The 72,089-nt window shown below is 31.9% G+C and overlaps 4 protein-coding genes across 5 annotated transcripts; 2 read left to right on the top strand and 2 right to left on the bottom strand.

Moving 5' to 3' along the window:
• Positions 1-10,929: 10,929 nt before the first annotated feature.
• Positions 10,930-11,796, bottom strand: LOC143909144 (uncharacterized). The gene has a single exon (XM_077427044.1). It carries the CDS (start codon positions 11,794-11,796, stop codon positions 10,930-10,932), a length of 867 nt encoding a protein of 288 aa, XP_077283170.1.
• A 21,888-nt stretch (positions 11,797-33,684) lies between these two features.
• Positions 33,685-52,110, top strand: LOC143909143 (putative sodium/potassium/calcium exchanger CG1090). The gene is made up of 15 exons (XM_077427043.1): positions 33,685-33,692; positions 48,010-48,231; positions 48,521-48,634; positions 48,775-48,916; positions 49,000-49,110; positions 49,187-49,364; positions 49,454-49,600; positions 49,708-49,820; positions 49,900-50,006; positions 50,275-50,412; positions 50,489-50,576; positions 50,672-50,881; positions 51,358-51,460; positions 51,544-51,674; positions 51,797-52,110. Exons 2-15 carry the CDS (start codon positions 48,013-48,015, stop codon positions 51,994-51,996), a joined length of 2,001 nt encoding a protein of 666 aa, XP_077283169.1. The 5' UTR covers positions 33,685-33,692; positions 48,010-48,012; the 3' UTR covers positions 51,997-52,110.
• Positions 52,111-59,645: 7,535 nt separating this feature from the next.
• Positions 59,646-64,232, top strand: Pp2A-29B (Protein phosphatase PP2A regulatory subunit A). Its single transcript, XM_077428087.1, has 3 exons — positions 59,646-59,747; positions 59,793-60,721; positions 62,571-64,232. Exons 1-3 carry the CDS (start codon positions 59,732-59,734, stop codon positions 63,420-63,422), a joined length of 1,797 nt encoding a protein of 598 aa, XP_077284213.1. The 5' UTR covers positions 59,646-59,731; the 3' UTR covers positions 63,423-64,232.
• Positions 64,233-67,998: 3,766 nt separating this feature from the next.
• On the bottom strand, positions 67,999-71,818 carry Vha55 (V-type proton ATPase subunit Vha55). 2 transcript variants are annotated; one of them, XM_077428089.1, is made up of 12 exons: positions 71,549-71,818; positions 70,857-70,975; positions 70,652-70,781; positions 70,453-70,584; positions 70,253-70,377; positions 69,947-70,177; positions 69,772-69,874; positions 69,532-69,686; positions 69,315-69,452; positions 69,102-69,230; positions 68,879-69,019; positions 67,999-68,116 (listed from the first exon to the last, which is right to left on the bottom strand). In XM_077428089.1, exons 1-11 carry the CDS (start codon positions 71,637-71,639, stop codon positions 68,882-68,884), a joined length of 1,491 nt encoding a protein of 496 aa, XP_077284215.1. In that variant the 5' UTR covers positions 71,640-71,818; the 3' UTR covers positions 67,999-68,116; positions 68,879-68,881. The 2 variants fall into 2 exon arrangements, with proteins under 2 accessions (XP_077284215.1, XP_077284214.1); XM_077428088.1 differs by lacking the exon at positions 67,999-68,116 and having other exon boundaries at positions 68,759-69,019.
• Between the last annotated feature and the right edge of the window lie 271 nt (positions 71,819-72,089).

Below are 72,089 nucleotides of genomic sequence, written 5' to 3'. Positions count from 1 at the left end.
TCTTTGCCTTCCGATATTTGTGTTTTCGGGCGTTTCACTTTCGGTCCCGTGAGGGAGACCGGTAGATACATATATGATACACAAATACTTACTTACAATTTTTTTAATGATTTTTTTTATCCGTACATATGTATGTATGTACTAAGGTTTCTGATTTCCCGGACTTTTTCGATTTCCGGGACACGGGACGGAGCCTGCGATCGTTCCCGGGATTCCCGGGATCCCGGGACACATGTAAAAAAAACTTTTTTTTACAATTTAATATATTTTTTATTAAAAATATATTTACTTATTTACAAAAAAATACATAATATACATATGTATTAACTCGAAAAAATGTAATTATGAAAGTAAACTTATTTAAAGTTGCTTCTTAAGAATACTAAAATATTTAAATGAGAATCTGAAATTAATTCTAAATTCGGTACAAAAATTTCCAGCAATGGAAAAAACTCTTTCAGTTTCGGTCGAAGTTAGTTTTATTGTTAAAAGGGACGAAAACAATTTTTTTAAATTATCGGGTTTTTCTCTTGTCAGCATGTATATTTTAATAGTTTATTTTTTTAAGTCGATGTTATTTTTATTTACGTTGTTTTGTATATTCGTCTTTGATAACTCTTTGTTTAATTCTTCATTCATCGTCAAACACAAAATTGTTTCGTCTTCATCCGAATCTACAAAAATAGTTTCTTCCATTGTGGAATCGTCAATAAAATAAGGATATACTCGCTTCATAATAGTTTCACCGTAGGATATACATTCGCTTTTATTACAACATTTAAAGACTGTTTTGTTCGGTATAAAATCAGAATTATTTAAAATTTGTGAAAAAAAATCAGTTTTAGGCTTCTTCTTTCTTCGATTTTATTTTTTGTTAATATTTTACGATTCTTTGATTTATTATTTCCCTTCGTTCAGTCGTGAAAATGTATGTTTTCAAGTTTTTTTTTTAATCCAATTCCCGGGATTCGAGATAAAAATTCCCGGGACACGGGACAAAAAAAATCCGTGAATTCCCGGGAATGTTTGTCCCGGGACGACCCGGGTCAGAAACCCTAGACTATGTACATACATTAGACTCTAATGATTAGAGATATGTTTTAACACAATGCTCATTATGATTGTGTGAGTAATGATTTTAGCGATAATTTTGGATAAAGATGTATGTAAAAACCATGTGAACTGTATAAGAGGTATGTAAAAATATCAAGCTCGCATTAGATACGTAATAAATATTCTAACGAAATTGAACAAACAACGAACAAAATTGAAATCATGTTATAGTGACATCTATATTTTATTATAATATTAATTTTTATATATAATATTATTTATTTTAAATCGGTTTGAATCTCAGCTACTAGATATGTGTAAAGTAATATTTGTATTCAAAAGATGTCTATAGCAAGTTCGCCTATGTATTTCGGAAAATTAGTAACATTTTTACGCACGTAAATAAATCTAATCAATACTCACTTTTGTCCCATTGATACTGAATACTGAAAGCTAAATACACTTTATTTTTATTCCACTATTATGAAAACAACATCTATGAATATATCAGCATTGTTTTTTTTGAAACATTCAATAAGAAAACCTACATATGTATATCAAACATTGAATATGCTAATAAAACTCAGCTTATATTTATATTTTTTTCCTCAAACGTTATAGAATCACAGACTAGTAAGGAATAATTCGGGAAAGGGATTCGAGAAAAAATATTAAAGAATAAAACAAACAGGAAAAAGTGTCACTATAAAATAAAACAATTAATAAATAAATTCTTAAGGCACCATCCAAAATTTTAATTGGTTTATTTTTAACTTATACAATATTTAGGTAATTTTTATGACTATATACGCAAATATCTGGGTTTTACCATATGTATTTCGTTTATATGTATGTATGTACATATATTATTACGTCTATAGTAAAATTTATTAAATGACGAACTTCGTCATTGTAAGTTCACAAATCGTCCCCGGTGGTCCTGAATCGTTTTTATTGTTGCGGTTGAGTTTCATTCAGGAATCGCCATCATTGTCAGAGCAATGTATGAGATTCGCCAACAGGGACATTGATGGCAGAATTTATTGCCACGAATTGACACCTTGGCTCTTTCTTTTGCATCACAGCAATTCACCAACAAAGAATATCCACAAATTAATTCAAAGATATTAATTTATTTATTTCAATCTGAATACATCATAGGAATGTGAATATTTTCTCTTGTATACCATGCTATTCAACTCATCTTTGAAACGAATTCGAGAACTATTGCATTGCATAATATGTAAATATAAAGTGACGATATTAGAATCGTTATTGTCAATATACATACTCGTATATGAATGTACATATTTAGTAGAGAAGCTGAAATGGCAGTTGATACCTTTGGTGAAATACATATGCATAATTTTGTATTAAAAATTTGAAAAAATGATTTCAAATTTTGTATTAGAAATTGTGCAAATTAAAATTATTGAAAAAAAACTAGAAATTGTAAACGTAATACGTGATCTAATAGGAATATAATCAATTTAAAACTGAAATAGTAAAATATATTGGAATATTATTCTAATCGTGTATGGTTACATGTTACTATCTAGGACATTTTCCCCATATGCATAGGGGAACAGTCAACAGAAAACGTCTAAATCGTTTATGCTTTCATTGTTGCTGATGCTTTAGGTAATTCTTCTTGTAATCCCAAGCCCAACAGCGTTATGTCTACATTGAATTGCGCAAATGGCCCACCTGTTAAAAAGGTCCAAATCTTTTGTTGCACAGTGCGTGGGAAACCCAACAGGTTATTATTTGGAACTAATCGCATCAATGCAATATGCCTGCATTGTATTGCACTGACTTTTAGAGTTTGGAAATGTTCGATTTATTTAATAATTTGATTGCGAGTTTTATATGGGAATTTAAGTTTTATTGTTTTTTGTAATAAACTCTTATATTATTAAATATTTATAAAATCCACTTTTTAATTATTGTTAAAGAAGTAATCTGAAGTTGAAACCTTTCTGATTGATTCAGTAGCGTAGCGTGAATTCCAGGCGCCCCCCTCCCCGCAAAATATTCCATATATTCATATTATTTCCATACAACAAAATAACTTTCCAAATTAACAGTTCATACCTTTTTTACGTAGAAATTTTTTTTCTGGACTTCTCATTGGCAAACACGACTATTATGTTAAAATTTAATACTAATCATTTCTAATCCTTTTAGTCGATGTTGTTAAATAGTTGATCTTAAGTCATTTTTACCAAGTTTCAACTTGAGAACAGCGCTCCGTAGTGGCTACAGTTTCCGGAAGAGTGAGGAACAAGATGACTGAAATGACGAACTTGAAGTATAAAAAAATTACAAATAAAGAGCTTTGCCAAATTATAAACACTGCCGATCATCAATTGCACTAAGGATACGTTAAGTGCCGCATTAAAAATTATTTTAATGGATCCTGGAATCGTATATCATGACTAGAGGTAGGACCGGAAGCGTGCTGTTCTTTGTTTATTGTTCGTCGTGTATTGTTAATTTTTATGATGAACTTTTTTTTTGCACTCTAGCTTTGTAGTTTTCTCTATTTCCTGGAAAATAGACCCAAAATGCCCTGTTTCCTGGAAAAAGCACGCTTCCGGTCCTACTTCTAATCATGACTAAGTTCATCGAAATGCTTTTAGATAAGAGATTGACGATTAAATTTCAACTTTGGCTTTAACCCTAATTTTTTTGAAATTGTTACGAATTCTTCAAATTTATTCCTAAAATTACTGATCTCGTAATATGCATTTATAATCATAGACTGAGCACTGATAACATCAGCGTTTTTGATAAAAGGAGTTTTGAAACAAAGTTGGGAGGCCGAAGAATTTTTCAAGAAGCACGAGTAGGAGAATAAATTCGAAACTTTCCATTTTCTTTTTTAGTCACTTTGCTTCTGATTGTTCATCATTTCTTTTACTTTTTCAAATTATAAGTAAGAAATTTTAAAATTTCTTTACTTATATGTTATATACTTTATATCTATACTTATATTTATACTTTACCTACATACATATATATGTAATTGCATTAATACAGTCTAATCTGAACGACCAACAAGCAGTGCACAATCTATGTATTTAAAGTGAAAGGTGGTGAATTTTCTTTAAAAACTTCCCACCTGTTAATGTAGACAGCGAAAAATTTATAAATTTGTAAATCTTATTGGTTTTCACGCCTCATATAATATGGTTTTATTGTTTAGACACTTAAAAAATATATACAAGAATTAGGGAGAATTCTCAGCTATATGTACATTCAATAAAACGAGATGCAAATACATAGGTTGAAAAATAAGAGGTTATAACTTATTTTATATTTAATCACTCATAAGATGAAGAGTGATAGAGACTGACACAACTCTTCAATTTTTACTTTATCTATGTACGTATTATGTAATAATAACAATAAATGAAGTCACAAATCATACGAAAATTCGGCTTCGAGATTTTGACTGATTTTTTTTTCAACCTCAATATTCGCTTATCAATACTGTAACATTTCAATGAATCTGTTCATTGTAAACATTTACTAATTACCATTGTGACTTCAATCGCCGTACATACAATTCGACGGTTAAATTTCACAGCCTTTGTGAGTCGGCGATCAATCAATCACATACGGTAAGGACTTCAAAGGTCCTCATTGTCGAAGAAAGCTCCCGATGGAGCTTTTGTTGTGTTAGATGCGTTGGGCGTGAGAGTCGACATGAACAAAAACCACCAGATAACTCGTTCAAAGCTACCTACCGATGACACAAACTGGAGAAGCATCAAAGAGGATACGAGAAAAACACGTTGAAAAAAAAATATTCAGTACTCGTTTATCACATCGTCGGTAATACTCAGAATTCGCATTTTATCCGGATACGCAAATAGAAGATCCACCTAAATTGACCGTGTAATGCGAACAAAAGTTGTGTTAGTGACAAGCGAAACTAATCTGTACAGAATGGTCGATTGTATTGATCCAGCTTTGGAGCTATCTCCGAACTGAATAAATTGCAACAATTGTACCTGACCGGCTACCTGTCACTTCAAATAGTTACCGGCACCTCTACAACTAATTTGTTACAGTAAATTATACTTTAAAATATTATATTTAATATTCAAATCTTATTTTTTTCAAAGCCTCGTGTGATGGCTACGCCTATTTTTTAGATAAGAAACTTGAAAACCTTCGCATATTAATCATGTCTTCTAAATCGACAATAAAACTTATCGTACGAGCGATTTCGATTCGACAAAGGGAACACCGGTGGCTTGAATAGCACACATATATCACAGAATTAGACAAATCAAAATTTTGACCCAAGAAAAGGGTCCGCTGGAGTATTCATTGATATATGCGCCCTTTTTCGTTCCTCCACCTGACCGAATCTTTACAACGGACGCGACGGATTAAAAGGGCGAAATTTGTTAAAAAAGTAGGCGTAAAAACGATATATAAAATATGACGAGAACACTGCGAATTCTAAAGATTTTCTATAAAATATTTTGCGATGTGTAAACAGAGACTAAATAATAATAAAGGTAGAGATCCGTGGGTACGTTTTTAGTGGATGTTGATTTATGGATTTTATCGTCCGCTCGAACCAACGAGGCTGAATTTAATGTAGTATCTAACATCTAATCACTTTGGAAGGCCCATTTTGAAAATTTAACTTTAAGAATTTAAGAGAATTTTCTCCGTTTTATATATAATATTTCAACCGCCCACGAAAAGTATAGAAATTTTATTTTAAATCCTAAAAATAAATAATTGGAGAATATACGGAATATTATATTATATAATATTTATTGTTGTCAAATATATCTCAATCACAATATACATACATATGTATGTAAATAAAGAGTAAGTATTTCAAATTAAATACATACCTAGATTCCATTTCCACATACATATACAAATGTATATGTCTGTAGGTATGCCAATATTCCAGTATTTCTCGTCGTAGAATGGCGTTTCTAAATTCGCCTTATTCTTCGGGACATTAGGTTTAAGTCCAGCTGTGAGTGACGATGGCAGGACAGAAGAATGACCATCGTTAAATTTATGGCTTAGAATATTGAATAAATGTATGCTTGGGTCTCCCCATTATCACATTTGTGTAATAAAAGGCCAAACTCGCGGAATAAAACGAACATTTCGCCTATGCTTGATAAATATAAATAGCTGAACCATATAAATATACATTGAATATCACTTATATCAATTTCAGGATGTCGGCTACATGTACCTACTTAGAAATAAATTGATCTCAAAAACACTTATATTTTGGTCGCGATTCTTATATATGTACGTATCTATATCGCGATTCGCGATATAGATACGTATGTATATGTATATGTATATATATGTATATTGAAGTTTTATTATTTATTTTTTTAATTCACTAATTTATATAAACATGCGTTCACGTCAGTACGTATTCTTATTATTATTCGTTGAATAAGCGCCTTTAAAATTCACTAAATAGCCTTTACCCCCCACTGAGTAGATAACATCTATTGAAATATCATACTAGGTATTTACAAAAGTATGTATAAACTGTTAGAAAATAAGAAAGATGATTTTTTACATGAAAAATAAGAAAGATGAAAGAAGATACAGCTACACTAGAGCAACAATTTTTATTTAATGACATTATTGAAAATAGCTCAATTCTGGGCCTTGAAAATTTTTAATTATATTTATTTGAAGTATCACAGAAAATATATAATTCATAATAAGTGCTATTACATTATTAATTTCCATGCAATATATACTTATTTATTTATACCTATATTTACTTTTTTAATCACGTTAGCTACTTATTAATTTAATACACTTAGGAAATATATTTTGTATGTTGAGCGATAAAATTCGAATCGTGGGGAGTGCTATTGAATTCTGAGAAAATTCAGCCAAGTACCTAACAACAGATTCTAAAACGTATAATACATACATATATATTTCACTGCAAACACCCTATATATGTATGTAGGTATTTGAATTTTGTATATACGTAAATATAATGTGTATTATATTCCATGGTATTGAATTGATTGTTACCTGGGCGAAATTCAAAGATACGAGGTATCATCCGTTTCTTATTATGCTTGGTGTATGGAAGTATCATTTCCGGTAAATTCTTCTTATAACAAACGTCACTTTGGCACTTACGTAAGTATCAAATATTTTGACATGCAGCCATTCATGTGAATAGCCATCTCCATCAACAATACGCAACACTTAGAAATCAATTTGTACGTTAAGATATCGATACATTTGTACGAATGGGAATATTTCCGGCGTTGAAAAAATATATAAATATACATATGTACATATGTATGAAATATAATCAAATATATACCTACTTATATTTATATATGTATATTACACATTATATGAGCCTTTATATTTGAAAGTGGCGGAAGTTTCATTTTCAGTTCCAAAAACACTATTTCTGTTTGACATATCACTTATCACTTTTTTTTAATTCGAAATCATATATGATATAAATTATAATATATTCAAAATCTCGGAAAAGTAAAACAAACGTATAAAGGCCTGCAGTATGTATATTTAAATATTGTAAAACGCAAAACATTACATTTAATGTTTTGCGAGATACATACATATCTCTGTAAATGAAGAAAAGCGGACTTACGCCAATTTAAAATATAACGGCATATGTATGTATAAAGATATATGTTACATACATATATGTAACTTTATTTTTAATGGTATTCTAAATTTATACGGTTCGATTAGGATACAGGAAGAGATAAATCCTCTTTCGAACAATGGGGAATTGTTCGCAAAATTGGTACGTGGATTCTCCTTCATTTATTGAAAATTTTCGTATTATAATATTTAGTATTTGCATGCGAAAATGAATTTTGCAATTTTATGTTTTAGTTTATTGAAATTTTAAATTTTTAAACGACTTTATTTATCTTTATCTTATTTAAATATATTTTTGTAAATTATAGATACATGTAAAGGTATTCCTTGACTTACGACAGAGTTACGTTCTTGCACCTCGGTCGTAAGTCGAATCCGTCGTAAGATGAATTTCATACAAAACCTCAAAATATTAAGAAAATTTATCAATTTTATTCACTTCGAAATGTACATATTTACTATTTACCCGAACATATACACCATTTAACTTCTTCCAAAGGACAATGTGCATATTTACTAATTACCCGAAAATATGCATCATTTAACTTATTTCAAACAGCAGCTCATAATTTAATGTTTAAAAAATTTAATAGTAATGTTTAAAAAATAATTTTCTGAAAATCGTTGATTTTTTACGGACGTACATATGTGTGTAAGTGCGAATCGTCGCAAGTCGAGGACTACCTGTATCAAAAATGTCTGCAATTGAGATTCAAATAATATTTAATTTTTCTATTATACATACATATATATATACCTACGTATTATGTAGATCATTTCGAGTTTTTTTTTGTCAAATACAACAATTTTTAAAATTTTTGTGTATACTTAATACAAACTTTATAGTACACCTAGCAAAAATCATCTTCAATTATATTGAAAAACAGGAATTTACCAATATCCTTTTTTTGCCTAAATTTCCAATTACTTTCTTTTTTCATCATTATGGAACTTTTTTATTATTTTATATTATAAGTACTTGATGTTGATATTTTATATTATATATACTGATTAACTGATTACGCTGTTCGACAAATGACGACTTTTTTTTTGGTCTAGAGACGAGATATGACTTTTCTTATAGATCTATGCCCAGTAAACACGAATCTGGTAATAAAAAATGTTGATTGGCTTGAGATTCAGAGATATACATGTGTTTTTTAAATCGCGCGATTTTTCTATATCTTGGTGTTGTTCGGTCGATGTCTCAAAATCTGTCAATTTCCTGTTCAAAATGAATATTGGAATCTATAGTCGGGTATTTTATCTATCATTTGTAGTACTTTTTAGCTTTCGAATCTCTCCAAGTAGTCGTCCAATTCAAATCAAAAGTCAAAAGTACGTATTTTCACTTGGGCTTTTTTCCCACTGTTAATACTATTTTATATTGAGTATTTTCTATTGAAACATATTTATTTGGGATAGTGTTAGGTTGGGATTTTTTATTACCAGATTCGTATTTACTGGGCATAGAGCTATAAGAAAAGTCATATCTCGTCTTTGAACCATTTTTCGTGGACAACAGTGTTATTATTATATATTATCTTAACATTATTCCCTTCTCATATTGATCCATTTTTTTTCCTTTTCATGCTTTAAATTTCTATTATTCGGTCATTATTCTTATTATCCCATATCTTCCACCATTCTAAGCTTTTCTTCTTTATTTTTATTTTATTTTGTTGTTATAATCTTTTTTTAAATGTTATGTACGCTGTGATGCTGTTTCTTTCTGTTTTAAGAAAACATATATGAATAACTTTTATGTGTTAAAGCTTTCAAAAGTAACAAAATATATACATAGATAAATTGAAATACATTTCTTTATAAATAATAATATTTAAAAAAAATCTGTGGTTATATAATGGCGCCGACGATCCCCTAAATATTTATCTTATACCGCAGGATGATTTGCTGTGGAAATGTAATCATTATTTATTCACGCATGTATAAGCAATATATCAAGTCGCCGAGCAAAAGCAACCCCCGCGAAAAAGTCCCCCTAAAAAATTGAAATTGCCGTTTCATCCCCACTTGGTGTATTCATCAGTTTCGGGGCAGATCTGTTGCGATATTGCACGACACTGTAATGCAATCAGTGCGTGGCTTACACCAATGCCATAATAACTCACATTTATAAATCGGGGATTCTTGTGTATATTACATATATTAAATTCCATATGATTCATTTATTTTTCTTTTTCATATCTACACACTTTTCTTAAAATTTATATATATATATATATATATATATATATATATATATATATATATATATATATATATATATATATTACACGCGTTCAATTTTTTAAGTGGATGTTTATAAATATATATTTGTCTGTATATGTATATGTATACATTAATTAATTTGTATGAATGTATAATATAACAAGGTAAGGTTACGTTATGTTTGTCAGTAAATTATTAGGTTACGAGTATGGAGGTTAATGAATCTTAAGAATTAAATACTTATACAATAAACACAGCCTGTTTTAATATTATATTACTCATTTAGTGAAAATTAAAAATTAAATTTCGCTAATATTTTTTTAAGTTTTTTATATAACTATTTTGCCTCTATGCCGTATAAAATTATGATATGCAGTATGTGAGCTTGTATAGGAAGGAAGAAATTAATGAAATTTGATATAATATATTCCCCCTGCGAATAATACACCCTTTGCTGTTTTGTTACATAAAATATGTATATATGTATGTACATATGTACATACATAAATATGAAATGGACTTAGTCTGAAAATGTATGTAAACAAGTAAAAACAAAACACATCATATGAATAAAAATTAATCAACGTTTTATGAGGTTTTTAATTAAATGACGAAAAACTTTTTCTTGCTAATTTGGCCTTATGTAATACATTCACATATGTAATGTATGTTTGAGTATTTGAATTAATGTTTTTATTTGCAATTTAATTATTTTCCACTTCCTTAAAGGTAAAATTGTATAAAGAAATTTTTCGTCGGAAAATTTACAAAGGAAATTGAACTAAGGAAAACTTAAGGTTTCAAATAAATTAAAAATAGAAATATAATTTCACATCATTGCTTTATTGAAATACACATATTTTTAGAATTTACAAAAATATATTTTTGAATATATAAACAAATTTCGTATATATGTACAATATCTCTATAAGTATTAAGATTCTATTAAAATATATTATAATATATCGTTCTTTAATAACCGTACAAATAAGGATATCCCGGCATTGGCGGCATGGCACTAAGAGGCACAAACATGGGCATCATTCTTTCAGCTTGCACGACGTGGGTTCTCGTATGCTTCTTCAGATGGTCTCTCCTGCCGAATTTTTTCCCGCAAGTGGGACACGGGTAAGGCCTGAGTCCTGAATGTATCCTCCTGTGTCTGGTCAACTCCTCGTTCCTCGTAAAAGTCTTTCCGCAAGTTTTATCGTCGCACTTGAAAGGCCTCTCTCCCGTATGTATCCTGATGTGTCCTTTCAGCTGACCGTTGTTCGAAAAGCCAACGTTGCAATGGGGACAGCGATATTTCTTCGGTCTTTGTTTCCTGGCATTCAACAGTTTATTTTGGTTCTCTTGGTGGATGATCCTGGCGTATTCTAACTCCATGGCGTATCCTTGGGCGAACGATTCCAGCAGCAGCGGATCCGTCGGCGGTATACCCAAAGATTGAGCGAATTCAGTTTGCGTCATAAAATCAGGATATCGCGCATATTGTAAAGGATCACACATTTCTGGATAGCATTGGATTTGATTCGTCTGCGAGCAAAAACTTGAATCAGCACTCAATCTGTTCAACAAGTCTTCTTTCTCTGGTTTTTCTTGATTTGAGGATACGTCGGAGGTAGTAGTTGAAATCGTCGAGTCTTGCTGTACCGTTTCTAATTTTTTTTGTTGATTCCGAACTTTTCTTAATTTAGTCTTTGTTTTTATCGTGTCGTCTGTAGTATTATTAATTGCACTCGTATCACTGTGAGAGTTCGTACACTTGGTATGGTCTTGACTTTCGATGGCGTCCCAAGGTCTGAACAATCTCGAATATGCAGAAGTTGATAGCAACATTTTGTCGAATAGAAAAAAGTGGTGTCGGGGGACGCGCGTCGCTCAACGGAAATTCTTGCACTAACTTCTGAATCAATATGCCCCTTTTCTATATATATGACAATCTTCACGAGTGCCATTCAAACAGGGGTTACAAGCCGAAAAAGGAGGCAGGCAAACCGATGTGCATTCATCCCGAAAAGCATGAATAGGCTAGCGAGATGCAACATGCAGCTTTTCCGATTCAACTGTTGGACGACTTTCGCATCCATCACTGTTGTTAGGAATGGTCTTTTCAGATGGATCGAGTGCGTGTCGCTTGTTACCTTCTGTTTAGGGGACTGTTTGCTATAGTGACAGTGCATTTAGGGGTGGTGTTACGATTTTTTCGAGTTGGGGTCTGTCCAGCCCCCGGCCTTCGGTTGACATCGAGGGGCTGGCCCTCTTACAATTACAATGGCCCACAGGGTAGGGGCAGGACTTGCCCCCCTTTTTCTGATACTGCTGCTGCACCCCTTTTTCGTTGCACGCACAATGCACTCACACATGCATGTGTCGTAAATTGTAACTATATATACATATAGTATATGTATCAAATCAATTGATTTTATTTAGATTTTTTTGCTTAATTACCTGATAAACTTTGTTCATAATGTACAGTATACATTTATTTTTAACAGTAGAAATTCAATTTCTAGTTTGCTTTTGATCTACATACATATGTATGTATATCAGTCTTGACTGTTTTGTAATAAAGTTCGTATATCCGTATATGAAAGTTCTATGTACATACGTCCTATGTACATAAGTAACTATGTACATACGTCGGAAAACTTTTGAGCCAACTGAACCAAAATTTCCGATTCATAAGCATTAAGCTTATTTCCGCAATTGCTAAGGTTTTTATTAAATTTTCGTCAAACTGAAAGGATTTTACACAGATTTTTTTTCTCGCAAATAATTATTCGAATCCAAGATAATAAATATCAGTAAAAGAAAAAAAAGTAAATCAGGCTGTTCAGTATGGCTTTTGAATGTACATATGTATGTTAACCAATATAGGAAATAATAAAGAGAGTATGAAAAAATATTTATTCACAGATTTACTTTATGATAAAAAGTTGTTACCATAATATAATATTAAATGATACTTATTTAATTCTTTAAAATCACTCAATATATAAACTTAATTTTTTTTTTTTCAATTTTGCTTAATTTGTTATCAATTCCACATAAGCAATATTCACAAAAGCATATTTATATCAGACTAGTGTTTTTACCCGGCTTCGCTCGGTATTTTTAATGGCCAATCTAATAGTGAACATTTTATTACATTTATTTGAATAGTTTTATTTCATTTAAATTTATTTGAATATTCATTTGTTCGATAACGTGCCGGATTTATGAACCAACATTACATATTTTCTTACATACTTACAAAGTCTCTTTCGAAATTATATATTAGATGTATCTGTATTACAAATTGATTTTCAACGAAACTTTAAAATAAAAATACTTTTGTATGGATATTCAAATACCTCCGAGTGCTAAGCATTTTGTTACGAAGTAATACAGGTCGTAGTAAAACATTTCGTATACAAATAACGGATATTGTAATTACTTAGTGAATTGAGCATTCATTTAAATTCTAACTATAGATAGCTACATTTGAAGGTAAATTAAAATTCAACGTAATGAAAAGTCGCGAAAAGCCCAAACTTAATTAGAAACTACTTGCGAACTCAGGCTTAACCGTTTCCCGTCAAACAAACTTTAAGTCAAGATTAGTTTTCAACCCAACATACTTGAAAGTTCTGTCATGTCTAGTCCTGAAAGTATTTTATTTGAACATATAATATATTATATTGAACAACATAATATCACAATATTAATATGAAAATTCCACTGCGAAATACGTTACCATGAGTATGATTTACATGAAAATTTCAAAACTTTAAGTTTATCAATTTTTTTATATGAAATGGTTTTTTCTCGACTTTTGTAATCTTTTCACACGAAAGTTACGCAAAATGTCAAGCGTATAGAGTGTGCGACTTGATCGATCGGCCCTGCGTCAAAGGAAAACCCACGGTTCGGCTCGAAGTTTGACCCACATAGATTTGAAGGATACACAAAAGAGGATATCTTTGATATTATCCATTTTTAATGTTTACAAGGACGATTTATATTTGGAGTAGTGATATATAGTGCCACTCGCTATTTTAATTATTTAAAAGGTAGAAGAATCCTAGAGCAACTGAAAATAATACATACATACGTATTGTAGACCTCCCAAGCATTTATATGAAAATTTACTATTATAAATATATAAGGTCAATAATACTGATCAACTTTTTATTAATAAAAAAAATCTGTTCAAAAATTCAAGAAAAATATTGACCCTATAATAATCATAATCAACCTGTATCGATAGTTAGCATTCAAAAATTGATCCGAAAACATCTTATAAACTAAAAAATATAATGTTTAATTCTTATTTCTTCAAAATAATAAAAACGTTAGAAATATCGAATCTTGTGCCATTTAAATGTCACTACAATACGTTAGCTGTCTCTAACTATTTTCTTCAAATACCAATTGTTGTGTTCATTTTTACATTTTCATTGATATTTAGAATGCAAACGTGTTTATAATATGATTTATTTATTCAATCAGAATATATTTATAAAAATACATATAATATATACATATATAAAGTTATAAAATGGTTGTAGAATAAATCCGTATATTGGGTGTGCCTGGAAAACGATCGTAAACATACAGGAAGAGAATTCACGGAATAAGGACACACGTCTAAAATCCACAACTGACAATGGCACATACGTCACAGAATGATGTATCCTCGTTTTGGGTCAATCCAGCGGTAGAACAGGTGGATGTCAGGGTTGAGAATAGATCTGAGAGTTTCTCTCCTTTGTATCCCCGTGGGGTGAATTAAAACTGTCCTAAATAAAATCGTCTCAGGCCCCGGGGCCAACTTCTTTGATTGCGCAATTGTCCACTTATAATTGTGCATAGATTGAGTGTTTATTAAAAAAAATAAGATTGATTATATATAGGCGTGTTTTTTTTACTTTATAAACAGCATAGTTAATCGATCAAATTCTCGCAAAGCTTGCGCCCCAACAATCGCATTGATTCAATCAAGTTTTTATTGTTGATACTAGAATTGCCCAATTTTCCCGCAAAATCAAAATTTATGTATGTATTTCTTTCACTCATGTTATTTTTTGTTGAATTCATTACATAGATTAATTTATTCGTCATACATATGTACATTTAAAGATAACTAATCACAGTCCAAAATCAGTATTATTTTAGAAAACTTAGGTCCTATAATTAAGTTTCATGGTCTTAAGAATGACAGTGTTAACCATTCACTCGCATACACACAATTAAGCTATACAGCTTGCATTCTGCTCACAAATTACATATGTTCGGGATGCATTTTACCGTCAAGTGATATCGAAATATCACCGGTTTCAAAAGTAAGTAAGTCCTGAAATGAGTTTTTTCAAGATCAAAATTCATCAAATTGTGATTTATTGGCCACAATTATGTAGATGTGAGATGAGGATTTGAAAAAATTACAACTATATAAACATACAAAACATTCAATTATACAATATTAGACACAAAAATCAGGTTTCTGATTACGATGACCCGAATAACACTTTTACTTTTGCCCCAAACTATGTATGTATGTACCTACATATCACCCGAATTGAACAATATAAACAATCAAACTATTATTTATTTTGTTATAGACACCAAATTGTTTGATAGCTGTCAACTTTAAATTATTTTATACTAGCTGAACCCGGCATGCATTGCAATGCCAGAATAAGACATGCAATTCCCGTTCCCGTTCCCGTTTCAAGTGATGGTTGGAGCACCACTAACGTCTCTTCAACGCCGTGTTGTCATAAACCAACTGGTAACGTGGTTACCAACGAACATATTTCCTTGACTACACAACGGCGCTTCAAACTTTCGCATCGGTAAAATCGTAATTACGAATATTATTAATAAAGAGGTTTTTTCCCGTTTTTTTTCACAGTAACCTTCCCGGACATGCATACAACATATCCTGAAAGTTCCATCGTAATCGGTTGAGTGGTCTAGGAGCCTATACGACACAGACCGACCGACAGACAAACAGACAAAAAGACATTCAATGTTATATACCTATAAATTGTGTATTATAATATCACAAAAATACTTCATTTTCAAATAATTCGCTCATCTTTCATTGAGAAATGAATTTGTAATTCTATTGCTAGATCCATTCACACTACCTAGTAACTTCAGTTCCACTGACAATAAAAATTTCAATGCAACATATGTACATATTACATGCTAGTGGTTTTACCCGGCTTCGCTCGGTATTTGAAATATAAACCGCATAAACATGGCTAATCTTATAGTAAAAATGTTTTGCTAATGTTTTGTTATAAAATTTATTTGAATCGAAAAAAAATAATATTTAACGATCAGAAATGAATTACACACACGGAACCGGAACTGAAAAAATAATCCTGATCCGGAACTGAAACAGGAATACGGAACCAGAACTGAATCAAAAGGAATCGGAATCAAAATCTGAACAGAAATATGAATTTAAAACGGAATCGTCACGGATTCTACGAACCAAACATACAATTTACATATGTAAATACAAAGTCTCTTTCGAAATTATATGTAAGATTATCTCGTTCAATAATATAGAACATCTATCTAAATATGTACACATATATTATGGAATAAATCCATATCACATAAATTATCGATTTTTTGTAAAAAACCTGTATCTGTTGGTCTTCATTTCAGGTTGGTAGCTTTAAATGTGTGACTGTTATATTAGAATTCATTGTACGGGATCACTTATTTAAAAGTATGTAGGTATGTTCATTATATGAATCAAGATTTTCATTCTTACGGTGAATTGAATCAAAATTTACGAGTCAGTTTTCATTGTGTCGTCAGACACAGAATCTGTGACCACACACGTTACCTACTTTTAATAGAACGACTTAATAAAGACCCACCCCCATTGTTGGGCGCGTCGACAATGACGCTCATGAACCCGCAATGCGTTTTTGCAAAAATTATTAAAATATTTAACATCGTACAAAACCGAAGTGTCGTGATAAATCAATGGATCAAAGCGTGAAGCAATATGAAAGGGATCTCGAGCGCTGAATTTGCTCATTCATATACGAGCACGCTATGCCGAGATCGTTATTGTGTCCGACGGGGGTGAAATCGAAATTTAAAGAAGATAAAATCTTAAGTCTTCATAAAGAGGATTTCCAAAAAATTCACTAAGTTATTGTGAAAAAATATTTTCATTTTTGGTATACACCATTTGTGCTGTCATATTATGATTTTCTTCGGTGTATAATTTTCTATGCCTGTAATATGTATTGTACATTTCAAATATAACTTTATTACAACGTTTAAATTTTTATCAAAAACATATGAATAATAAAACCTAATTTTTAAATATTATATTTGGATACATTTAAATTTTTTTCATATTATCAAACAAAAGAAAATTTACAGAGAACAAATTCTTTATAATGCATGTGAAAATGTCCAAAAAACTTTTAGAAAATTCTACTGAAGATTTTTTTCTAGTGAAATGTATATATGTACGTATATATGTGCACATGTAAATTATGTAAGTATTAAATCGACCTTACTATTAGCAAGCAAATGGTTTTATTATTTTTCAGAGTTGTCCACATTTCTGTATACACATAACGCAATCTACCAATTTACATATAATAGCGTGTTTTCGGTAAATGCGTAGTTTTCCTTTGATCACGTAATCTTACAATTATATCATTTAATTGATTCTTACCAGACACATTGCAAAAGCTGTCCCCATTTTTGTTGACATGATAATAATCTGAATTAATTATTAGCATTTACATAGCTCTGAAAAGATTTTACTGTTGATAGTTCGGGTAAATAATGAATATTGCACAAATTAATACATATTAATGTCAGAATATTTTTATATTATATTAGATCAGATTTCTGTTTGTACTTAAGAAGATTATAAAATTTCACTACTCAAATAAAAATAAAAAATAGTGTATTTATAAGAATAATGGTATAACTGAGTAAAAAGGCTATTACGTAACTCATTATGGACCGCCCGAATTTTCTGAAAACTCTCAATGAAAGTCCGCGTATTTTTCACAAAGAAACTGTAAAAATAATAGATTTTGTAAATTAAACATAACTCCCAAGTCTTTCTATCAATTAAATTAAATATTAGAATACAACTTATTTACAGTTGTCTTCGATTGTATGAATTATCAAATAAGTATTACTAAGCTGTGGTGATTGCTGTACATATTCAATTTTATATAAAATGTATATACATACGTTTTGTTATATTTTCACATAATAAAAGATAGATCATTGTGTTACTCATTTGAATGAAAAATTCAATTTGAGAAATATCTATGAATGTTTCGCGAGAAAAAAATCAGACAATTTCAATATCTGGGGATTTGAAATCTTTTCTGAATATATATGTAATTACTTTGGGATATTGTCGATTGATTCTTTCGATATTCGATCATATATAATATATATTTTTAATTTATTTCTCGTTATTTAAAAAAAAAAATTGTATGAAGTTCGGAGGATTTAAAAACACACATGCTGACGGCTTTTGAATTAAATTTTATTAAAAACACAGCGTGTATTTACGGCCCATAGCAAGTTAATGAAATTAAAAGGTGTTTCCATGTTACCCAGATTGCAATATATTATATTACATCTCATTTTAAACGCAACATGTTATTTATTAGATCAAAGATTAGTGGAAACTTTTAGGCATATATCTATGAAAGAACATAATATACCCATTGTCAAAAAAAATGCGAATAGAAAATATATAATACAATTTAACGACAAATTTTAAACGTATGATCAATCAAAATTTGTCAAATTACTATAACCCTTTCGAATAGAGAAATTTAAAGGGCTGGATAATTGAAGTAAAATAAACAAATTTTTCACTACAGCTTTCTCCCATTTTTCGGTAGTAAGATTTTTGTCACGTCAAACTTGCTTTACTTTCAAATTGATTTTTCTCAATTCTACTCATGATTGCATGTATGAAAATATTAATGTATCGGTGCACTTTATATTCACAAATGCAATTGCATTCCCCTAGCGAGTAACGAACTCCAATCGCGATTGTTGTTCAAGATAGGGGTGTGGCTTCGTTTTCCCCCTTATATTATTATTATTATTGTACACCATCATGTTATAAATTTACGGGAGCACTTACATATATTCTCGCAATGCACATGGATTATTTTGAACTTTTTGTTTGTACGGTGGTGGGGATCTGCCAATCTTTTTTTTCAACTCCGAAAGTTTGCCTTTAGCTCGATTGACGAGCCCATGTCTTCGTCGGCACCCAGTCAGCACAAATAAACAAACAAAGAGGAAAATAGTGTTTATTCTCAAAGGACAAGCGTGTTATCGGCGAGTCACAAACACTCGGTAACAATTGCCCAGCCATTGTGCGGCCGGACTCCCGTTGTGATGAATGCGAACGCTACGCTTTCATGTGAACCGCAAAAGTGCACAAATCGTTTGACGTTACTATTTGTACAATATAAGTAACGGAGAAATTAAATTCAAAAATATCTTCTTTCAACATATGTGTTTAAGGCGGATCCGATCTGTTCACCTGTGTATGTACATACATGGATATCTTACTTATATGTCGATAATGGAGAAATTCAGAATCCACTCGGTATCAGCATTTAAAATAAAAGTATTATTTTTCAATGGGATGAGTTGTTACCTGTAATGGAAGATTAACCTTTTTTCATGTATTTATTTATTTGTGTATTTAAGTTTAAATTTAGACCATTTAGCCACAATGGGCGAACAGTTACAGAGATATAAGAAAAATAATATACATACTTTTAATATACAGAATGTAATATACATACAAGAATACATTTATACGTAATCATAAAACAATAGTATTATTATAATATATAACAAGTAAAAATATCAAATAACGAAATATGTACATAGAAGGGCATGTTTATCATCTACAGCCAGCACCAATATATGTATAAGAACCGGCCACAAATACAAAACCTCCCTGCAAGGCCAAAATGGAAGAGAAAAGATCAGAATTCCACTCATACATCACATCAAATTATGAAAATAACGATGAGCGCAGGCTACCAGACAAATAGGTTTAAATGATAGGTTAACTCTTTGAAGCATAGAGGTATCAAAAATGGCCCATATTTTTTTTATCTTTTGCTGCATGGTGGGATGTAATTTATACCACTTCGAAAAATTAAAACAATTTAAAGCACAAAGGTTTATATTATGTCCCATTAACTAACCAAAAATTTTTTTTTTTCTGTGCAACACGTGACTTTTTTTATTTCAAATCTCGTGCCGCAAAGAGTTAAATAAATGGGGGCATTTGGAATTTGAGGTGGAAAAATGCTATCATCGTTTTATACCATGCTTTTCAGTACATGGTTTTTCATAAGGATTTTACAAAACCATATTTTTTATTCTATAAGTACTTGAAACACTAACAGTTTTTGGAATAAAATATGTACCTACAATTTTAAAATTCTATGTAAAATAGGTATTAATTTCATTTACATATTCTTGGCTTACGAACGTATTGTGGACAATGATAATAATTTGTAAGTTGTACATTTTGATAGCAAAGGCTCGTTTCGGGGCCCCCAAGATTTGTGGGACCCAAGCACGCGCTTATTTTCAATGTATGATAAACCGCCACTGGGTTACTGTATATCCATATATCAAGGAACTGTTTAAATATGTATGCATGTATTTACTTACGAATACACTTTATTTTATAAACTAGGTAAAACCTAAAAAATGTTCTAACCATATGAAAAATATACCACATATAGCTTTGATATATCCACTTTTCCTATATAAACAAAACTACTGTTAATTTCAATGATATTTACAAAACAAATAAAAGTACTTGTTCAGTAGTAAGGCTCACGTTTCGCGCTCAATAACCAATTATTACGTTCAAAATGTACATATATACATGCATACATATGTCAACAGAAGTCAAGTGTTAAATAAGAAGAGGTTAGTTAAAATAAAATCAGTATTCGCGCGCGATCCTTGCGTTTATATATGCATACATATGTACATACGACCAGAAAAATGTTATAATAATAGAAGGGCCCTTTCGAATACATTTTTTGTTTCAATAACTATTATTTCAATAATTATTATAACATTTCTCTGCATACGACTCAATACGTTCATTTTTTTTACTTATTTAATAATCTATATCTCATATATGTATAATTTCGAAAGAGACTTTGTATGTATTTAAGTATGTAACTATCGTTGGCAGAGAAATGTTATAATAATAGAAGTGGCTTTAGGCGTTATATTGTTGTCAAGTGACGATTGTCCACAGACAATCCTAAATAATTTTAGCATCAGTCGTATTTGATGCTTGGTGGTCGACGTATGTCCGATAAAAACTTCTCTGGGCAAGGCAATGGGCAAGTGCATCGTTAAAAATTGCGCAATGTATTAAAAAACACACAATAAACAACATGGGATACATTTTTATAAGTAAATTGATCATTTAAGTAACATATTATTCAATTAACATCGTATATGAAAGTTTTCATGAAAGTGTCGGCATTCGGCAATAGCATACGCATACGCGTACAATATTGCGTAGTTACGGAAACGGTACGCATGTTATACAAGAAACATATTCGAAAGAGTCAAATTTAATAAGAAAACAAATGACTATTCAAATGAATTTAAATAAAATATAACTATTCAAATAAATTTAATAAACGTTTACTATTAGATTAGCCATGTTTAAGCGGTTTATATTACAAATACCGAGTGAAGCCGGGTAAAACTACTAGTAATAAATACGATAACGATTTTACCTACGTATAGTTGGTGCTTTTAATCATTGTGTATATATGTAGATAAATAGTATGTATGTAAGTTATTGAGTGATGGACAATTGGATAAAATATTATATGTGATTGAAATATTAATGTCAGTCGCCGCTGAAGTGGCATATCGAGATCACAATTGCCATTCTGCTCCACTTTTTTTGTCTTTTTCGGGTGGTTGGTGTGTGTATGTCCCATGTCGCCCCATTGTCTGGAGTCTGTGGAGTGGCCCGCCCCCGGGCGGCCGAACACCTCAAAAGGATCCAAAAGGACGCCGCTGTCTTTTTGAAGAGCCGCAAAAAGCAAACACCGACAATAGACTCGACACTTCTTAATAAATAAGTTAACGTTCATGTTGTCCCACTAAAGAGAAAATTAACGAAAAAAATCACAAACAATAAATAAAATTCCAAGGAAAATCTTATCAAAATTTTCTCGTGTATGGAAACATCGTTCACAATTGAAGTCTTATTAATACTAAATATATTATACATAATCGCTGTTAGATGCTTACGAGATCGTTAGCTATATACTTATGTAATTTGCCAAGATGCTTAATGAACCGGCTGTTCCATATACGAAAAGGCTTATTATTTCAAACAATAATATTTTGCTACATACATAAAAGCTCTCCGCATTAAATTTCATCTATATTTAGAAACTTGGTCACGTATTTTATTAACATAAAAACATGGCCACGGCAGCTGTCGTCATAAACAATATAACACAATCAAACTACGATAATACAAATATTAGTTTCTTAACAATTCCAATTTCTTAAGTAATTGTCGGTGTGAATATTATATACGAGTTCTGCTAATCAGAGCTGGCTTCTTTATAAAATACTAGTGGTTTTACTCGGCTTCGCTCGGTATTTGTAATATAAACCGCTTAAACATGGCTAATAGTAAACATTCATTCGTTTTTCATTCAATTTATTTGAATTGACAAAAAAATAATATTGAACAACAGCCTAGAAATTATATACACACAACAAATGTTTTTTTTTTTTTTTATATAGGTATATAAGAGAACCGAAACCAAAAAAATAATCCTTATCTAGAACTAACGAAGGAATCCGAAACCGGAACTGCAAAAGGAATCCAGGAAATGGAATCTCAATCGAAATCGGAATCGAAAACGGCATCGAAATCGAAATAGGAATCGAAAACGGAATCGAATTCGATATCGATGTCATATAAAATTATATTTTTTCGATAACATCACGGATTCTACCACCCAAACCTTACATACAAAATCTCTTTCGAAATTATATATTAGATGATCATCGAAAAACACAGTGGGATTTTCGTTGCGTGGGTTGGAAGTGCCTATATAATAAAAATAGGTTTTACGCGGTACATATAATATCATGTGTTCGGTTCGCTTTGACACGGAACAACCTTAACTTGGATGTACATACGTACTCTAGTTACATTGACGTTATAATAAGGTGTAAAAATTCTGTTTATAACAATATGTGAGAATGGTACAATAAACGTCACACCCGTGTCAAAAGGGTTGACTTTGGATGTGGCCGAACCGCTGACAGATCAATGCCAAATTTGGCCGAAAATCCATTTACCACAATAGGATCGACGATCGTGATGCTCCCTTTCGCATTCGTATACATAAACGACTTATTTTTTCCACTTTGAAATTGTTCAAGCGCACTTTTTCCTTTGTCGACTCGAGTAAATTGAATTGAAAAGTCTTCTCATCCTCCCCCCACTCTCTATCCATTTATGAAAAATTAAAGCTCTTGTTTCGCAATTTTAGCTTTGATCACTTGATTCATACTCTTATATGTATAACGTTCAATATAAAATTATATACGCAATGAGGACTATAATTTCACAATTATTTGAAGATTGGTCGGTTGTGTGAGTTTTTCTCTATTATTAAATACGCGGGGTCGTCTTACAAAGACCGCGTATATGCTTTTGGTTTTCTTTTCCATAGCATCAGTCCCTAAAAGAATATAAATGTATAGGGGTCCTCGATTTGAAATAAAATATAGAATTATATTTAATTTGTGATCGGAAGACTTGGGGTGATGCGATGCTAGTGGGGGGATGAAGTCAACAATGGAGACAACCGTAATGGTATATTATTTATGGTGCCGCTTGTTGAGTGTTTGGCTTTTCTAAATACTATTGTGTCATTGAAACCGCACTTATGTCATTCAAATACATAGCCGTGCCGTTTTATTTAATATTTTTAAAATCGATAAACAAATCCAAACTGATGACCGAATATCTACATCCTACATAATTACTTAATTTAACAAAATTTACTTATATTCTTTACTTTTTATACTTATTAATTTACTTATGTATATACTATACTTTACTTACAAAATTTAGTACTTTATATATGAAAATCTTACAACTATATTCCATTTAAACATTTGAATTGTAAATAAACGTTACGTATTCGAAATTTAAATCATGATAAATTTAAATCGGCTTTGTTTATGTTTTTGAGCAGATTGTATTAATACCTATTGAAATGAAATATTGCTTACAATTCAGAATTTCCATGTAATTATTGTATCCTGCAATATTTCGGACCTGTAATTCATATTACATATGTACGTATGTACATGCTTTCTACTTATACATATACACATATGTATGTACATACATATGTTGCATGAAGTGAATCGTTGAAACGAATCCATTTATGAAAATATTATGTACATACAATAGTATTTACTGCAAGCTTGTCTTAAATTGGTCAGTAATTTTGCTTGATTTGATGAAAAAATAGTATTATCAGTAAGCAGAACCGCAGCTAGGGTAGTTTGCGCCCGGGGGAAAACGTGTTACTTACACCCTCCCCCTCCCCTCTTATTATCTTTTTTTTACAATTTTTGAAAAAATTGTAAATTAAGTAAAAAATTGTAAAATATTTTTGAAATAGATTTTCATGGTAGTATTTTCATGGCATGTATTTGGCAAAGTCACTAAAATAGATATAGCATCGTATATTATATACGGTAAACGGACAATTCCGCACTTGGCGATCTCGTATACGACAATCGTTGTCACAAAAATCGCAAATAAGGAATATGGGGCACTCAAATTCTCGTTAATGTGATAATTCGGTGTGGAATTTTTGAGAGCCAGATATACCATACTACCAGATATTAGTGAAGTGCGCGAGAATGAAATGTGCGAAATAGTCACCGCACCATTATTACTTATGGGAAGCTATTTTTAATTTTAATGATAAATTGGTAAAAATTTCAATCCAAAAAATTGAAAATTTCAAATAAAGTCAAGCATATTCTTCTACATCGGTACCCGGGGTCGTCTGCCCCCCCCCCCTCCCCTTCACTACGACCCATTCAGACATTTACTGTTTGACTTTTGCTAAATTTTATAAAAATATACTAAATACTAAATGATTTTGGTGACCATCAGTTATTATTTATAGTATTTACATTGTTACAGCATAGCTTCAACAAATATATGTAAGTTATTATATGTACTACCATTTATTAAATAAAATATATCATTTTATTTGTTGCCTTTTTTTCAATTTGAGGATTCCGGGGCTAAAAATTTTATTTATTTTCAAGATTGAAAATTTCATTTGAGATTCATTTCATTTCAAATATAAGATGTAGTTGAAATATGTAACTGTATATTTAGTAACTGTTTATTGATTTAAATTATAATTTTTCATAAAACTGTTCATAGATAATGCTTTTTGGTCTCTCAAAATAACAAAAATATCTTTTCAACACCATGTTATTATATTTTCAGTACAATTGAATTGAAAAAAAGTTTCACGCGACGCTACTGTAGGCGCGCGCTAGGATTGATCCGAATGTTTGGCGGCTTTGAATGTCTGAATAGGAGCATGTCAACAGTGAATGTGTCACACACGTATTGCGGTCTCGTACATTTTTCACCATTTTATTCATACCTATGGAACATCTGCCGTTGCCGAAGTTAATTTATTAAACTTAAATGGCCTACGGGCACTCCTCGGAGATGCCTCTTAGCACCGGTCGACCAACCGTTTTTATAGAAGAATAATTGCTCGAATTAGAACGATAAGCTCCCATGATAAATTCCGTGTACAAGTCTGGCTAGTACTGTCACTGATTACCACAGCACCTGTGTAAATACAAAACAAAAATGATTACTCATTCAGTCTTGTAGGATGTCGGAACACTATAAAACGCGAGTTGATTGTAATAATGTGTTGCGCTCGGTTCTTACCTATTGTCACGTTCCAAACGCAGTTTATATAAATTTTTTAAAACTACTTGGTTAACTAATCAAGATTTCTTTATTATTATTAAACCGTTACATTTATCTTATTATGGAACGGAAAATTTAAATGAGATTCGTATAACTGTCTCACTTTAACTTTGTTTTGCGTGTGAAAAGTGAATTTGTGTTTACTGCTACTCTCGGAGTCTCGATGGTATCGACTGTCACTTGCGGAATCGATGGTAATGACTAGAGGTAGGATAGTCACAGTGCTATCCATTGTTCGGCAAACCTTTAACAATGCATTTACAACCTTTGAACAATACACGGCCCCCTCAGGCTCCGGTAGTAGCTAAGGTTGTAAATGCATTGTTAAAGGTTTGCCGAACAATAGATAGCACTGTGACTATCCTACCTCTAGTAATGACTAATTGCTAAATAAATCGGATGGTATTTGACTGACTAATGCGTTCAAAGCGCAATTTATAGAAATTATGTCTTATCTGATGTTCTGACCAAAGTCCGACATTCCTATGTTATTTGTACATATACCCTCTTACAAGAATTTTTATAGTGTTGTTATTCACGTATGTACATATGTACATACATACATGAGCGTATGAAAAGTGAATTTGATATTGTAGGAACAAGACTGATATGCGAGGTACCTAACAATTTATATCATATTATTTCATCCCACTTTGTTCTCAATTCCCTAGTAAATATTTAAGCTCGGAGTTTATATCATATTTATAACTTTGTGTCACATTGGAAGGGATGAGTGTTTTGTTCGAGTGTATTATAAAATATTCGCATAAAATTAAACTCAAAGGACTAGATGTAAAATATCGCATTTCCGGGGAAAATCGTGGAAATGAAACGGGCTCGACTTAACTATACTCGAATATTTAAAACGCATAACGGATTTAAATTTCCATTTATAATCCAAGGTTGTATGGTAAAATTGTGTTCAAAAAATAAAACAACAAGAAATATTGATGAGGCTTCGCATTGTGGGCGACGGTTTTTTTAAAAACCTTTTATTTAGTTTGTTAAGAGTTTATATAAGTTACATTCGAAGTTTATTTTCAGATGTAATATATTCCAACTGGCGTTTTAGGTCATTCATATTCGAATAAAATTCAACTAGTAAATTATATCTCTACAAGCGCAAATACACTTTCAACAATGTGACCCAGCTGTAATATAACAGTTGAGTTTTTACAGCTCTGATGTTTTTACGAATTTAAAATTCAATAATGTGTTGATATTTGCTAGATATTAAGAATAGATATTAGGGTAATGGTTAAGGTAATAGATATTAAGGTAATATATATTAAGGTAATGGTTACCGTATTACGATAGCTCTTATAATATCTTCAAAACAAAAAATGTGACTTTCCAACTCAATTTAGATTTCACGGAACGCTTACCTCTATCTAACTTGACACCAACTTATAATTGAACTGTATTTTCAGTCGTAATATATTTTGACCAGTTGGAATGTTACTTGCTTCGGTTAGACGGAATATATTCCAACTAGTCAAAATATATTACAACTGGAAGATACACTTCAACTGTAACATGTACATAAATACGCTACATCACAACAAAATGGAATTTACACAAACAATCGATTGTGCTCGATATTTCAGATTTATGTTGATGTTTTATTATATTTGTATTTTTACTTTATCTATGTACGTAGTAACAATAGATGAGGTTTTGTGATCATGCGAAAATTCGAACTCGAGATTTTGACTGTTTCAAACTCGGAATCGATTACTGATAACGTTTTCATCTACCAAACCGCTAACTAAATCGGATGGAATTATTTTTACATGTAATAAAAATTAAAATTTTTAGAACGTAATACTTTTTAAATATTTTAATCTGAACCGGAAGTAGTACTTTTACTCTAGAGAATTGAGGTTTTTTATGTTTTTCTCAGAAATCTTTTGGTTTATTGAATTGAAATTTCATATCTAAAAGTTTAAGCTTAATACCAAGTTATTTGTAAAATTTGGCAACCATCCGTCAACCGAAAGTGGCAGTTTACTCTTGTTCGATTTTTCTTCCACTATTTTTTTCGACCCCTTAAACATGTGTGCTATTCACAAAAAAATTCAAGTATAATTCTTGTATCAATGTGATGAAAATAAAAAAAATCATTAAATTTAATAAACCGGTAGTGGGATTTTTTCTAATTAGAAAGGTCAAAAATTTTGTAGTCACGATTCTGACCACACCCCGGAACTTATCAAGTTGAAAATTTGTATTTGTATTCTTTATGTACTAACTTAGATTTGATAAGGTTTTGGTCAGAATTCGTAAGCCCGAAGTAGTATTTTTTTTTAAACAATATTTCATTATTTTATTTTGACCTTTTGAATTATTTTAATGTATTATACTGATAAAAAAACTGAACAAAATCCGACAACCGGAAGTAGAACTTTTGTCTTTTGCAAGTTTCCATACATTTGCACTCAATTTGTATGGAAAATGCTGTCATAGCTATTACGAGTAGTATTTCATAATACTGCCGGTATGTGTGAATGTGTCTGTACGGTTCAATATCGAATTATGTTTTGTGACTTTCCGCAAATACATAGATAAAGTCATGGGTTGGTCACATCCGAATTTTTTTTTAATGTTATGCATCTTGACATATGTATATTTCAGCCGAGTTTAACTGCCAAATTGCTCGAACATAACTGTATAAGATGAGAAGTTACGCCGATAATACGAGGGTTGTAAATGTAGACTTCTGTTCAACGAGGTTGAAGTAATAGGAGAGTCTTTATTTATCATTAACCCTAGCATAAATTGAGTACCATTTTCCTCTAAGGAACTGTAGTAACAGCAAAACAGGTTTTGGCAATTTAACATATCTACATATATGTAATATAACATGCCTATGTATGATAACGAGAAAATTTAACACAAAAAAATACGCGAGTAAGCAAATGTTTACATGGTATTAAAACTAATTCATTTTGATATATAAGTCATTTGTGTATTTATTGTCTTATAGATGAATGAAGATACAAAAATTTGCAACGCAAAAAAGTCAACCCTGAAACACTTCAATACGTTATGCGCGAAAGAGACAATTGTACAAACCAAAGCGATCAATAGAAGCACAAACGAGAGAGACGACACTATAATATTCGAACACTGGAGAGGGACAGAGCGAACCACGCAATTCTGGCAAGGGCTAGTACTCGATTTTTGCTATGTGAATAAATACAATGTGATTTACAAAATACGAAAAGATATACCCTAAAAAATTGCGTCACAAAATACAATATTTTTATAAAGAAAAATTTTGATTGCTTGCGATTCATTCATTACAGTTCGTTTAATAAAAGTAAAAATGATTTGTTCTGCCGTTTCGACGGTGAATGAATCGTATATTTGTATGTAACTCGATATTTGTTTGAAAGAAACGCTAGGCGTTTCTATAAAAGAACGCTATATATGTATATGTACATATTATTCGATGTATTTTTGATTTAATTTTAGTCGGAATAAAAATTTCACTCCAGTTTAATTAAAAAAATTTACATTTATTTTCGAATTAGTGTAAAAATTGCTTTACTGTACATTTTAATTCGTACATACGTACCCATTTGTATGTTTTATTACATAAGTTGTCTATATGGACTAGACACGTCCAATGCGAATACTGTACAGATGAATGTACATAAAATTGGAAATGAGCCAGTAATGGTTACAGATCGCAAATTTTCCAGAATTCCTTGAAGTAAGAATAAAATTCCATTTGTGCTTGATTTTCATACATTGTAGAGGATTTGACGATGACCTCTGAAACACAACTCAAAGTCAAATTATAATATTATAATATTTAAAATAGTATATTCAAGCAATACGTACTATTAATACATACATTTGTGTATATGCATAATATTATATATGCTCACATATTCATACCCTGCATAAAATTATGCATCTAATATACATATTTCTTGATTTATTTTCAGATATACATATGTATATCTACTACGTTTTGTTACACAACTTGAATGTGAGAAATAAAATGTTAATTTTGTCGTGAAAACTAATAATAAGAACATATCACCAAACTTCACAAAGAATATGTATATTATTGATATAATATTTTTTTAAATATTTCATATCGATTTTTCAGCTTTTTTTAATGATTGTAACAAATGCAAATTTGTTATACATATTATATAAGCATTCGTTTGAAGTATCAATTTTATGAAGTATATATTTTTTGCTTGTGATATTTTTCCACCCTCGTTTCTTTCAAATTTATAACATCGATGGAAAATAAAGGTGCGTCCACATATATAAATAGATTTCCTTTCATAAATACCTTCTTATATCAGGGGTTTTTATGAACACAAATACACCCACTCAATTTTACTTACATAATTTATAAAATGTATAAAAAGATTTTTTTTATAAATCGAATACATATCATTTGATGCTTAAATGTATGTATGTATATAATAATTTTATTTCAATAGTTTTAATAAGTATACATAAATATTCGTTGATTTTTTGATATCATGTATGACTGATCAAAAAATACGTGGGTATTTCGCATTCGTGAATAAACCGAGTAGAGAAATAAGCTATATATAGACTCAGGCACGATTAAATTAATCTTTTGTTCTTAGAGAATCTTCCGGTGGTTGAAATGTTGAAACATGTGTTCAACCGAACAGTTAATTAGATAGTAACCGATCACTACGTGAAACTTGTTAATTAAGACACCTGAATACGTTCATGCACAAAATAGCGTTTACATATTACCTATGATTATCTACATATATACATATGTAGATACATAAACTACCCGCCGGATGATCGGCTGAATTTTCGTTAAATATTAAAGTTGTCGCGCGTGTTTGATTTCGCCGAGATTGGCGAATTTCCACGTCGGATTTTCACGGTGAGTTTTCCCGGGCAACATTTCCCCAGCCCGTACAAACGAAGGCTCTCTATTTAGCTCCAAACACCCGCGCAATCCCTCCACATGAGCAGCCGCATTTTCAGTATTTCTCAAGCATTTCAGCATTTCTACTTGATATTTAAACTATTTGATTTGAATAATAATAATATCAAAACCAACGCTCTACTGTTAGAGTCATAAAATCTTATAATTTGTTAAATATGTTCATATTTTTTATTTTATTTTTATTTTTTACATACATATTTTCAGATACATATTTTCACATACATATATACAAATATACCAGGAAGGCTTTAACAGGTAAACCCCAAATGCGCCTTCCTGGTCCACATAATTATTACATAGATACATGTAAATCTAAATATCTGACATCTATGGTCAGTATACATATATTACAAACATCGTATTAATACGATAAATAACGATGAATAACTTTCATGTAACAATACGAATTTTATATTCGATAAACAACCACAGAGACATCTATGGTGAGCAATATGGCGAAACCTAAGATATAACAATAACTAAAGGTTCATAACAGAAAATTGGGAAGGAAACGCCAATTTTACAGGAATCGTTTCAATGAAAATCGGAAAAATTGGCAAATTCTGATAAGAAACGATCGACCTAGACAAATCAAGGTCTGGCCAGCAACGAGACTTAGCGGGGAATCGAACTCGTAACATCAAGTACGAAATAATTCTACATTCACCACTAGACCACGCTGCTGGTTATGTAAAAGTGGTGCCATTCAACTTCGCTAGGTATATACCACAAAAATTTCAAAGTTTCAGACATGCATACAACAAATGCTGAAAGTTTCGTCGTAATTGGTTGAGTGGTTTAGGAGCCTATACAAGACAGACAGACGAACAAACAGACATTCATTTTTATACATGTATGTATATATGTAGATATAATAGCAGCCAATCAGAAACAAACTTCAGACACATAACGAACGGTCTTTGTTTTATATATAAGAATTTGTACGCTGTATTGCATAATTACATATGTAGTACTTAAACTAGCACTAACAAAACCTACCCATATTCTGTGATAATTAGATACCAATATGAATATACAATTAACTCATGCCATGGCTCTAGCCCGGGGGGCCAGATCGCGAGGGGGCCCAGCACTGAGATCTTTTTTTTTTGTTAATTTGTTACGAAATTGAGAACTGTCATTTGTTTTCGTACTACGTATTTACATATGTTCGAGTAGTAAATTATCGGTGATACCATAGCTATTATTTTTACACCATGACTTTTATTTGAAACTTGTGAAAATATCACTTATCAGGTGATCCTCAATCTTATTACTCCTTAAAATATTGATGAAATGATTTTTAATTTCAATTTTGAATCTTTTTTTGGAGGGGGGGGGGGCTTAAGAGGGCTGGATACCCGAAACGTTAATTTTGTTGCCGTTGCTTTCTTCGATCTATACATATATATATTGAGTGAATGTATATATTGAGTGAATGCGACAATATATATATATATATATATATATATATATATATATATATATATATATATATATATATATATATATATATATATATATATATATATATATATATATATATATATATATATATATTGAGTGAATGCGACAGTTGCGCCTCGATCAGATAATATCTATTTTAAATCGACAAAATCGAGGTTTCGTATTCTCTAGTTTTCTCCTCCGAAACTGGATCAAATTTAAAAAAATTTCATCATCGGTATGAGAAAAATATTTTCTATGTTTGTGTGGTCGAATTTTTTTAAAAATCAACCGTTAAATAAACACGCTAGACTCTTTTCCTGGGTGTAAAAAAGAGGCGACTTTATAGTTGTACATATATGCTCATATAAAAAATAACTAATCAAAAAAATAAAACCACAGAAACATGACAATGGTGGATATCCATAATATATTAAAAAATATTTTTTCTAGTGCCATTATTGAGGAAGAGAAAAGTGTAATACAAGGCGCTGGTGTACAGCCCTCTTAAGCATGATAGCCCAGGGGCCTGGCTTCGGATGTGCAGGCCATGAACTAACTATTATGTTAACTATAAACACACGTTTTAAGACTTAAACCATCGGAAAACTATACAACTATTGACATAGAAACAAAACGGCAACAATAATTCAATCAAGCCAAATTGTCGAATGATATCTTTTTGGACATTTAAAACGCAGTACACATATCATCTATTGCATTTTAAATAAAATTGTCAATTTTTCTTCACTTAATAATTCTATTAACAGCACTATCCTATTCTTCCTGTTCGATATTTATTTCTAGCATAAAATATAATCGAAGACTATTCTATCTTAAAATATACTAACTTTACGATAGTGAAAATTAGCTTATGCGGCATCTGAAGTACCGAATTGGGGAAGAATTTCGTTTCTCGCCACCATTCTTAGTGGAATTTAGACGTCAAAATGCAAACATTTATAGGAAGAAGGCTTTAGAGAGTGAGTGAGTGTATTCGCGAGCCACATTTTGAGTACTTGGCGTGGTGTGTTCGCGTATTAGTATTGGTGTGGTGTGGACGCATTAGGCCGGCGGCCTCGTCCGGGAAAGCGCGGCTGCCGCGCTTACACTTTTCCACATCGATCGCCACTCGTGGACTGAGGAAAATCCGCAGCCTTCGCCCTCAACTGATCCGAAACAGAAGATAATTAATATCTGACAAATTTCGCCGCTAAATCCAAGGTAAATTGCTATTTCGTCACCTCCCCCTCTTTCCATTCACGGAAAATTTGTTATTACATACTAAACATATCTGCGTGTTTTGGTGGTGCTAATTTAGCGTTGAACTCGTTATTTTTTTTAAATTACTGTGTGAAATCGGTTCTTTAATCTGTATATTTTCGAATCGAGATATAAATAGGTGATATCGATGAGGTTTCAGTGGACTTCCGCGAATTAACTTCTAACTATCGATTTTTTTATTGTTGTACTCTATTCGTTCAATGCTTGTATAATGTTTGTAAGGCAAATCGTTCTCATCAACGTCTATTATAATCGTTATTGCAACATGATTTTTTTATTATGAAACAAACTAATGAACGACTTTTTGATTCGTAATTTAAAAAGTTTTCTCAGTTTTTCATTTCTATAATTCGAAGAATGATGTGTAAGATGTTTCATCATAATTTTCACTCATCTGTATTTTCTAATGAATGCAGGACTCAAATAATTGCTGACCGTGTATATTATAAAAACGCAGAATATTTTAATTTACAATTTTCCAAGAAAAATAAGATATTTCATTTGGAATATATGTATGTATGTAGGTATGTACATATCTAATGTATGTGTAGCTTCCTACATATTATGTGAAGGTCATTTTTATTCTCGTATTTATTTCGAAATATTAAATAACTCATTAAAATGTAAATATTTATTTAAAGAAGCTATTAAAAATTCTTCGAACAGGTCACTAGGTCAAGTCTTATTCTGAGCTTATCATCAGAATGCATTATTTACGGAACAATTGTTTTCTCACTTACATTCATTTGTATATTTGATGTTGTAGGACTTGACGGCACTTATAACTTCGATAACCATTTAGTGAAATGGAAAACATATTTCAATTTATTTTATTTACCTGCTGCATTGATAAATGGCTTTAATGATTACCTCTTCGTATTACTAATCTGAAAATTATCATGCTATCCTATAAAATTTTTATCTAGCTATTTTAAAGTTTCCCCAAAAGAGTCATAAAAGTAATCGGAGGCATGTAATATAGTCGTGGAAGCAAAGAAGCACAAGGGGGATTTGTGTATAATAAACAAGTCGTTTCCCTGTTTACATTTACTTACTACTCCCTTCCTGCCTCTTGGGAATGTTTGTCGTTTAAGCATTCTTGAACGCATCCAAAGTTTTCAGAAATCCTAAATAAAATTTTAGATTAGATTTTAGATTTTCTAGATTTAGATTTAGATTAGATTTAGATTTTCTTAGATTAGTATTTAGATTAGATTTTCTTCTAAAAGAAATTACCAACATCTCAAAGATGTCACTTTTCTCAATTACATTCATGCATTTTATAATTATTCATTAATATTATGAAATGTATCATATTTAATAAATAATGTAGATCTAAATGAAAATATCTATTATCTTTGGTATTTATGTTTATCATCGTTAACATATGTATACATACATGTACGTATGTAGTATAATATGTACAATATTTCACAATATAATGTTTCCATTTCCGATACTAAATAGTTTGAATAAACATTTATCATAATAACGCTGTAGAAAAAAAGAAGCGAAATCATTATTCAAACTACGTAATGTATATATTTATCTCAATTTCGATGCTTGATACATTCAACCTCACCAAAAAAAAGTTGAATATGAGCTATAATTATTTGACATACTTTAGTTTTATTGATTTTTTAATCAGAAAATTTCAATTCCAAAAATTTCTATACTATTTTTATGGAGAAATGCACAATGTTTATAAATCAAAATGTGTAATTTTTACAGTGTTATAAACGAATCCGATTCAATTCCGATAAAAAATTTCCGGAAGAAATCGTAGAAATGAAACCTCGAAAGCCAATTTTGTGTGTACTTCACGTTTAATTAATTCGAAATAAGATGATATCTTTCAAGTAAATGGATTTTGCTTTCATGGAAATGAAACCATACATATGTACATTTTATATTGTATTCGTCAGCATTCTTCATCTATTTTCTAATTTGTAATGTAAGCTTATTAATTTTCTACATTTTAAAAGTTTACGCAATAAAAAATATTTTTTTTCGCAAAATTAACCGCATAGGTATACATATGTACATATGTAAAAAGAACATTCTTCTGAAAAGCAATTTATGTTAGTCAAAAAAGCTTCCGCCGTCTTAAAATTTCTCAACTTTCTTACTCAGTAACGTTACTAAACTTTGTTGTTTTGAAACAATTTTTTCTTCCAAAGAAAATTTTCTAGCATAATAACTGTTTTCCTAACAATATCTTGATCTAAATTAGGTGATTGTATTTTTAAAAACTTTCAACCTAATGTATTTATATAATATACGAAAAATAGTCTTACGGACTTCATACATACATACATACATACATACATACATACATATATCATGCGACTTGTTTTGAGGGTCTTAAGAATCAATTTGGATTTTGGTTCTTCAAAACAGTTTTACATTTAATATAATACACCAATTTCTTAATAAATTTGTAAAGCTTAATTTTATCATAATAAAAAAAACAATCAGATCCCACTTCAATACCTATCAATAAAACCTAAGCGAGCAGCAAGCAAACGAATCGACAGCTGAGAATCCTCAAGTCAATTCTCCTACTTCACATTTATCGGTGAACTGAAGCCTCAGCAAACGACAAAGCGTAAACTACATAATAATTAATTTAATACGAAGCGTTTGGACCGTAATACGAATGCGAAATAAGCACCTATTCGATCACAGTTAATCATTACAAATGAGCGATCAGATGACTGAAGAGTAGACACGAATACTAGTCGCAGAGAATTTGTAACGGACGGGGATGTTTCAGCTGATACATTCATTACCCGGTAAGGTCTGGGTTGAGGTGGGTGGGGAGAGGGGGAGGGTCTGTAGGGGGAGTGCGGAAGGGGCGCAGGGCGGCGAATCGATAGCCGGGCGTCCGCCCCCGCGCCCCGTCCGGGGGCTCAGCGCGCGCGCCACTCCCGACACTAAACAACAGTTGTACACCCCACCCTCCCCCGCATATAGGTCAGTGATGTCGACAAGACATGGGTACAACCATGTCTCCAGATGACACAATAGACACGAAAAATCCGAGTTGACTCCTCCACCTGATAGCGGCACAAAAAAGTTTCGATTGTTGATGATTAATGATAAGCGTTTGACTCAACCTACATACATACATAGATAGAGGAAACGCTGCAGTTGTTGGCCATGCGGTAGTGGATTCAAATAATACACTGAAGCCGATTGGTAAATTAATATAATACATTGCTTTATGTTGCTAACCAGCAATAAAGCTCAGTGGTTAGAGTATAATTTGCCTCAATTATCTGGTCACCTTTTTATTTATCCCATATTAATTGTATTGAGAAAGTTCAACTTAAATTTATTAAATCCTTACGCTACCTTTTTCCTACCTATACCCATTCTACTGTTTCCGACATTTTAAAAAATCCTTTCTTTTAACAATCTTTCTGTCAGGCGACGACATACTGATGCTATATTCTTCTTTAAGCTCATAAATGGTTTCCTTGATTGTTCTGATTTACTGAATAAGGTTAATTTCAGAATCCCAGTTCGGTACTCTAGACGCGTTGCACTCTTTTCACTTGATCCTTTCAATACTAATTCCCAAAAATATTTTTATCTGCAGCGTGTTTATCGTATGTTTAACGGAGAGCTGAATGAGGTTGATCTATTTGATATTTCCCTACATCAATTCAGGTCTAACATCAAGAGAACCTTGACCGATTGATTCATTTCTTCTCCTATTCTATTTTTCCAATATTTCCAATATTTTTATACTTTAGTTTAGTTATGTAATGTGCTATTTAATCATATTATAGCTTTCATTCTTTTCCTTTTCATTTGTTTATTTTGTATTTACCTTTTTCATTTGTTTTATATTTGTAAATTTCAATTTCTTCTTATTTTCTATTTTATAACCTTTTCCAAATATTTTAATACTATAGTTTAATTATGCAATGTTCTACATATTTTGTCATGCCTTTATTCTTTACTTTTTAATTTGTTTTCCTTATATTTATCTTTTTCATTTTTGTAAAAATCTATTATTGGACTCGGATGTTACATATATTATTTATTTACTTTTTGTTTTTTTTTATACATATCTATGTACATCCTGTCTGTTGATTTTTCAATTAATAAAATAAAATAAATAAAAATAATGCTCATAACTGAGGGGGCACGGGTTTGAACCCTGATAAAGTGTTGTTGGCCAGACCTTGAATATAGATGACAACAGGTCGATTGTTTCCTATCAGAGTTTGCAAATTTATCTGATTTCATAGTTGAAACGGTTCCTACCAAATTGACCACCTACCCTCATTTGTCAGCTTTATCATATATATAATAGCGCTATTCTGTGTGTCTGTGTGCGATAACGCTTTGCGTACTATTATAGTCGTTTCGATTCGACATATGTACGTCACAGTTAAGACACTGCCAACAAAACGCACGAATATAATACGAAAATAATAGCAGATCAACAAAAACTTCTATATATACTGTTTGATACCAATGTTTTCTCTAGGATAATAAGTCTCTGAGCATTTAGCGCCATGTGTTGAAATACATTATTTAATGAATTAATTAATTAATCAATTAATTTTTCTATTGGTGTTTTATATTGTTTATATGTAGGTAGTTTTTACCATTTTTTTTTTTTCATATTAAACAATTAAATATAAATATAAAATTAAATATATTTAAAAGGTATTTGAAAAGAATATATATATATATATATATATATATATATATATATATATATATATATATATATATATATATATATATATATATAAATTCTCTTCTATATTTTGTTTATAAAATTAAGAAAATATATAAAAAACCTAATTAATAAATCACCAATTCTCTCCATAAACTTTGATCAGCATTGCAAATTGCTCAATCTGCCATAGCGAGAGGGGGGCGAAAAGCAATAAACGATCAGAACAGTGTGGACGATAGACGTCATGCAGTATTTTCAAATGTGTCTATTACGATTATTTTTCACCATGACCAAATATATTGATGACCAAACCGAGCAAAATGGTAAAGTTTGAAAGCGATCGGATAAAAACCCAAACTTCGTCAGACGACAAAATCGATTCTGAACTAAGGAGAGGTTAGTAAAAAATACGACCGCATGCGGATCGAACACAGGACCGACACATTTCTTTTAATATTTTTTTAATTAATTGCTTAATATGCCATTCCCCTTGCGATGATATTTCATCGGGAAAAAAACACTAGTTTGAATTTAATATAAATTTATATATACATAATATATGTACATACATATCTGCACAAAGTTGGCCATAGTTGTCGCCTTGGGGGCAATTCCGTAATAACACTGTAGTAAAAAAATAAATTTAAAAAAAAGTTGGTAATGGACATTAACAGTACACAAAGTACACAAAGGTACTCAGAAATTTCCCAAAAAATGTTCTTGTTGTTTAAAAATCCAAGTTATCAATTACTGTAGTAGAGTACACAAATAGCAGAGGTTAGTAATAACATACGATTTGTCCACAAAATGTAATTAATCATAGCCTCGTTTTCGAGATAAAGATGCATTAGGGAGATTGAATTTGATAAATTTTAACTCTTTGCAATTGTACTCTAGCTATCCGTCTTACATTATACATATTTATGTAAGTTCCTTTGCTTTTTATTTTCCACAAGTATCCTTTCTTGTGTTTGGCAAGAAATTGATACAAGATTTGAAATTTAAGTATGAACTTTTGTACAGTATGTGTTGTCAAAAAAAATGTGGACTTTTCCATCTTGTGAGTCACATTTAATTTTGGACACCTCTTTAGGTGTCCACAATTAACTAATTTAAAATAATTTCACTATCCCAATATTTAATAATAATATTGTTCATACTAAATAAATAAGTATATGTAGATACATATTTACATACGTCAAAAAATTTAATCCACACTTTTTTCATACATACATATGTATTTTTTACCTATCTATTATACTATTATTTATTTAATAAACAATGATTTGTTTTAATAGTTTCACTCTCATATTAAAATTATATCTACTGCTAAAAATTTAAGCTTAACCTTTTAGTGGTGTGAAAATAAATACCTATACTAAACATTTATAACCAAAGAAATGTAACAATAACGTTTTTTTTTTAAGTTCCATATATGTTATTATAACTAACTACCAAATGCAATTAAAATAAATTATTATTTCAAGATATACATACATACATTTATATGTATATAAATACTTTAATTTTCTTTTTTACTAGCAGGCGTTGCTGAAAATGCAAACGAATAAAAATTGGTAATAAAACCTCAAACATTAAACTCTTTCCAAAAGCCGCTAACTGTCTAAAGTGTTCAATTATATTAAATGTAATTGTCTCAAATTAAAAACTGATTATAAATATGTAAATATGTATGTACATGCATAGCAGACAAACAATCGTTTGGCGTAAGTCGTAACAACAAGTGGCGTAAGTCCACTTTTCTTCATTTCGAGAAATATCTCGCAAAACATTAAATTTAATGTTTTGCTTTATAAAATATTCAAAAATACTGTTTACTTGTAATAAGTTTATTCTGCTTTTCCGAGATTCTGGACGTATCGAATTGTGTATCGAAGTAGTGATAACAATTTGTGAATTAAGTCGAACTGAAATATTATTTTTGAAACTGAAAATTAGACTTCCGCCACTTTCAAATATAGCGGCTCATATCCATACATATATTATGGATTTATATAGATTTAAAATATTTCTCATGTAACCAAATACAAAACAATGTTGCAAATAAAAAAAAAATCTTTATGCTTTCATTCATAAGCGAAAACATTTGATTTTATTAAAAGCTTATAAATTCTACCTTTTTAATTTGACCTCATTGACCACACGATATTCGTGTATAAAATCTACAGTTGATGAAATTGTAACACTTAAAATAAAAACTATGTGGTATATATGTATGTATGTATTATTGCGGTTTTATATATCAATTACATGGTACATATAATTCGGTCAGTGTCATTTGGTTACACTAGTGGTTCTTAACCGGTGCACCGCGAAAAAAATGGTAAAAACAGAAAAATCCGCGAAATAGTGAATTAGGATTCATTCATTTCATAAATGAAAACGAAACAGGACAAGGTGTTTTTGATTCTAACATATTTCTTCATATTTAGAACAATTTAAAATATCGTGGGAATGATTTGTAGCAATTTGTACGGATGGTGCTCCGTCAATGGTAGGCTCATTAAGAGGATTTGTTAACCTTGCAAAAACTTTACTTTAAAGAAATTACCAGCAGCACTAATTTTAAAATAAAATTACATTTATATGGAAACTAAGTACGAATATTTGCTTTTTACTTTATCTAATATTTTTACCTGAACCGGAAGTAGCACTTTTACACTAGAGAATCGAGGTTTTTTTTATGTTTTTCTCAGAAATCTTTTGATTTATTGAACTAAAATTTCATATCTATTGTAGAAATTTAAGCGTAATACCAAGTTATGAATAAAGTTTTGGAAACAACTCTTGTTCGATTTTTCTTCCACTATATTTTTCGACCTCCTAAACATGTTTGCTCTTCACAAAAAAATTCAAGTATAATTTTTGTATCAATATGATGAAAATAAAAAAAAATCACTAAATTTAATAAACCGAAAGTGGGATTTTTTCCTGTTAGAAAGGTCAAAAATATTGTGGCCACTATGCTGTCCACACCCCTGAACGTATGAAGCTGAAAGTTTATATTTGTAGTATTTATGTATTAACATAGAGCTGATAAGGCTTTGGTCAGAATTTGTAAACCGGAAGTAGTATTTTTTTTTAAAACAATATTTCATTATTTTATTTTGATATTTCAAATTATTTTTATTTTCTTGATATTTAATGTGTATAATACTGATAGTGATTTTAAGTAATAAAAAAAATTTGAACAAAATCCGATAACCGGAAGTAGAACTTTTGAACTCAATTTGTATTATTTTATAATGCTGCCAGTATGTGTGAATGTGTTCGTTTCAATATTGAATTTTGTTTTGTGACCTTCTTCTATTCCTCAAATACATATATAAAGTCAGGTGGTTATCTAGGGGTAAAGCTTTATGCCGATTTATAGAACTTAAGAATGAATTGTTAATCTTTTTCCGAAATGATGTTATGGATGATCTTGTAAAATATTTTCAGAATGATGATTGGTGTGCTAAAATGGCATATTTAGCAGATATTTTTAATTATTTAAATAACGTTAACACAAGCGTTCGAGGAAAAACGATTTTTTTTTTATATCCATTGACAAATTGACAGGATTTCGAAAATTGATTAACAGAGAAAAATAAAGTTCCTTCACTTAACGAAAACATTGCCTAGGGAATTATTTCCGCTGTAATAGAATATTTAATATTATTATAAGAAAAAATTGCACATAATTTTCCTTCTTTAAATATAGAAAATTATGACTGGATCGAAATCCATTTGCTACGATTGATACATTGAGTTTTGGATTTTCGTACCCAAAATGAGAAGAATTGGTCTCCTTGTGGACGGATTGTACTCTAAAAATTAAATTTTCCGAAATGACTATGGAGGAATTTTGGATTTCTGTCCAAGAGGAATATCCAATTCTCTACATGAGGGCACTGAAAATTTTGTTACAGTTTTCAACATCATATTTTTGTGAGTTCGGTTTCTAAAAAATAACTAATATAAAAACTAAAAAACTAGAAAGACTTAGGAATTTAGACAAATAATTGAGGGTAGCTATATCAAATATTCGACCGAATATTTCTGAAGTCTGCAAAATCCGACAAGCTCAGGCATCACATTAATAAATTTTTACATACATCAAATAAATTCCATTTTGTTAAAGGTAATTTTAGTTAAAGTTTTTCCGTAGATGTACATACATATATATCTTTTCTTTCATTATTTTTATTTTTTAACTGTTATTTAATTTGTGATAAAAATTTAGTCTGCATATATTTTTAACGATTTAAGTCTGGTGCACCGCCATTTTTTCTCATGATCAAAAGTGTACCGTGACTTCGAAAAGGTTCTTGCTTTCTTTATTTAAACTGAAGAGAAAATATTAAACTTATCCGTCTACATATTTTTATATACCGCAATTCATAAAATTTTTCAAACCATCGATCATTAAATTTATCCGGTTACAGCATCCTCAAAGTAACACCAAATAAAATGTCGCCATGAAAACTGGGTTGCAGACATCCTAAAGATATTGCGTCTCTAAAAGCCAGACACTTCGGCGTCAGCTTTTCGTATTACGTAAAATTGAACATTGAATAAAATCTATAAACTGTAGTCAGTACTGCTATCTCGAATTTGTATAATAGAAAGAGGATTCTTTGTATAAAATGTATCGATTAAGACCCTTCCAGAATAGACGCGTCACAGAAATAAACCGAGCAAGAATATACATAAATTACGCGATACATAACTTAATATCTGCAAAGTTTATTTATAAATTTTGCAAAGTTTATAAGCCACTTTACCTGCAAAAGTTTTAAGCCTGTTATGGTTTCGAATTGACGTTTGACACCACCGTGCACATTCATACATATGTACATAAGTGACGAGAGTTTGTGTATTGTAGCTTTTGTGAATCTCGATTTTTTTATAACTTTTGTTAATCTCGATATATATAAATATGTATGTATGTATCCCTAAAATAACGTCATTCCTCTACTAAAAATCAACTATTTGAATGGTGCTTAATATTATATAAGCAATAAATTTATCTAAGAGATATTTTTATGTATTTATGTATATACATATATAACATGTGGTTATATAATGTACATATTTTTTTTAACACACTCAAAATCTACAATTTTGCATGCCTGGTTTCATCATCATTTCCAGCCACTCGTCATCCACTGCAGTATGGCGGCCTCTTCAACACGATTCCATTCGTCTCTGTTTTGGGCAACTCTCATCCGTTTCATCCCACACATTTTTATAATTTCATCCACCCATCTTCCCTGTGACCTTCCTTGTACCATTTTACATTTTCTCGGGTACTATTCAAGCATTCTTTCATCCATCTATTGTCTGTTCTTCTAGCTACGTGACCATTGGCATTTCAATCTCTCTACTCTCTCCATTACATATATTAACTACCCTTGTGATAATTCTCACCCACGGGTTCCATTTTCTATCTCTCCTCGAGCATGGTTCCGCGACAAATCACTCACGGACTTTACACTCAATGGTTTATAGTTTTTGATCGATGCAATGACACCTGTATCAAATCATATAGAGTTCAAATTAACGGGTAAATTATGATCACTGCAATCGTTTGTAAAAGTCAGATCAATTATTTTGATAAATCTTCGGATTTTCAAAAGCTTTTATTTAGTTTATAGTACCGGTAGTACCAAAAACTTGTTTTCGGTAAAATACCAATAGCACTGGTATCGCTACTTTCAATATTGCAATCCCTAGTGACGACAACATAGTGTATTACCCATATTCGTTTTTTTGACAATGCTTTATATTGAGTGTAAAGTCCGTGAGTGATTTGTCGTGACACCCTCGAGCATACAGCGTTACATACTCCTTTAAGTTATGTTTGGTTTATCCCGTCCAAATTAGGCCATAAAGCGCACGGATAAACACAGACACGCAAGTTACTCACGGACCTTTTCGATTCAATCGTGTCCAAATTTGAACAGACATAATACGTCATTGTTTAATTGCTTCTGACTAAAGCAATATTGAAATGAATCTATGTCATTTTTATCGGCCGTAGTACAAAAGTAATGTCCGCAAATGGTACTCGCAATTTTCCACGACGTTTTTCTCCAGACGACTGGAAAACCTGTCATCTCGAGCTTCAAGTGGACGCTTTTGTAATCGGAGTCTGACGCGAAAATCGGAATATTTATGTGAGGAGGAAAAATTTATGGAGAAATAGCTCCCGAGTACAATACAGCAGCTAGGAGGGGCCACTCTGCTGTCACATTACCCACAGAACATTGTTTGCACAGACACAACAACAATGACCTGTCGCTGTTAACGACATCAATCAATCATGTGGTTCGTCGATCGACTCCTTGAACAGATTAAATAAGTCCGTTTGTCTTACTTGAAATTAGATATTTGAGCATAGAAGCACAATTATTATTATGTATACTATCGCTGTCGGATCCGTCATCACTGAGGATCGCGACTATGATGTCCGGTCAACCAGCTGCCTCCATTCAGTTCTGAATTCGGCCAGGCGAAGACTTGTTTGTGCGTTTGTCGGTCCAAGGTACGCACCATAGTCGTCTCCAGGACCACATCTCAAAGGCGTCGATTCTCCGTCTATCCGCCGCCTTTACATACATATACATATAGTCCACGTCTCGACTCCATAAAGGCAGACAGAAAAAGCCAGACTCTTCACGAGGTGAACTTTGACAGCAGTTATAATGGCTCAATCCTTCCAAATCTTCGTTAGTTGTGACATTTTGCTAAAATAATCCGATTTTGCTAAAATAATCCGGCGTCGTATTTCCAGTTCGCTGCCACCGTTGTTTGAGTGACCCCTGATAGACAACATTATCAACCACCTCTATACCGTTTAAAGCTGAGTTGTCATTTTGCAACTGTTGGTGACGGTCAATTATCATTATTTTTGTTTTGGGGTGGTTTATCTGGAGGCCAAGCACATTGCTCTCTGTCTCAACACGACGGATCAGGTCGGCCATTTCTTCATGATTATTAGAAGCACAATTAAATATATACATATACATATATCCAGCAGTTTATTAGTTGCATTAGTGCCAACCACTGAGAGGTTCCCGGCTTCAAGCCCTGGGTTAGCCTCGATTGAATATGTCTTCAATGTCTTCAGAAGTATTTCTGTAGTGATGCTGGTCAGACTAGGTGAGTCAAATTCGATCGTTTCCTTTCAGAAGTTACCAATTTATCTGATTTAATTGTTAAAACGGTTCCTCGTAAAAAATCGACAAAACCATCCTATCCACTATGTCACCACTATTTGAATATGATTTAAAATTTATTATCTATAAATTTAGATATGTACAATTTTAGCACAGGTAAAATTTAAATAAAAAATGGATTTTTTGTGAGGCAAGATTGCATCAACCTCAGTTTTCTCGTTTTCTTATCCTTTGATCTTTTTGCTAAGAGCTGCAAGTAGTTAATGACAGACTTCGAATTTAATTTCATATCCATTTTATGAATTCTCTTTCATAAAATACCTAAATCATGAGAATTTTTAGAACGTTGTTAACAAATGCTTTTCGAGTGTTGTGCATATATTTGCTCGTTGTACGTGTGAGCTCGCTTTAAATGTACTAAGGAATTTGAATATCATTTAAATTGTCGTACAATGCATAAACATGTTTATAGCAAAAAATAAATAAATAAATAGCACCCAACGAACAGATATTCGAGAATTACAATAGTATATTGCATGGAAGAATAACGATTTGATATTTTTATTAGTCTACCACCACTTTTCTATAAATTTCGGACATCTCATCATATTAAAACCTTAATCTATGGAATAAATCGGGTCTACCTCACGGGCTGGAATGTGAAATTACCAAAAACGCAAATATCGGAAGGCAAAGATCGAAAATCGAAAGATCTTAAGTCGAAAGATCAAAAAAAAAAGGGTGCATGGTAAACGGTACACACTCACTTAATTTGCGCGAGCAGGATACAACAGGAACAAGAGGAACAGGCTTTTCCTTCCGTATTCTGCGTGGGCACATTAATACGGGAGGAAAAGCCTGTTCCTCTTGTTCCTGTTGTATCCTGCTCGCGCAAATTAAGTGAGTATGTACCGTTTACCATGCACCCTTTTTTATCTTTCGATTTTCGATCTTTGCCTTCCGATATTTGCGCTTTCGGTAATTTCACATTTCGGCCCGTCACGGAGACCGGAATAAATCATGATTTGCTTAATAATACCCATAAGTCACTTTATTATTCAGCGATTCATCATCATAATAATTTATTATGATACATTTCTTGTAATGATTTTCCATTTCGTATAAAATAGAGTAAACATTCATTTTAATTTGAAAGTATGGAATATAAATGCAACATAATTCCCAGATATTTCGTTTATCAATTTATTATTCACATTTAAAATTTTCAAACCCTATTTTTTCCATATATGTATGTATTACAGTTTTTGTATGTGTGTAATTTAACTCTGTATGAATTTACACAAACATGTCAGATTTTAAGCTTTTTTAATCTTTAGAATTTGACTATGAACCATATTAATCAATGTGACTCCAAGTCTATTGTTTCCAACCAGAGTTTGTCAATATTTATCTGATATCATTGTCGATTCCTACCAAATTGGCCTCCTACCCTCATTTTTCACTATTATTTTTTTATTTAATTTCAAATTTATAATATTATAAATTCATAGACATAAAGTTGGCCAAAGGTATCGCCTTGGGGGCAATCCCGTAATGACACCATGATAAAAATTAATTAAAAACAATAAAATAATATTAATCGACCTAATTAAAATGCAAAAGGTGACTATTGAGCGTTTATTTTTTTTAAATAGTAACAAAAATTGCTTTTCTAAAAAAAAAACCACTTCGATATGAATCGATTGATTTGAGGCATAGGAAATTATTTAACATTGACGCAAATTTAGGTCCATCGTGGAATATCCAAAGTTGGCATTTTTCGCTCAGAATACAGAATTCCTTTTTGTACTTTTTTTTCGTATAAACGGATTGACGAATATATTGAATATTTCTGCGGAATCTTTGAAATCGATTCCATGGAACGAGATGAAGTAAAAAGTTAATAAGGAACAAGTGCAATTGTGCACAATTAGCATTCTGCTCGAGCTCGTTTAACTTCAATTGGAACGAACCGTTTGATAAAAATAATGGTTAAATCTACATATATAAAATTAAATGTCTGTTTGTCTGTCTGTCTGTCTTTCTGTCTCGTATAGGCTCTTAAACTACCCAACCGATTACGATGAAACTTTCAGGATTTGTTGTATGCATGTTCGGGAAGATAAGTGTGAAAAAAAATCGCCCAAAAACGGGAATGAGTGTGATTGCAACCCAATAATTTCAAATGTGTTCGCTGCCTGCGTTTTTCCGACAATTTGGAACGGGAACGGGAATTGCATGCGTTATTGTGGCATTGCAACGCATGCCGGGTTCAGCTAGTTTAAAATAAAATAAAAAATATCAACATTATACATATGTGTATGTTAATTGTTATAAATATATTAATTGTTGCACTTTTATTTTATTTAAGGCCATGAAGAGACCCCGCAGGCACAAGTTCACATCGGCAGGAATATTCTTTTTAGTTTACTCCATTCTACATGTCTACTCTCAGCAGACAAACGTTACCAGTCCTATACCAGAAGAGTTAAAATCTTCAAGTCCCGCATCTCTAACAAGTATCGACAAAATCGATTCAACTGTCGAAAGTCCTCGAGGAAATGTCACCTCGTCTACTGAAAGTGTGCCCGAGGTAAATATACATAATTCAAAACTTTACCGCTTGATGTTAGTTAATTCAATTTAATTTCTTTTAATTATTCATGTGTCTACAAATGGAAGGTGGCCGATTTAAAACGGCCAAAAATCGATAAGCACTCGATGCGAATTTAATCCATTAGCCTCGTGCCATTTATTTTCTTTTTGGATGTTTCCGCATGAATGAAACGCAAATACCCCACGGTCAATTAACTCGGTTTTTATATCCACAAAATTAAATTAAATTTAAATTATGTAAATAAGTTTGCGTGTACGTATTCTAGGAAAACGAATCGTCGACATATTCACCATCAGCAGCTCCCACTCTTCCGAGCAGCAATGCTCATCCAACATGGAGACCTCGTAGAGAAAATTGCACAGCACCAGCAATTGAACAAGTATGTTCGATTTATTTAAATAACTATATATATATATATATATATATATATATATATATATATATATATATATATATATATATATATTATATAGGTATTAAAGATTATTTATTTTAATCAAATTATCTTACAAATTTTAGTTTCCAAGACCTTTGATGGGTCCTTACGCTAGAAAGCATGGTGGACTGGTCATACACGTTTTAGTAGCTGTATTCACTTTCTTGGGCTTGGCCATAGTATGTGATGATTATTTTGTAAGCTCATTGGACAGAATATGTGAAGGTTATATCAGAATTTGTATTTGAAGTCTTTAAACGATAAATAACTGAACAATTATTAATTTTTTTATTATTATTTTAATTTAGAATTAAAACTATCCCCTGATGTTGCTGGAGCAACTTTTATGGCAGCTGGATCTTCAGCGCCAGAACTGGCTACCGTTATAATTGGAGTATTTTTTGCAAAAGATGATATAGGTAATTTTTTATTTTCTTCAAAATAAGAAGTGATTAACTATAATATACAATTGATTATTCTCAATAAATATTTTAGGAGTTTCTGGTGTAATCGGCTCAGCAGTTTTCAATATCATGTTTGTAATATCAGTTTGCGCCTTGTGCTCGGGCACCGTGAGCTATTTGAATTGGTGGCCTCTATGCAGAGATTGTTTCTTTTATGCTATATCCATTTTAATTATGCTATTTACCATATCAAACGAAGTAATCAGTTGGTAATTTTAAGAAAGATCTTTTTCATATACCTACAGTATTCATTTTGTATCATAAATTTGAAATATATATATATATATATGATTTTCAGGCCAGAATCCCTAATAATGTTATTAATGTACGTTGTATATTGCATTGCTCTTCATTTTAACTCCCAACTGGAGCGTTGGGCTTTGTCACTCAAGCTGCCCATAAAACTGCCAACTAAAGAAGAACAGGCTTCATTGGTGACTTACAAGTAATATTTGAATCTTGTGAATCATTGAATCAAATTGGAGAAATTTTCGAAACGATTCTATTCTGAATAAAATTTAACTCAAAGTTTTAATACTGTGTTTTGTTTAGATCAGCTGTTGTACCAGAATCTAAAGCAAACGTCAACAAAGTTGAAAATGGTCGTACAACTGAAAACCCAGTTGTCGGTGAAAATGTTGCTATGAACCAATTGAGCCCAGTTGGTAAGCTTTTACATATTGTTTTTTGTTCAGCCACGTGTTAAATTTATTATTTTACTACATAAAACTAATTTACTTCAAGGTTATAACACAAATGTTGGGTATGACAATGAAGGATATTACAATACTGATCAATGGAATCCAAATACAGCCTGGTCTGAGGACTCTTCACAACCTCAAGCTGCACAGGTTCACCAATTAATAATATTGCTTCTATATCAGTGGCGTGCGGTAAAATTATCTCTCTTTTTGTCGTACAGCCTTACTCAATGTGCGCGAGCAGGATACAAGAGAAACAGGCTGTTCCTCTTGTATCCTGCCCGTGCACATTAAGTAAGGCTGTACGACAGAAAGAGAGAGAATTTCACCGCACGCCACTGTTCTATATATAATATTACCTAAATACATATAATATACTTACTTGGAAGAAATAAAAAATTCCAAAATTTAATTAAAGCTGCCAGTTTGGGACCCAAATTCAATGTGGGATCAAAGTGGACAGCCACCTCAATCGGCACCATCACAGGTAGATCAGGGAAAAGTTCAACCAGGAAGTCAAACTCCTGTGCAGCAAGCTCAACTGACGATCCAAGCAGTAAGTAATTTAAAATGATTTATAGAACACTATGGATATGAACAAATTTTCAATCTAAAATTAAAATAATATTCAGGCAGGTATTCCAAATCAAAGCTACTATAAGCCTAGAGAAAATAAAGTGGATGGTGCTGTTGACCCTCTTGTTAAACCCGTCGATGCTGGTAAAATATACATAAATATACATACATAACCTATGCACATGCTCATTCTACATAATATAACACACATTTCTATCAAAAATATTCCATTGTTACAGGTATATTCCGTTTGACATCTTGGTACATTGTTTTTCCTATCCACTATATGTGTCGACTTACAATGCCCGACTGTAAAAGTGAAAAATATCGCAATTGGTATCCATTTACGTTTCTAGTTTCCATGATCTGGATTTCGTTCTACTCTTATTTCATGGTCTGGATGATAACTGTTATTGGTAACGTTCTTGTACCAAATATTAATAAAAATACATTATAATAATTCTGCATTTTTAATTACACTGAGCAACAAAAAAAAATACCAGAGCGGAGACTAGCCAATCTTTACTAAATTTAACCCACTGAATTCGAATATGATATTGATTTTTGTTGGTTAGTGATCGTTTACGAGATATGAGCGTTTAAAAATATCTCGTAAACGATCACCAACCAACAAAAATCATTATTATATTCAAATTCAGTGGACCAAAGTTAGTAAATATTGGTAACTCAAAAACGTGATTTTTTGTTCCTCAGTGCTATTTATCTAAACACAAAAGCTTTGAAATGCATAATAACATTTCAACCGGCCTTCCCGAAATTTAGTGTTTAGATCATTTAATTGATGACTAATAAACATTATTTTCCGTGTGACATATATATATATATATATATATATATATATATATATATATATATATATATATATATATATATATATATTATTAATAGGATATTTAATTTACAGGAAGTACATTGGGAATACCGGACACAGTAATGGGACTCACATTTGTGGCTGCTGGCGTATCTGTCCCTGATGCATTAAGTAGTATCGCTGTAATCAAAGAAGGGTAATCAATTATTTTTTAATATAAAAATTTTAATCGTTAGATACTTTTAAAATAGCATAATATGCATAATTTTAAATTTTAAGGTATGGTGATATGGCAGTATCCAATGCTGTTGGATCTAATGTGTTCGACATCCTCATATGTCTTGGCTTACCATGGTTTATTCAAACGGCAATAATTAAACCGGGATCTCACGTTAATGTCATAAGTAAAGGTAATATTATTTCACACATATTATTTTTTTTAAAGTACTATTAATAAAATATTCGATAAGCAACATTGACATTTTTTCTTTATTTCGGTAGTTTTTTAAATAGTTTTTGCTCTTTTTTGCAGGTCTGACGTATTCAACGTTATCTTTACTTAGCACAGTTGTATTTCTGGTGTTAGCAACGCATTTAAATGGATGGAAGTTGGATAGAAAATACGGAGTCATCCTTATGGTTTGGTACCTAATTTTCATCACGTTTGCTTCCCTTTACGAATTAAACGTATTCGGACAACTCAACCCGCCCGAGTGTTTTAGTGTGTTCTAAATTCTCGGACATGGCATCCGATCGTAATCGCATAATTGTTTTCTGACGGCCTATATTTGTATCAATCGATTTCAATTTTATATATAACATGGATATTTATATACCAAGAGTGCCCATAGTAATATTATTATACATACGATATCAAATTGTTTGAATGTTAAAAATATCATATTCTCCAGTAAAAAAAGGAAATCAATTGATACACTTACGGGATATATATTTGTTGTAGTCTCACTAGATTTATTATGATGTTAACAAATATTAAGGCTTTATAATTGCTTGATAAAATGAATATGGTATGTTGTAAGTGGGAAACACTATAAGTTAAAAAATATTATATATATCTGGTTTTCCAACAATTATTTCAATGACTAATCAAATAGATATACAATTTTACAGTTTAATACCAGCCTTGTGGAAATCATTACACAATGTAAAGTAGTCATTTTCATTTGACTGACGGAGTTGTTAAGTGGTTTTTCTTCAAATTATAACATAAATCATTTCAAAGAACCTTATTTTTGGGGCGGGTTATTTGAAAAATATATTTTTATTATGCTTTATGCTTATTATGCTTATTTTTAAAATGATTTATTTTTTGTTTAACATTTTTTTTGATTGTGACTAATTTTTTTATTGTTTGTTAATTTATATAAATAGGCATTAAATTTTTGCCGTTAAATGTATATATAATAAAAAAGTTTCCTCAATTCATTATATTGTACTTAAATTGGAGCATTTTTTTATTGTTCAAATGTGGAGTCTGAAAAACGAAGTATTTGGGTTAATTTGATCAAAAACGTTAATTTTAACTATGTATTACCCAAAAGAATATATTTTTTTTAATTATTCTTGAATATACGTTTTTAAATTCACATTGGAATGGAAAACTAGTTTTTACGTTTTATCTTCATGAACAGTATAAATTTATTGGCTTCTTACATTATAGCCAACACTGATTTAAAATTCGAATAATTCTACTATATCTTCTATATGCATAGTTTAAGTTTCCCGTGTGAAAATGAATTAATCTCTCATATAATTATAATATATTACATATTACATATATGTATGTATGTTTGCTTTTGACTTTGAAATAATTTAAATTAAACACGTGGTTTAAAAAACTTAACTCTAGAAAACATCTTTAGAGCTAGTTAATTTCTCTTAGTACCTACACCTGTATTGTATGTTGATTAATTAGAAATCTTTTAATTCAACATAAATTTGTTATTAAAATTGAATATAACTTAATCATAAATTACCTAATATTACATATTACAACGAATTAATCATTTATTAGCATCTGATTTCGTATTTTCATGATTATTTGCTTTACTTAATCACTTATACAATTATTCTTAAAATAAGTTATGTATGTAGATTTAAGTGCTTTGTTGGTAATTTACAGCACTTATTTCTATTTTATGCGTCATGTATCTGTATTATAATGAAAATTTTAAAAAATCGTATTTAGAACAAAAATGAGTGAAGTTGAAGATTGTTTCAATTCATAATGAATGTTCATATTATTTATGTATGTACTATGAAATGAAGAATTAATACACATAAAATGTGATTTATGAATACTTAACAGTGTTTTTAAATGAAAAACGCAACATATTCTCAGCGGTCTATCAATCTATGCCTGTGTGAAAAATAATTATGTAGAACCATCCCTGAGGTGATTATAGGATATGCATATATGTATATGTGTAAGCGCAAGCATACACAATATTATACTACTATTGTTATTGAACGTCCACGATTTGTAAGTATTTTCTTTTATATCTTCATTAGAAATTTATGTGAATGTAATTGTTCCTATATTAACGATCATCGGCAATAAAATTCAATTAAAACCAAGTCAATTCATACATCGATTTAAGTCATCAATAAAGTTAAAACTTAAAAGTCTTATATTATGAAACTTTGTTGTTTAAACTTACATATTAATTTATTTTAAAACGAAGGACTATAATAGTACAAGACCAAGACTTGTCAAAATAAACTTTTAAAGACACTGATATTTTTGTCCTTCACCAAATTTATTCATTGCTAGTCTAATTGTTAGCATTAAAAAAGTATTTGTATGTATTACAACAGCATGCATACAGTTTTTTAAAAATCCAATTTTAAAACAATAATTCTTAAATGAAAATTGAAAAAGCATGAAAATAATTTTAATATATTTATTTAAATAAAGAATCTCATTATGAATTTCGTTAACAGCGTTTAATTTATTTTGACATATAATGTCTGAATACCTATTTATTATATTTTAAATTAAGATTTATGAAATGTGTCAAAAGAATCTCATTTGTATATAATACAAAAATGACAATAACTAGAGCCTTAATTAACTAATTATGACTTTTATCAATTTAACCCTATTAATTTTAAAAATTTACGTATTATAGCATATCGTTTATTGTTGTTGTTTATATTACATTACATATTTAAATTGTTATCAATTTGCTATCACATATTCCCCTTTCTTACTTGAGAAAAAGATTCTTGTCTTAAAAGAAGACATATATTTATGTACATATATATATGTGCGTATATGATACATTTTGAAGGCCGAGTTTTATCCATCATGAACAAAATTTATAGCAATTAATTTATTGTTTACGTTTTTACCAAACAGTATTATCAAATTTCTTTCAAATGTTGATATAATAATATATACCTATCATATATATATATTTTAATAATACAATATTTAGTATTGATTTTGTCAATCTATCCAAAAAGAGACCGTTATATTATTGTGATACATTAAACATATTAAATAGTATTGGAACAGTGAATTGTATAAAATCCTCAGTACATATTGGATATTCACTTGTACATAATACATAGATATGAATCCATAACAGTTATGTTTCAAATGATAAATAATTAATTCATATCATATTTCAAGTTGTACTGTACACGTGTACTGAAAATTTTAATAGGTAACTTGTAGTGTAATATGAATTAACGATTGTTCTTGTTCCAAATTTACGAATGATGTATTATAATATTATATATCTTCTATAAAATACTATACTTATGTTGGTTGATATTGCTATTATAAACTTTGTAATTATTATCTTATCAAATGTAGTTGCAGTGCATCAATATTTGTAAATTGCACATTGAAAGGAAATTGAATTGCAAAACAAAAAAATAAAATATTCAAAATAATCATTTTTAAATAATACCATTTTTCGATATTTTAATTTTGCTCTCCCAAATTTATACAATTAAACTTGTCATGAAATGTATGTGTCAATTACTACACTGGTTTATTTACAGTCAATTAAAATGTGCAACATGTTTTTGGCATTAAATATTATAGTCTTGGATAGTAAACAATATTATAAATTCTAATGAAAGGATTTTGTTAACGATCATTAGAGCAGAAATGCTGTTACATATGTACATACATACATATATGTAACAGCATGTATAATTCTAGTGTAGAGTAAGTATTAACATATTGATATTCCTTATCCCAAGTGTTCTTTATCGATTGTAGAGAAATTTTTGTTCTTGATATGATTGTTTGTTAATTAGAAAAAAAAAAAAATATATATATATATATATATATATATATACACATATTGTTCAAAATATATAAATCTGCAACGATGTAGAATTCTGATGTTGTACTTCAATTCAAGAAATACATTATATACATGTTTACATGCTAATTGCTAATTTTACACAATTTAATCGTTTATAACACGTATAAAATGAAATTGATTATATTAAATATTAATTCAGCTCACAATTTTTAGAATTACGTTATTTTTATGCACCCAATTTGCATTATATTTTTGAAACTGATCTTTGTATGATGCTTATGATAGTTCGATAAGCTTTTATAATATACTGTAATGTACGGAAATGTCGTTGTAGATTAACAAAATGTAACAAAAGGTAACAATTTTCCCGTGTTTGCTTTAAATTTAATACTTTATGACACTTAACATTTAAATGTTGATTTTTAGTAAAAAAAGCATAACGATATTTATTATACCTACATACATGCATTCGACATACATATGTATATATGTATGCTCACATATTGCACACCTACATAACATGATGGCATAATATACATAGGTATTAAAAAATATTCAAATGTTAAATAAATTTATCATAATGTTTATGTAGGTGTAATATATTTATGTATGTATATATTTACTAAAAATCAAGATATTTCTTTATTTTTTTTCCATTCCGATAACCCAATTTCAGTGCATAATTTTTGTTTCGACAGTATAATTTGTTTTTTTAATAAGTAAAATTATATTCCTTGTATACCTAATATTAAATGGGTGTGTATGTATATACATGTGCGTGCGATTCAATGTAAAATCCTTCCTTCCAATGTAAAATTTCAAGTTCTTCGACCAATGGCTGTATTATTATCCCTCAATTGGAAATATGTCTAATACATATGTTTGTTTTATTAAAATCAATTTAATTGTTTCTAAGCAACTTCTCGATTATACAACATTTGTTTGTATAATATTATATTTAATGAATATATATGATATTAAAGCAAACCTATTTATATAGGAATTTGGTGAAATCTAAACAATTTCAAAGATTTTATACATATGTATGTATTTAGATTTATAAATAAACGAATATATTTTTTGTCTTTGATATATTTCAATAGCCTGATATTATAGTTTGTACAATATTGAAAAATATATCAACGATTACAAAAAGGCACATAAAAACAATTTAGATGTAAATATTATGCATTTAGTGTTATTTGTTATATATTCGTGTATTATAAATATAAAATATAATGTTGAAAATGTTTTTTAATATTTACTACATTTCCCAGAAGTTTTAACTTTTACTTTAAATTTTTGATTAATATAAAAAAATTTGGCTTAAAACTTTTCGACAATCAGGAATTTCATCTAACTAACCAAGTAAAACGAATAAAGATAAAAATGCATTGAAAATGTTGAGAATATGTTAAAATTCGATGTCTTTATTGAGAGATTTGGTTTTTTAGTAGAATTATTTATTTTTGATGAAATTTATACGAGAGAAACATTAATCATTATCAGGGCTCTTAAAAGTAAAATTAAGTCCTAGGAAAAAAATAACCAAACCAATGTAACATGCGCACACTTTTCGAATGTTCTATGATTATTCCGCACAAAGTGATTTCACATACGTTACTAAAATCTCGATCAAAGAACATCTGACACCCAAAAACTACATCGATCGAAAGCTACCACGCGAAATATTGTACTAACGAGAACTCCAGTGCCAGATGTTCCATGATCAACAGTTTAATGACTTGCGCGAGATAGCTTTTTGCGTAATAATCCGTTTACCCTTTTCGAATGGTGATTTTTTTATTACGGCCATCGTTATTATTAATCGTCATTAAAGAACGGCACGACGGTGCTATTTTCTAGAAAAGAGGGCAAACTATAAAGCTAGAGACCAAAAAAAAATTTGACCAATTTTTGCGCTCAGACGCCGGTCTGTAATCATTACTCTTGATATGAGATATATTGCTGGTTCGGTGATTATTGCCCACAGAGCTCTCGCCAAAAAGTCACTAAAATCTGTATTAACGGAACATCTGGCAGCCAAAAAGTCCATCATACTAATGATAACTACATAGAAGTAGAATGCATAGAATGGTCATTGTTAACAAAAGTATCGTCTAAAAAGCGAGCCATTGAAGAGAGACGAAGTCTAGCAAATAATGAACAAACTCTGCCGTGCAGAGTTTTTGTAGCAACATTTTTTGAGGTTGAGCGCGATTCTATGCATTCTACTTCTAGAGATAACTATCATACTATGGGGGATGAACGAATGAGACGATTGGCATGTTAATGCACGTGTTTTATTTATGACAGCTGAAGGCAGAGTGAGTAGCTAACTTCGAACACAATCGAGTTGGTCCCCACTCGCAGGAAGGTGACCAAACTCGACCATGTCGTATAGCGAGCCGCCACAATACTAACGACAACTCGAGTGCTAAATATTCCGTATTCACAATTTTCATGGCAAAAATTGTCTTTTGGGTGATCGCAATGTGCGTAATAATTCAATTAGCATATTGCTATTCGAAATTTTAAAGGCGACGCTTTTTCGTATGCAACGTAGCATCACGGCGAAAGAATCCTTTTGGCGGGTCTATATCGAAGAATGGCGGTCTCCCTCACGGGCCCGAAAATGAAACGCCCGAAAACGCAAATATCGAAAGGCAAAGATCGAAAATCGAAAGATCTCAAGTCGAAAGATAAAAAAGGTGCATGGTAAACGGTACATACTCACTTAATTTGCGCGAGCAGGATACAACAGGAAAAAGAGGAACAGGCTTTTCCTCCCGTATTCTGCGAGCGCACATTAAACAAGGCTGTATGACAAAAAGAAAGATAATTTCACCGCATGCCACTCATATATACATATATTTATTTATTTATTTAATAGTTTTGGACCATTGTGGCATTACAGGAAGAACCTAAATCGCCACAATGGCCTACATTTGAAAAAGATATAAAAACATGATATAAAAACAAGTAAACTGTAAATAAAGGAAAAAAGCAAAAGTGGAAAACATGGTGTGGCGGCTCGCTTATACGACATGGTCGAGTTTGGTTGCCTTCCTGCGAGTGGGGACCAACCCGGCTGGGTTCGGAGAGCTGCTACCCACTCCGTCTTCAGCTGTCATATAATAAACACGTGCATTAACATGCCAGTCGTCTCATTCGTTCATCCCCTATAATGGTAAAATAAAATAATAAAAAAAAAAGTAACAAAAGGAAATAATACATCATTCAGAGAGAAAAAAAAATAGCAAAAATAAAATCCATAAATCCCATTCTTTGTTTACACTGAACAAAATTAAAATAGTATATAAAAATGTACAAAGGAGAAAGAAAAAGTAAAATAAACTAAAACAAAATATGAATAAAAAATAAAATCACAGTGAGGCCTAAATGGAAGAGAGTAGATTAAGATTCCACTCATTCATCACATTCAAATTAAGAAAGTAATGATGAGCGCAGGTTACCAGATAAATATGTGAAGATAATATCCGATAATCTACGCTCCCCAAGGTGGAAAATATCACATTCAGGGACAGCAGCAACGATTTCATTGAGAAGTCGAATAGCTCTTGGAATAGGAGCCATTCGAAAAAGTACTGTGCGAGCAGCAGGTACAACCATCAAATGATGATGTTTACCACGCACATAATTATTAGGGACATAAAGTCCCAACGGGCATGACGTATTACCACGCAATAGCTGGAGAACGAAACGAATTAACGAGAAGTTTCTCCGAAGTTCAAGGGAATTATACCCAAGCATGCCCAAAAGGAAAGGAGTAGGATAGAGATATGGGTAGTACCCATACTCTTTCTTATAAAGAAAACGAAGAAATGCTTTTTGTATATTATATATACATAGTACCGTTTACCATGCACCCTTTTTTTTTTTGATCTTTCGACTTAAGATCTTTCGATTTTCGATCTTTGCCTTCCGATATTTTTATTTTCGGACCCGTGAGGTAGACCCCGAAGAATGGGTGTGGGCGACCAAAAGCGGACCTGGCTGCGAATTCGCTCGTTAGTTTCTCGAGTGGTGTCTGCCTGATCGCAGTCGGGTGTTCGGTGATCGGCGTTTGGCGTTTGGCGTCAGGAGGTGGAGGCGGAGGCGTGCGTCGTCAGCAGTCGGGTCGAGTCGAGTCGGATAGAATGATGGCAGGCGCAGGTGGCGGGGGCGGGGGCGGAGCGGGTGTGGGGGGCGGAGGCGCAGGGGGCGCAGCGGGGGGCGTGGACGCGGCGGCCGACGATTCTCTGTACCCCATCGCGGTGCTCATCGACGAGCTGAAGAACGACGACGTGCAGCTGCGGCTGAACTCGATCAAGAAGCTGTCGACGATCGCGCTGGCGCTGGGCGTGGAGCGCACGCGCGCCGAGCTGATCCCGTTCCTGAAGGAGACGATCTACGACGAGGACGAGGTGCTGCTGGCGCTGGCCGAGCAGCTGGGCGAGTTCGTGTCGCTGGTGGGGGGCGCGGAGCACGCGTGGTGTCTGCTGACGCCGCTGGAGGCGCTCGCCTCCGTGGAGGAGACGGTGGTTCGCGACCGCGCCGTGGAGTCGCTGAAGGCCGTGGCGGCGCACCACTCGGCTGCGCACCTCGAGGAGTACTTCTTCCCGCTGGTGCAGCGACTGGCGGCCGGCGACTGGTTCAGCACGCGCACCTCGGCGTGCGGCCTCTTCGCGTGCTGCTACCCGCGCGTGCCCACCGTCCTGCGCGCCGAACTGCGCCAGCACTTCCGCCTGCTGTGCCAAGACGACACGCCTATGGTGCGTCGCGCGGCCGCCGCCAAGCTGGGCGAGTTCGCCAAGGTCGTCGAGCTCGAATACCTCAAGAGCGAGATCATCGCCATGTTCGTCAATCTGGCCCAAGACGAGCAGGACTCGGTGCGGCTTCTCGCCGTCGAGGCTTCCATCAGCATCGCCGGCCTGTTGGCCACCGACGACGTGGAGCAGCTCGTCATGCCCACCGTGAGGTCTTGCGCCGTCGACAACTCGTGGCGGGTTCGTTACATGGTCGCCGATAAATTTGGAGAACTGCAAGCCGCCGTCGGGCCCGATCTAGCCAGAGCCGATCTCGTGCCCGCCTTTCAAAGTCTACTGAAGGATCTGGAAGCCGAGGTGCGCGCCGCTGCCGCTAGCAAGGTATAATTCGTTTCGTTCTCCTGCTCTTACGTGGTAATTGCTGAAGCAGTTGGGACTTTATGTCCCTAATCACTATGTGCGTGGTAGACATCATCATTTGCTGGCTGTACCTCCTGCCCGCACAGTCCTTTTTCGAATGGCTCCTATTCCAAGAGCTATTCGACTTCTTAATGAAATCGTTGCTGCCGAGACTGAATGTGATATTTTCCACCTTAGTGAGCGTAAATTGTCGGAAATTATTCTAACCCATTTATCTGGTAGTCTGCGCTCATCATTGTTTTCATGATTGATTGTGATTTATGAGTGAAATTTTGATTAACTCTCTTCCATTTGGGCCTTACAGGGATGTTTTGTATTTGTAGTTGTTTCTTACATATTTATTGAAACATACTCATTAATAATGATTATGTCAAATATCTGATCATTCTTATTTAAATTATATTCACAAGTTGTAAATGTGTACAAATGTGATTTTTTGTATTTTTTCTACGGGTGCTACAGCGCCGCAGTTCCTATGCACGAGCCGCCACTGAATATAATCCAACTCTCATATTAATAGTGTTGATTTAAAAACACGTTAAAAATGTCTACAATTGAAATTCAAAAATATAAATCACAATCTCGAGGTCACACTTATACAATTTCCTTTGTTCTAAAATATTTATGTTACAGTCCGAGCATTCACTCTGGTTCATCAATACTCAAACTGTTGGTTCTAGTTTAATGCTGACAGCTAAAGGCTATCTTCGAATAGACTCACCAGTTGTCGCATTTAAATTTTGGCTGTCAAAACGCCGAGTGTTAAAAAGGGAAACCCTATGGAAAACACATTTTAACATTTCTACAATTCCTATTTCCAAACAAAATCTTCAACTTATCTAATATATAATTTCGAAAGAAACTTTGTATGTTTGTTTGGTTCGTAGAATCCATGACGTCATCGAACAAATCAAATTTTCTATGCTGACGATATTAATATTGTTGAATTTTTCTTTTTTCGATTCGAATAAATTTAATAAAAAATCAAATGAATGCTTGTTATAAGATTAGCCATTTGTGTAAGCGTTTTATATTACAAACACTGAGCGAAGCCGGGTTAAACCACTAATAGTTTGTACATGAAAAAAATACTTCATTTATCAATTTATTCTCTTGTAAACATTATATCTGGCCAAATTCGTTCGTGTATGAACAAACTAGATATAACTAGCCCATAGTTGTTTCGAAAATATTTTGTTCATTCGATGAAAATTTATAATCATTATATCAATCTAAAATTTGTTCTGAATAAGAAAAAATCTGTTCTTAAAACATTTCCATGTATGTATGAAAGGCGTCCTGGTGTGAGTCATTTAAGAGATTCTTGGTGAAAAGACACTGTATATTCCTTTTAAGTTACATTATAACAAATAAATTTGTATTTTTGCGTAGGGACGGGTTCAAGACCCAAATGAAAAGCCAAAGTCGCTTTTCAGCGTTTATTTAACGATTCCGGAGGTCTACACAGATCCAGCGCTAATTCCAGAATAATCTGCTGTGCCGTGTGTACCTCCTTATAAAGGACAAGTTGCCTATCACAGCTTCCCCGATCCATTAATGTGTCTATTGTGTAAGCACGTGTAGGTCTACAATGGCAAGTCACACGCACTCACCCCGGTTCTAAGAATTCTAGCGGGCACTTATTGAGTCCCGTTAGCCTAAGCCTGGGTTCTCTAATTGTTCACCCCCGAATGCACTTAGACAGTGGATACTCTCTTCCGTGTTCCCACACTACAATATTATGAACTGTGTTTGGAAATGATAGTAGAATTTTTGTTCTGCATTAATTAAAATAATGTTATCTTTACAGGTCCAAGAATTCTGCATGCATTTAGACAAGACACATCAAGAACAGATAATAATGAACTCCATCATGCCTCAGATCAAAGAATTGGTGGTTGATCCAAATCAACACGTCAAAACAGCACTAGCGTCCGTTATAATGGGACTTTGTCCAATACTAGGAAGAGATAACACAATCGAACATCTTTTACCTTTGTTCCTGAGTCAATTGAAAGACGAATGCGCAGATGTCAGATTAAACATCATCTCCAATCTAGAATGCGTAAATGAAGTCATAGGTATCCAACAGCTTTCGCAGTCGCTTCTGCCCGCCATAGTCGAATTAGCCGAAGACACGAAGTGGCGAGTGCGTCTAGCCATCATCGAGTACATGCCACTTTTAGCCGGTCAGCTTGGTCAGGAGGTGTTCGATGAAAAATTGAGCGCTCTTTGCATGAGTTGGCTGGTCGATCACGTGAATGCCATCAGAGAAGCGGCAACCTTGAACTTGAAAAAGCTAGTCGAACAATTTGGACCACACTGGGCTGAAACCAATATAGTGCCCAAAGTTTTGTCAATGTCACAAGATCAAAACTATCTTCACCGTATGACTTATCTGTTTTGTATTAACCTCTTAGCCGAAGCGTGCGGTAAAGATATCACTACTAGAGTTTTACTCCCGACTGTTTTGGCGATGGCTGAAGACAACGTAGCCAATGTCAGATTCAATGTGGCCAAAACCCTTCAAAAAATTGGACCGTGGCTCGATCCAGGCGTAATTCAACCTCAAGTAAAACCCGTTTTAGAAAAGCTGAATGTTGACCCCGACGTTGATGTGAAATACTTTGCATCGGAAGCTATAGCTGGTCTGGCCGGCTAAATTTAACATAATTTTATTACATCATTAAATAAATAATTTTGCAAATATATTATCTGGTAGGCTGCGTTGATGTTATGTGTTTCATTTATAACTTTTTTAAGCTGTCATTCAATTTTCAGACAATTGTTCAAAACTGAAAATATGGTCAAATCGTTGTTTTCTATGACGACATTTTAAATTTTATTGACTTGCATTTTGTTTTCATTACATAGCTATTATTTGAAGTTTGTTTCTTTGTTTTCTTCAGTAGTAAATACTAAACAAATTAGAAGTATATTACTATTTGTAAGTCATTGGAAGTCTAACTTTTTCACTAGTTTAAGTTAATTATTCAGAATACATATTTCAGTAATAATAAAAGATGCAATGTAATTTTAAATTTTACATGGAGTTCAGTTCTTCATTATCAAAAAGTATTAAATGATATTTATATATTTCCATTCCTATACTGTGTATTACATTTGCAGACATAATTTAGTTTTCGCTATCCAATATATGTACACCTTATTAGTGTACTTACAAATGTAAAAATTAAAGTAATTTTTTGTCATGTCTATAAATAAGCATTCTAGTTATCTTTTTTTATTTACTGTCAGAGACCTACATATAAATACTTTAAGGATTGCATATTTTGCACAAATGGATTTTTTTGTTATTTATTACACTCTTTACTTGATTTGGTTTCAGTGTCACCACATTTTGTTAAGAATTTTGAAACTAGCAATTTCACCATAAAAATGTACTTTTTTTTAAAGCCAACCGCTGTAACAAAAACATTTTGTATACACATGTAATAAAACTAAAAGGTCTAAACTATTTTTGTTTTATTGATAAATCCCTTTTTGTTTTTTTATTTTATAGATGTTTTTCAGTGGCGTGCCGTGAAAATCTCCTTGTTTTTGGCATATATGTACATACATATATGAAGCATCAATAGGTCTTTGAGAAATATTTTATTCATACCATAGTTGCCTGCTATCCCTATTGTGGCCAGATGAGCTTGTACATTACAAATCATATATTAAAATACAATAATGTACTCGGTATTGATTCTTATTGAATGGTTTTTAGAAAATATTTATAGGTGTGTCTGTATTTTGAGGATATCTCGAACGCTCATGATACATACTAAAACTTCCTATTGGGAAGTGAAATACTAAACGTTATATTATAAGTTTTATTTAAAATTCACAGTCAATCAGAAATATTACCACCTCTTAGGTGTCCTATTTTTATTACGAGGTTTTTATCAATTTTTTTCTCCCCAACTGTTGATATCTATAAAGTTTCACCAAAGCTTGAGGTGAAACTTTGTAGATATGAACATAAAATAAGTACAGTGGTTGTTTTCTTTTGAATTTCACATTTATGAACTTCAGCATTAGGTTAAGTAACATAATAAATTTGGTGAAGATATGTCAACTGAAAGTGTTAGTTTACTCTTGTTCGTATCTTGTCGACCTTTAAACATTTGCAATCCTCACAATACTTTAAAATTAAAATTCTTGCATCGATATCACGATTAGAATAAAATTATCAAATGTGGTAAACTGAAAGTGGGACTCTTACGGAAAAGTCAAAAATGTTCGTCACCATACGATTTTTTCTACTATCGAATATATTGAGCTGAATGTTTTGGCCTCTTTCATGCCACCTCTTGACTTTAAGCCAACGTCAAGTTGCGGGTGCCTTCAGAGCTGATTAGGTTATTGTTAGTTGAAATCTGCCAATCGAAAGTGGTAGTTTTTTATTTGTAAATTTGTGTGTTTGTTTTGCAAATATGATTAAGTTTCAAAAAAGTGTTTACAAGATGTAGAGCTTTCTCACAACAATAACAATGTGTATGTATTAGGACCTAATAACACTGAGCAACAAAAAATCACGTTTTTGACTTAACAGAGCGGAGACTAACCAATCTTTACTAAGTTTGACCCACTGAATTCGAATATGATATTGATTTTTGTTGGTGGGTGATCGTTTACTAGATATGAGCGTTTAAAAAAATCCGCGATTTTTACAGTTTTTTGGCTTTTGCGGTCTTTAAATCAAAATTTAGGATTGTTACGCTCAAAGTGAATATTGGAATCAATAGTCAGATATTTTTCCTATTAATTGTTAGATTTCATTGCTTTAAATACTTCTAATTAATTGTCTAGCGAATTTTAAAAGTCAAAAATATATTTTTTTTCCGTGCTATTTTTCATTTATTTGGCAAATTTTTTTTTTTTACCACGTTTATAAGGATTGGTTTTCTATCTCAATATTTTTTTTTATCTAAACGTACTAACTAAAGTGGTAATTGCAATTTAAATGCTTTCGTTGTATATATGGTTGTATCGCTTAATATGTTAGGTGCAAGCGAGATGGCATATAATCCACCTCACAGAGTACAGCGGTCGGGCTACATGCCATCTCGCTTGCACCTAACATATTACGCGATACAACCATATATACAACGAAAGCATTTAAATTGCAATTACCGCTTGAGTTAGTACGTTTAGATAAAAAGAAAAATATTGAGATAGAAAACCAATCCTTATAAACGTGGTGAAATAAAAAATTTGCCAAATAAATGAAAAATAGCACGGAAAAAAAATCCGTAAAAAAAAATATATTTTTGACTTTTAAAATTCGCTAGACAATTAATTAGAAGTATTTTAAAGCAATGAAATATAACAATTAATAGAAAAAATATCTGACTATTGATTCCAATACTCACTTTGAGCGTAACAATCCTAAATTTTGAGTTTAAGACCGCAAAAGCCAAAAAACTGTAAAAATCGCGGATTTTTTTAAACGCTCATATCTCGTAAACGATCACCCACCAACAAAAATCAATATCATATTCGAATTCAGTGGGTCAAACTTAGTAAAGATTGGTTAGTCTCCGCTCTGGTATTTTTTTTTGTTGCTCAGTGTAATTAGGTCATCCCATTAATAATATGGTTTTCTTACACTTATTTTATTTTTCAAAATAAAACAGCCAGCAGTATAGCTCGTTCGTTGCGTTAATGCTAACCACCGAGAGGTTCCTGGGTTCGAGCCCTGGGTTGACCTCGATTGAAGAGAATCTATTCGAAGCATTTCTGCAGTGCAGTGGTCAGACTTGGATATTTGTGACTACAAATCGATCGTTTCCTATCAAAGTTTGCCGATCTATTTGATTTAATTTTTGAAACGGTTCCTCATAAAATTGGCAAAACCATCCTACCTACTGTTTGTCAGTACTATTTTAATATGATTTCAAAAATGTATATATGTACAAGTATAATACTGTAGGTGTCGCTCAGGGACAACCCGTAAAGGCATCATGGTCTCCTTCATTTTCTACAATGTTCTTCCAACTTTCTGTTAAACTTCCAAAACTTGTCCGTGATGAAAAACACATCCCCAGTACCATTCTGACCTTGTCTATAGAATTCATATTTTCCCCCATCCAAATGATGATCAGATGGCATAACTGATCTATTTATCATCACCAGTTACTATAGTCCAAAAAAAAGTTCATTCCTGAGGCGTGACAGAAAATAAGATCACACATTCACTCAATGCGCACCGTTAGACTTAGAGAGTTCTTGAGGAACCCATTGCTGATTTTTCCAATGGCACGCAGATGTCGATGAATGGTTGAACGATCAAATCCAACCTTCTTGGCTAGTTACTAAAGGATTTTTCTCCACCAAGGTATGCAAGACAGCCTCGTCGAGTTATATAGATCTTCTAAGATGAGGCTCGTCTTTTGGACTGCAGTTTCTGGTTCGGAATTTCCAGAACCATCGTTTGCACTTACCTTACACTTATTATCCCATCCCCATATACTGAACCTGATATACTGGATACTGTCTTTATTGAACTCAAAAAGCAAAATATGGCGTATATGACTATATGTATGTATGGATGTGTTATTAAGTGATTTTTTCAATTCCCTTCCTTATGTTCAGATACGATAGAAAATACGAATAAATTTTATAGTATAACATTTTATTTCAATTTATCATATACATTTTCTACGTAGCTCACGAAACTTAGTAAATACTAGATACATACATATGTAATTTATAATTTTTCCAAATTTCAACAATAATATCAATTCATATGTATTGGTTTGTAATACTTAATTACTTTTATAGATATTGAGGTGCAATGATTGTTGCGTTTAAGATTAAACGCAACAATTTAGCAGAAGAATAGAGAACGTTATAGATAATTATATAAATACATACGCACATGTATTTTACACAAGCATGAATACAAATTGGAATGTGGGAACAATTAAACAAAATTTCGAATTGCAAAAAGTTAAACTAACTCCAAGTACAAGTCAATTAGATATATATTAATACATTTGAAAATCACTTTCAATCCGAACAAGACTTACATCTAATATACATACATCTTTTATGTATTTTTAAATGTGTAGCAAACTATAAAAAAAATTACATACACTTTATTTATTGCATTAGTACTTGTTTTATTGATGATACACTCAAGTACTCGTTATTTGCATCAAATATTATAATGGACAACAGTAGATCAAACAACGAAAATTAATATAAATAGTAATATAATAAATTTAATCAGCAATAATAAAACTTTATTTCTCATATATAACTACAATAATATTTAACAAACATATGTATTTGTGTATTTTTAGGCAATACTGTTGGATGTAAATTACAATTAATGATGTTGATCTATTTACAAGAAATTACATATTAGAATACAATAACACTTATGCATAACAATCATGTATAGTATAAATAGAACATTTCAATGGCCAAAAAATGTTAAATAACTCAATTGTATGGGCGTTTTGAATTTAAATAAAACTTAATGGTAGTACCAAGTATTTTACAAAAAGAAAAATTAAATCGATTTTAACTCTATATAATCAACAACACTTAATAATGTGCATGCTGAATAACACTTAACTTTTTTTTTTTTTTTTTTGTTTGTGAAATTTATTACACCAAACACAAAACTGCTTACGAATTATATCCGTAAATATATCATATATTTATGTAGACTAAATATTGTCCTGGATGTTTTAGAAGCCTCACCAATCAAAACAAACGCAAATAACCACCTCGACACTTGAGTTTACAGAAATTGTGGAATTAATATCAAATAAGTACGATTAACCGAACTTTGAATTTCAATTATATATATATATATATATATATATATATATATATATATATATATATATATATATATATATATATATATATATATATATATATATATATATATATATATATATATATATATATATATATATATATATATATATATATATATATATATATATATATATATATATATATGTATATAATAAAAAAAAAAAAAACTGAAACAATTATACAATGCAATACGTAACATATGAATAGGTCATGATTAATTATCAACATTCTGGCATGACAACAGTGAGGTGAAAATAAAAATATGACACTAACATTTTAATGACGGGAATCTCTTGGGTAGAATTCTGCAAGAATTGAAGCTGGAATACGTTTAAGCATTTCCTTGGGGAAGATACGCAAAAGCTGCCAGCCAATATCCAACGACTCGAATACCGTACGGTTCTCATAATTGCCCTAAGAAAAAGTAAAAAATAATTAAACCTTGAATCATTACTAAATGTCTAAAAATATACAAGTGAAAACATATAATACATACCTGAGAAATGAAATTCTTTTCGAATTTGGTAAGGAATTCAAGATAAAGTAAATCATCGGGTGTAAGAGCTTCTTCACCCACTACAGCTTTCATAGCTTGCACATCTTTACCAATAGCATAACAGGCATACTAAAACGGAACAAATAATTTAGTGGCTGGTTTAAATTAACAATTAAAACTACACGCACAGAGTAGAGTACAAAATAATATTACCAATTGATTGGATACATCAGAGTGATCTTTACGTGTCATTCCCTCACCGATAGCAGATTTCATCAAACGAGACAAAGAAGGAAGTACATTCACTGGTGGGTATATCTGCCTGTTATGCAACTGCCTGTCTACGTAAATCTACAATATGAATAAAAAAAATTAGAAAACAAACAAAAAAATATGTTTCGACAAAAAACCAAAAATTTAATATGCATACCTGTCCTTCAGTAATATATCCTGTAAGATCAGGAATTGGATGGGTAATATCATCGTTAGGCATAGTCAAGATAGGAATCTGAGTAATTGAACCATTTCTGCCTTCAACACGACCAGCTCTTTCGTAAATTGTGGCTAAATCGGTGTACATGTAACCTAAACAACAAATAATATATATTTTTATGTTCAAAAAGATTACATTGCAACTATTTTATTATGAAAAAAATATTAAATAAAGTACCGGGGAAACCACGACGACCGGGTACTTCTTCTCGAGCGGCAGATACCTCACGCAAGGCTTCAGCATATGAAGACATATCGGTCAATATAACCAATACGTGTTTCTAAAATCGAAAAAATTAATAATAATCACAATACATAAGAATTAATCGTAGTGCGATTTTATCAATACTCACTTCGCACTGATAAGCTAAAAATTCAGCTGCAGTAAGAGCAAGACGAGGAGTAATAATTCTCTCAATTGTAGGATCGTTTGCGAGATTAAGAAACAGGCATACGTTCTCCATTGAACCGTTCTCTTCGAAATCTTCTTTGAAGAAACGTGCAGTTTCCATGTTAACACCCATGGCGGCAAATACGATGGCGAAATTGTCTTCGTGATCATCCAAAACGGATTTTCCAGGCACCTGAACAAACATTTTAATTTTTAACAATATAAAACAAAGTCCCAAAAAAACGAACTAGCCATGCACTTTCAATACCTTAACAAGACCGGCTTGACGACAGATCTGGGCAGCAATTTCATTGTGCGGTAAACCAGCGGCCGAGAAGATGGGAATCTTTTGACCACGAGCAATAGAGTTCATTACGTCGATGGCAGATATACCTGAAGTTTAAATTGACATTAGGTGAGAATTTAATTTAATTGTGTAATATTTATCATAAAGTCAATACAATTTACCTGTTTGTATCATTTCCTCGGGATAAATACGAGACCACGGATTGATGGGCTGGCCTTGAATATCTAAAAAGTCCTCGGCCAAAATTGGAGGACCTTTATCGATGGGCTTTCCAGATCCGTTGAAGACACGCCCTAAAATGAGACATTGAGAATAGAAAATGCAAATAGAATGAAATTTATTCGTGTCGAAAATACATACCTAACATATCTTCCGATACCGGAGTTCTCAAAATATCTCCGGTGAACTCGCATAACGTGTTTTTGGCATCAATTCCTGACGTGCCTTCGAACACCTGTACAACAGCTTTAGAACCGCTCACTTCCAAAACCTACAAAAATGTGAGACTTTGTTAATTAACACACCTTCATTGTATAACTGTATATTATATATGCAAGTCGTTTACCTGTCCTGAACGAACTGTACCATCGCTAAGTTTCAACTGTACGATTTCGGCGAATTTTGGGAATTTTACTTCATCCAAGATGACGAGGGGTCCATTTACACCCGAAACCGTCTTATATGCTGAAATAATAAACAGCACGTCTCAGTTTCGCAATATTCAATTATATTTTAATGGAATAGGATTGATTCATTTCAAATAAATAAAAAAAACAATGGAGTTCAATATTGATTTTACAATATTTCTTATAATGTATATATGATATTTTATCAGATTATTAAAAAAAGTCTTTACCAAATGCAAATTTAAGCCACAGTATTGAAAAGTGCATTTGAATCAAATGTATGTACTCTAGCGACCAGAGCCACTTTATTAGATGCTTATCTAGTAGGCATTTTCGTATTGTGTAATTGCGAAAATCAATTATTTGCACAAGTGCCACATAAGACTATGAAAGTATGCAAATGACAAAAGGGAAACGTATCGGTGGGGTAGAATTGATTTTCGGGCCGACATATTATGATGGCGTTGCAGAGGTCAGCTGATTTGGATTACAATATAAGGCGGAATGGGATGTTAGAAGGGCGTCTGCGTCTCTGTTCGAACTGGGGGGACAATGGAGAATGGAAAATGGAGAATGGAGAGTGGAGAGTGGAGAAACGAGGAATGGAGAATGGAGAGTGGAGTTGACTCACTCAGTCGCGGCTGGGAGACAAAGTCCCTGGAGACGGCGAGCAGATGCTCCCGCGTCGCCTGTCGGCTGCTGAGGGTAGTGTTGATAGACATGGCCAATCAACTCGGTGGAGTCTTCTACGAACGGGCGCAGACGAACAATGGCAGATCGACGAATGGCAGACGAACAGTCAGACGAGCAGAATGGCAGCGAATAGAAAGAAACGCTAAACGCTCCCCACCCCGTGTGAGCCCACCGTCGACTGGCGCACCGCCTGACATGCGCCGCACGTGAGCTCACGTGACCCTCGTCCCGTGATCAAACCGATACTCTTCGCCACAGACAATCACCGAAAACTTCCTTATTTCGGCTCAAATTTCTCCTTCGATCCTTTTCATTCGACGACCCAATGTTCATTCACTTTTTCACCTTTTCAAAATAATTAATCTTGCCCTAAATCGTTCACTTTGTGTATTGATTTACCATTAAACTTGGTCGATCTTGTACGTCTTATGGCTGAAAATAGCAATAAATTTCGAATTCAAATTTTTTATCCTTCTTTA

The sequence above is a fragment of the Arctopsyche grandis genome, chromosome 3, assembly GCF_051622035.1.
Source record: "Arctopsyche grandis isolate Sample6627 chromosome 3, ASM5162203v2, whole genome shotgun sequence".
In the NCBI taxonomy this organism is placed as follows: Eukaryota; Metazoa; Arthropoda; class Insecta; order Trichoptera; family Hydropsychidae; genus Arctopsyche; species Arctopsyche grandis.
This window is presented reverse-complemented; position numbering and strand designations above follow the sequence as displayed.

What these genes read in the sequence shown, in the direction of transcription:
- LOC143909144 (XM_077427044.1), bottom strand. Translation starts at nt 11,796, where the DNA reads ATGTTGCTATCAACTTCTGCATATTCGAGATTGTTCAGACCTTGGGAC.
- Pp2A-29B (XM_077428087.1), top strand. An exon ending in GCGCCGCTGCCGCTAGCAAG is followed by an intron (nt 60,722 to 62,570) that starts GTATAATTCGTT and finishes TTATCTTTACAG; the next exon opens with GTCCAAGAATTCTGCATGCA.
- Vha55 (XM_077428089.1), bottom strand. Translation starts at nt 71,639, where the DNA reads ATGTCTATCAACACTACCCTCAGCAGCCGACAGGCGACGCGGGAGCAT. An exon ending in GTCAAGCCGGTCTTGTTAAG is followed by an intron (nt 70,178 to 70,252) that starts GTATTGAAAGTG and finishes ATGTTTGTTCAG; the next exon opens with GTGCCTGGAAAATCCGTTTT. An exon ending in CTGATGTATCCAATCAATTG is followed by an intron (nt 69,231 to 69,314) that starts GTAATATTATTT and finishes GTTCCGTTTTAG; the next exon opens with TATGCCTGTTATGCTATTGG.
- LOC143909143 (XM_077427043.1), top strand. Translation starts at nt 48,013, where the DNA reads ATGAAGAGACCCCGCAGGCACAAGTTCACATCGGCAGGAATATTCTTT. An exon ending in TGTTAAACCCGTCGATGCTG is followed by an intron (nt 50,577 to 50,671) that starts GTAAAATATACA and finishes CCATTGTTACAG; the next exon opens with GTATATTCCGTTTGACATCT. An exon ending in CGTTAATGTCATAAGTAAAG is followed by an intron (nt 51,675 to 51,796) that starts GTAATATTATTT and finishes TCTTTTTTGCAG; the next exon opens with GTCTGACGTATTCAACGTTA.